The following is a 72,089-nucleotide window of genomic DNA, read 5'->3' on the forward strand; positions in this document are numbered from 1 at the left end:
GTACAGTGTTAAGGCAAAACCCTTCACATACCTAGCACCCGCAGGGAATTGACGCCAGGAATACCTTGAAAGTAAAGTAACCGTAAGACGAGCGCGGGTACAGTGTTAAGGCAAAACCCTTCACATACCTAGCGCTCCGCAGGGAATTGAAACCAAGAAGGATCTTCTGGGCAATGCTTGCGGAAACGGAAATAACATCCCCGCATAGCGGGGAACGTCGAGAACTACATTGTTTGAAGCTCCAAGATGGAATTGGTGGTTTTAACATAATTGATCACTATGTTGAAAACTACCAAAACCTCATGGAGAATCCACACAAGTGGACTCAACGCTCTGACTTGCGAGGAGGTTACAGACCTACCCGCATCATACCCAAAGATCAAGCAGGAAAGTCGGGAATTTCTGCAAGTGACAGGGACTTCCGCGGGAAGAATCCCCATAGAAAACCTTAAAAAACCCTTTTCAAAACCCTTTGCTTAAGTCCAAAAGTTCACCTCACTTTATTAAACATTCATGAGAAGAACATTGGACTGGGGGGACTTGAGAGGTAGGTCCCAGCAGAGCCCAGTTGGACCCGCAAGACTCCCTTGAAGAGGAACGTCTGCGCAGAAACCAACTGGATCCGCAGGACCCACCGATGCTCAGAGACGTGACGTCCTTACGCGCAGTACGCAAGCTGTTCCCGCAGGAAATGCCTCCCAATGGTGAAGGACTCTGCCTGTTCCCGCAGCTGCGGATACAAGCCATCAGGGAAGGCCACCCGCGCAGCAAGGCTACACGCACAAGGCACTTAGCTCTCAATCACTCAGTGTCACCTGAGGAATGAGCAAAGCCGGGAACAATCCCGCACAAAGGCGGGAGGGGGAATACTCCCGCCCAACTAAGCCAGTCCGTACGATACGGGAAGATCTTCTGTACTGTACCTGACGAGGGTATGGGCAAAAGATCTGACTAAAGATACGACAGCTTATTGACAACAGTATGGCGAGCAGCATGCTCCTGTACTGTATGTCACTATTAGCCGCTGCCTACTCACCAACTCCTGTCATACCACGTGCATAGCCGGCAGTTGGTGGAAAAGGAATAGTACACAGCAGGCCTGGTCACTGTCAGCCGCTGCTACCCACCAACTACCAGCAGGGCACGTGCGTAGGCCACAGTTGGTGGAACAGGAATACTATTCAGCCGGCCACACCTCCTGGAAAACCTACCTTCGGCTATAAATACCCCAATGGTATGATCATCATATCTTATCACATTACCATCATATTATCATCATATTATACCTGATATCTGCTCTAGCAATCTCTTAATATACATTTAATATTTAAAGAGCAATCTAGTCTGATTCTCACGCCGGAGGGTGGTCACAAGGAGGAAACCCCCCCTTCTCAGTGACAAGCTCACGGTGTCTGTTTTGCAGGTTATCAGAAGAACCATCTTTTCTGGGTCTAACCCCTCGTGGGAAACATCTATCTAACCCCCAGGTTATCCGTAATCTGCCCGGGGTCCGGTTAGTGTTTCTTCACATGTATTGAAGGGCAATATGGGAATATTTAGAATCTCGAGGAAGATATTCATGGGATACTTTGATTGTAGATCGTGGATGATGCTCCACCATCCGACAACCATACCATATCTTTCCCGTTATCCAATCATTTTGTGTCAAAATATCACTATATATTATTAAAAAATATCCATAGTTTAAGTAAAAGAAAGGAAGAAGTTAAATGATATTAAATTAATAGCTTTTTTTTTTCTCTTTAGAACACTCAATTTTAACACTATACAAAAACTAATATTTAAACTTGGATAGTTTAATGACTTTTGTGTTTGGTTTGTTAAGTTGGAGAGAATTCTTATTTGCATCATGGTTAATTGATTTGTGGGTGGGATTATATTAAGTTTTTCAAACTTTAAATGAATCACTTGAGTATTTGGGATTTTTTTTACGGGACTACAATGAGTCCTTTCATGTATTTTCCATAAAAAAATTGAAATGATATTTATGCCTTATGACGTTCTAATGTGTCCCTCAATCATTTTGAAGCATTTAGTTTGCGTTCATTCATCCTTGACTCTGACTTTGCTCTGATGTCATCACTTTCTTCCTTTCCCGTCGACGATTTGCTCTAATTGAAGTTGATTAAATGTCAATCGACCAACAACATAAACGATATGAGCTGCAATTCGATTATAGATGCCAAACAAACCACTCCGATCGTCCAAAATTAACAAACTGTCACCAAAATTTTAAATAACTGACATAAAACTACCTAAACAATTAAACTATTTTCAACAAAGTAGCATTGAGATGCATTGTATAAAGGGTAACTGTTATCAAGAACCCAACTTCCATCATAATGCTCACAAAGAATTAAATCTTTATAATATATGATCGTGTGTTCTTGATTCTTCACAGGTGAAACGGTGTCGTTTAATTTGAGGGATGGATGCAGAGTGATCGGAAGTTTTGATATAAGGGTGAAAAGCTTGTACTGCCCCTCAAATTAACATCGTTAATAGATGAGGGGCTTATTTTGTCCCGCAATAAACCACAGGGGTTCATTTTAAGTTTTAGGGACTAGTCTATATGGACCCACAAGAAGGCAAGCACGAGTTCTCTCTTTAAGTTTACCATAACAAATAAATTGAATATAATTGGCAAACACCTGTTTGTACTCCTCTTTTTTTAAGCAAAATTGTTTGTTTTTCGTTTATTTAAAACTGTAAATTAACATAGACAAACGGAGATAAGTTCTTATTTGAAAGAATTGTTTTGTGTTTTCATTTTTATAATGTAGTAAATATGTATTAGACATAACCGTTGAACATAAGCAACAAACATATATAAACGAACAAACATTACCAACATTAAATGATGTCGATGACACAAATGAGCCGTCCTGTTAGAACAAACTTGATATGCATTGCCTCCGGCCTCATGTTGCATCAGACTGACTTTGAAGTTTGAACTAACCGTCTGGCCGATCAACTTAAACCAGCGAGTCTATTTATTGTTAGTAGAATCGGTTTTCAAAACATTGTGGAGAGCACAATTTGTACACACAATCATGATAAAATTTCCTGTTCAAATAACATGCAAGGCTCAAGTCATACAAAATATATTATTTGTTTGATGTAAAAAAACAAACGTGTAATAACTTATAGAATACATCCACATGTTATTAAATAAGTTTGAAACAGACAATAGTATGTGGCTTATCGTATAAAATTCTTAACACAAAGCCACTAAAGGACTAATAATTACCATTTGGCACACCATAGTCCTGAACACATGCCAATCCAAGAAGATTTTTATCACTCAGGTGTGACTTTACATTACAAAAATTGTTTGATACACAGCATAATTCTTTATAATACATTTGGTTTGTGAATATAATATGAATGTGTAAATAATATGTCATATAGTTGTGAAGTGTTTATGATCATACGTAATAGTATACACTATTTGATTAAAGTTTTATTAAAAACATTTGGCACATAGCTACCTTTTAATGACTCATAATCTCTTAATGATTAAGAGGTGGCCTTAAGTCTGAATGGTTAAGAGATAACTATTAAAAGGTAGCCCCTTAACTATTCAGACTTGAGGTTACATCTCAACCATTAAAATGTTATAAACCATTAAGAGGTAAACTCTTAATGACCAATAAGATGCTATCAAACAACTCCTAAGTCCTAAAGATTAAAATGATAAGTTAATAAAATATACTACCATATGTGTAGGTGAATTGGCGGACCATTTGTGATTTGTCATCCTAGAGCCGCTACGTAATCAACTTTACCCTCATATCATAAAATGATAAAATAAACAAATAAGAGAGGACATGAATTTTATTTTATTTATTTTACATCACTTTAATGACTTTTGCATCAAAAGTTTATTTTTCCGTCATATAAACACATAAAACGATTAATATATGATATATGCTTGATAGAGATGAAAAACATAATTTTTATTAGAGCGTTCAACGAATAAAGTCTAGCTATCTGGGGTAACTCATAACAAAAGACGATCCTATACGCCAGCGATCATAGTTAGCGTTATGTAGCCCAAACCTCGCGGTAAGACCTGGTTGGGATTAGTTTTGAACTTGATTTTCTTCCAATACTAGCTGAGCTAAAGCTTGATGGTGGATAAACAAAAATTTTGCATTTCTATATTTACATTTTAATTAAATATATAATTTATTTTGGATGATTTATGCAAATGTTATTTTTCAGACCATGCTTGTACACATAATAAACACGTTAAAGCATTTATGAGAAAGGTACAACTTCTATAAATATCTTATTATTCAAATAAAAGCCATTTCACGTGCACTTTTTGGAAATATCAACACAATTTCCTTGGTCCAATATATTACACTCTATAATTTCATTCTTTCATATAGGCGTACTTTGTTGACATTAGAAATGAGAAACTATTTGAAATCCCTATGTAGAAAACGATTTCTGAAAATAAATAACACTAAAACCTAACCTTGTGTGTGCTTTCTTACTTTTAAATCTGTCACTACCTCTTGAAAAAAAAGAAAAATATATAACTACAATATTATTTGAATAGCACGTGTGAGCTATTATTCTAAAATTAGATATATATTAGTGGTAGATTAAATATGCATGTGAGTTGTTTTAAAACTAGATGTAAATAACATACTTATTTGACACACTATATGTTATGGGCGTTAAAGAGGAAAGAGGAGGGGACCTCACCCCAATAAACGCCCGTTACACCACAACACAGGGGTGCGCAATCTTCTTTTCACCTTTTTCACTAACCCACTACACCCTTTGGGGCTGATTTTAAGCGCAATACAACACAAATCAAAAATTTTCATTTTGTTATTTTTTTTCATTTAATTCTAGTTAACCCGCCTATTTAAAACCCACTATTTAATGAAATGTATTTTTGAAATGTATTTTTGGATAATATCAATGAATATAAAATGTTAAAAAAGCAAAAACATGAAATGTGTAAGAAAAAGTCATCTGGAAACCCGAATTACCGATTTAATTAATTACTCATTATAACAGAACTCTGACCAACAAATCCTGATTTCCAAATTCCAATTCCCCAATTCCATATTTGTCTTCTTTCTAATCAAGGTTTTAGCTTTTTTACATAAAACCCTTGGGGTGTTTGGTAGAGAGATTTGAGGGTGGAGAATTAGGTTTCTCTTGTTTGGGAGAATTAGGCGGAGAATTGGGCGGAGAATTGGTTTTCTCTGAGAATTGGGTGTAGGCAAAAAGTAGAGAAATCCAATTCTCTCCATTTGGAAGAGAAATGGAATTCTCTCTGCTTCTAAATCGCGTCTCTGCTCTACTCCGTTCGCGTATGATGATGATGATGCTCCGACCGGCGATGGTGATGATGATGCCGACGTCCGGCACGGCGGCCGACGCCGCAGCCACGTCCGTTCGCGTCTCTGAGCCAAAACGAAACCCTAAATCGCGTCTCTGCTCCCGTTTCTGAGCCACCATTTCTCTGAGCCACGTCCGTTCGCGTCTCTGTTGCGACGCGTCTCTGAGCCACCATTTCTCCACCATGATGATGCCGAGGCGGAACCCTAATCACGTCTCTGCTCCCGTTTCTCCACCCATTTCTCTATTGTACCAAACAAAGGAAATGATTGTCAATTCTCCACCCATTTCTATTTCTCTCCAATTCCATTTCTCTCCCATTTCTATTTCCATTTCTTCCCATTCTTTTTCCCTGTACCAAACACCCCCTTATTATACATCGTCATCAACCCAATTTGCACACCCCCTCACATTAGCATCATCATCTTCCTTAACACCTCTCTCATCCCCATTTCTTTTCTTTTCAGTTTCTTGATTCCAAGAAACTGAAACAACAGTTGGAGAGAGTTGTGATAAAATGGAAGGTGTCATCCAAACCAAAGGCCTCTTATCCCTCCCATCAAACCCACAAGCCAGAATCTTTTTCAACAAATTCCCACAACAATCTTTAAGACAAAGACTCAATCTTTCACAAAACCCATTAAAACCCAAATCCCCAAATGGGTTTTCTTTAAATCTTGATGGGTCTAAAAAATTCCAACTTTTTACTGTTAAAAATCATAAAAATCCAAACTTTTCTCTTGTTTGTAACGCCGCCGCCGCAGGCGGCGGCGCCGGTGAATTGGAGGCTGACCCACAAAAGGTTTTGGGGATTGATGTCTTGACATTGAAAAAGATTGTGCCTTTAGGGTTAATGTTCTTTTGTATTCTTTTTAATTACACAATATTAAGGGATACAAAGGATGTGTTGGTGGTTACAGCAAAAGGGTCAAGTGCTGAAATTATACCCTTTTTGAAAACTTGGGTTAATTTGCCAATGGCAATTGGGTTCATGGTTTTGTATACAAAATTGGCAAATGTGTTGTCGAAAAAGGCTCTTTTTTATACTGTAATCCTTCCGTTTATCGGGTTCTTCGGGGCTTTCGGGTTTGTTTTGTATCCGCTTAGTGGTTATGTTCATCCAACTGCACTTGCTGATAAGCTTCTTGCTGTTCTGGGACCTCGGTTTCTTGGACCGCTTGCGATTATGAGAATTTGGAGTTTTTGCTTGTTTTATGTGATGGCTGAGCTTTGGGGAAGTGTGGTGGTTTCGGTTTTGTTTTGGGGATTTGCTAATCAGGTATAACAATTTTATTTTGTTTTTATGTTTATGTTGATTGATATTAAATTGGAATTTTTGAGAATTGAGATAAGATTTGTTTTTATTGTGGACGAGTGTGAGTTTGATTGAATTCACTGTTTTCAGATAAAACATTTGCTGCCTTTTGAGGTTATAAATGAATTTTAGCACAAAGTTTGTTTTTTACTTGTAGATAAATTGATAAAATGTGTTTGGATTGTGAATTTGATTGTGTTTAATGTTTTTAGACCATAAAGTTGCTGTTTTTGACATAATAACTAAAATTTAGATAAGAATTTGTTTTTTGTTTTTTTTGTAGACAATAAATTTGGTGTTTTGGGTTGTGAATTTGATTGAATTTAGCGTTTTCAGACCATAAAATTGCTGTTATAAAGATTATAATTAAATTTTAGGGAAGGATTTGTTTTCTTGCACACCATAAATTAGGTATTTTGGGTTGTCAATTTGATTGTGTTTAGTGTATTTAGACCATAAATTTAGTGTTTTTGAGAATATGAATGGATAACAAGAAATGGGTGTCTTTTGTTCATATTCAACAATTGGATATTTAGATTTACTTAAAATGTTTTTATAGCATGTGCCATTTGTTCACATGCATGCATGTGTGTGTGTGTATAGGTGCATACATGCATATAAACAAGTAAACATACACACATAAATAATTATATAGAAATGTATATCTCTTCATGCATGTATATTCAAATTTCTTTATATGTATGTATAGTTTTAAAAATTTGACCTTTGTAAATCTTTTGTGCAGATAACAACCATTGAAGAAGCCAAAAAGTTCTATCCTTTATTTGGGCTTGGGGCAAACATTGCGTTAATTTTCTCGGGCCGTACAGTAAAGTACTTCTCGAATATGAGGAAACATTTGGGCCCAGGAGTCGATGGATGGGCCATCTCTTTAAAATATATGATGAGTATTGTGGTGTTAATGGGCCTGGCAATTTGCGGGCTTTATTGGTGGGTCAATACTTATGTTCCTCTTCCTACTCGTAGCAAGAAGAAGAAGGTAAAATTACAATTGTTGTTTTATTATTTTTTTCTTGTCAAATACTTAATGTGGTGTTTCATGTTTGCATTTGCGTTTTGGAACTCATTATTTGATTATTAAGCATATTTTTGCTTTTGATTTCATTCAATGTTTAGGGGTTAAACACTTTGTTTTGAACAAACAAAACTTAAATCAATATCACTCATTTATCATTTCTTGTAACATAATTTGGGACAACTATATTTATATTAAAAAAAAAGTTATTTATGGTCATTTTATATATTCATCCGACTTTATTTTTGCATATTTAAATCATTGGACTCTTAAAACTTAACAAAAATGTTGTTTTATAAAGTTTACAGATTTAATCACGTAACAAGGACTCTATAGTTTAAAATGAAAGTTTAATTTTTTGATACAATTTATGATTTGGTTGTTATTATATTTTTATTTAATTTTTAAAGTAACACTTGAGTGTTTTATTGCAGGAGAAACCGAACATGACGACAATGGAAAGTTTGAAATTCTTGGCATCGTCACCATACATTAGAGATTTAGCCACTTTGGTTGTTGCATATGGAATTAGTATTAATCTTGTTGAGGTTACATGGAAATCAAAGCTCAAGGCGCAGGTAAAAAAAAAAAGTTAATATTATGGAAACAAATTTAATCGTATTTATAGAGAAAAACGTAGAGGTGGCAAAGTGAGGGGTTGTGTAACGGGTCAAAATATGAAGTATTTACCTAATTACCCTCTTTCTAAAAAAATCATTGGCAAGGGTATAACCGGAAAGTTAGTAAACTACGACAGTCCATATTTGGAAGTCTGACAATATATTGCGACTGGTTAATTCGAGAAATACTTAAATGCCTTTTTGGACAAATGTTTTTACATTTATATGAACAGTTAGCGAGTCAAATGTGGTTGTAATTTTATATATTTTGATAGTATTAATTATTTTTTATTAAAATCATGTAGGAGGTTTTATTTATTTAAAATACACATCGTGTGACTTTCAACCTGCTCTTGTTTAGCTACTATTTAAAAATCTCAAACGTGTCAAATTTTAAAATGTTAACTAAAAATGTAATGAGTCAAATGGCTTTACCAGCAAAACCGACTTGAAAATTATCTTAGATTCATAGTTTCATGCATGTATACCTAGATCAGTTGTTAAAAAGAATATCAAATATAATTGTAATAATAGAGTTAATCATATCTAAAACATTAAATATAGTTCCTGATGTATATTCGTGTATATAAATTAATTTATATTATTATCTTCTTTTTTTGTGCAGTTTCCTAGCCCTAACGAATATTCTTCATTTATGGGTGACTTTTCAACCGCAACCGGAATAGCAACGTTTACAATGATGTTATTAAGTCAATGGATATTCAACAAATACGGTTGGGGGGTGGCTGCAAAAATCACCCCAACGGTCCTCCTTTTGACAGGGGTCGGGTTCTTTTCTTTGATCTTGTTTGGTGACCCTCTTGGACCGGGTCTTATGAAGTTTGGGTTGACCCCACTTTTAGCAGCCGTTTATGTCGGTGCAATGCAAAACATCTTTAGCAAAAGTGCAAAATATAGTTTGTTTGATCCTTGCAAAGAAATGGCATATATTCCTTTGGATGAAGACACCAAGGTTAGGCTTCTTGTTTGTTTTGTTTATAAAATGTTTTTATTTTGTGGGTCCCATTTATATGATGATGTGTAGGGCATGTTTAGAAGTGAGTTTTGAAAGTGATTAGGGTGTAAAAGAGCCATCTGAGCCAAGTTGCATGTGAGCTATCAGCTACTCGAGATTGGCCTGTTAAAAGCTCGAATCGTTTCGAGCTTAAACGAGCTGAAGCCTGAGCTTGAGTTGGCTTGTGGGCCTATTATTTATTTAATTTTATTAAGATATTAATAGTTATTTTATATGTAAAATTATGATAAAGGTAACTAAATAATACGTTATGTTATATAAAAAAATATAATTAAAATATAAATAAATAATAATTTTAAATTTATATTAATAATTACTAAATAATAAACAAGCCTGAGCTTGGGTTGGTTTGTGAGCCTAAACGAGCCTATTATTTGTATTTTATTTAATGTATTAAATATATGTTTCATAATAGCTAGTTATTATTTTATATGAAATTATAATAAAATTAACTAAATAATATGTAAAAAAAAGTCATTAGAAATGTATATAAATTAATTAGTAAATAATAAACAAGCTGAGCTTGAGCTTGAAAAACTACTAAGGAGCCGAGTTCGAGCTTGGCTCACCTCGCCTCTTTTACACCTAATATTATTCATCAAGTTTTAAAAGTTATGCTATGCTATATAAAGAAGTTATATTTTAAATGTATAAACATAGAGTTTGTAATGTTTATAAATTAATTAATAAATAGTAAACGAGCTGGCTTGAGCTTGAAAACCTTATCACAAGCTGAGCTCAAGCTTTAGTAGTAGAGCTCGAAACGAGCAGAGCTCGAGCTCAAGCTCTTGTTCGGCTTGTTTACACTGTTATTATTCATCAAGTTTCAAAAGTTGTTACTTTTAATTAACACTATTTTTAAATTCAGGTTAAAGGTAAAGCAGCAATAGACGTTGTGTGCAACCCGTTAGGTAAATCGGGTGGAGCGTTGATTCAACAATTTATGATCTTAACATTCGGGTCACTTGCAAACTCAACACCGTACCTTGGTGGGGTGCTGCTAGTCATAGTGATGGCATGGTTAGGTGCTGCCAACTCATTGGACAAACAATTCACCGCCTTGAGGCAGGAGGAAGAGCTCGAGAAGGAGATGGAACGAGCAGCGGTTAAAATCCCAATTGTTTCTACAAACGGGTCACTCGGGAGCGACTCAAACGCCACCAGTTCAACTGAAACATCGTCTCCTCGAAATGCGTGATTTGAGGTTTGCGGTTCGGGGGGGGGGGGGTAGGGTTATTGAGATAGATAAAGATTCAAACTTTGGGATGCTTCTTTAGATTTTATTTTTACTGTTGTTTTGAGTAAAGGAATAAGAGCAAAGGCAGGAATGTTGGTGACTTTTTTATGTTTTTATAAACAGCATATTTAATTATTTATGATAATTTAATTTAGTTTATTGGCTTCTTTATTTTTTTTAGAAAAAGGGAGAAAAATGTTATGAAAATTTGAAATAAACACAGTATTTAGTACATACATAAAACAAATAATAATACATACATGAATTACAAAACTTAATTGAAAAAAGTTGGTTTATGTGACAATTTATTTAACTAAAAACAATACAACTCCCCATCCTTTATATTCATCTCTTTTGAGTGTAATAAAAGCCTGAATACAATACGCAAAGATGAACCCGAAAGCCGAAACCAATCCAATATGCACTCTTGCAATCGCACAAAGAAAATCATCATATAGGTTCAAGTAACCCTTCACGGTCTTATCATTTGTGGGCACATCATTATAATTTATTGAATTATGATGTAACCACGTCATTAAATAACTAATGAAGTAAGTGGAAAAAAGGTTGAGGTGACGACGTTTTAAATAAAAAGGTTAAAAGAAACAAAATGTTTGATAAATTTAGGAGTAAGTTCAATAAATAGAAAAATAAAAGATAAAGTACGTTTAGTGATACCCTATAATAACTTTATTTTACAATAAAGTGTTGCATTAAATGGTTAATGTTTTTCCCTTATACAAAACTAAAGAAGTTTAAAATTATTATTTTGTATTATAAATATCAAAGTAAAAAGATGGTACATAACTAAGTATCCGACTAGGTTAGAACTGGATTTGCAAAATTGTGTAAAATATTATCTTATCTGTTGTGATCTCTGGAAATCCGGATACAAAGATGTGGGTTCCAATTAAGATTAATTGCTTTATTTGGAGGTTGTGTTTTGATCGCAATGCGACTATAGGAGCTCTGTATACATGAGGTATTACTGTTGGAGACTTGAAGTGTGCTTTCCGCGGGGGTGGGACAGAAACTTCACAACATCTGTTTGTTGATTGTAAGGGTATAAATGGTATTTGGATGATAATACTTGACTAGGTCAACCTCCCCAAACGAGCCAATTTCGTGTCAGGCGGTTCAATTAATATACATGTATGTTAGATGATTTGGTTGTCTAGGAATGATTTTCATGTTAATAATGCCCTGTTCATGATGGCTAAAATGGTGATGGACATCAAATCCGCCTACTTATGGGTGACACAAAGAAGCAATGAACAGATCCAGATTAGAAGAAGTGGTACAAGTTCAGTTTCATGAATTTTCCATTATAAGCAGCCAAATTGTTTTGATCGAACCGGTTTATTTAGATTCTAAATCAAGCAAGAAACTTTAGTCATCATTTAGCAATAAAAGTATACAAAGTTTCAAAATGTGACACACCATCTACAATTCATTACATTACATTACATTCATTCTATATCAACCTCTTTCCTCCTTTCACCATCTCCATTGACACCCGAAGTCATCTCCGCCTCCGCCACCACCGCCGGCAACCGCTCATACGCCACCGTCCTACGTGGCAACACCCTAAATTTCCCAAAATCAAGAACCCGAGCTAGCCTCTCATAACCCAATTTCTGTTGAACATATACTAAAACCGCTAGTAAAACCGCAATTAGCGGTATCAAAACGTCCCCGATTTTCGAGTAAAAATCGAGGCGCGGGTCCACAAACTCGTATTCTTCTGAAAAATACGGGTTTGGGACCGGTGATCTTATGTAATCGTAAACGTGTGGAAGAAGTTGAATTATTGTTAACCTGATAAAATACGATTTCCTTAACGGTACGCAACCGATTTGCCAAATTAAGTTACCGATAACTTGCGGAAGTAAAAAGAAATCCCGAACCAGACCCACGTACTCCTCGAGCTCGACTAGCCACGGTTGCACCTTGTGGACAATGACAACACACACGAATCCAACCACATGGATCACCGCGGTCACAATAACAACCCTTCGGTCAGATGGTACACGGTTCGGTTCGTGTGGGGCCCGGGTGAGTAATCTCACCCGGGACCTCCAAACTTTCTGGTAAAGCCTTACTGTTAGCGAAAAGGAAACCAATACGAGAATATTAACCGTATAATCTATAACCCGAATCATTTGACTTTTCTCAAGAACAGAAGATTCCTCGTACGATTTCGACTTTTTGAAAATCGCTTCGGCTCCCGTAACGAGTGGGATCCCATACCCGACCGCTTGGACCGCTAACATCACTAATGAAACGTACGGAGTTGAGTCGGGATTCTCTTTTATATAAAACAATTCACTTAAAATAAACCCAATCGCAACCGAAAGCGTAAGCGCCCGTAATATCCCCTCGACACCTTGTCTAGACAAAATATCTTCCCGTTGAGCCCGATACATAATTGGGACCGTTTGAAGCTTAACGGGCTTAAAAAACAACGGGTCAACTGCGTTCCTTCGACTAGATATTGAAATTGTAGCTGTTGGATTAACGAGCCAACGGGTCGTGATGGGTGGATATGATACCACAATATCGATTAAACAATCGAGCCCGTCTTCAAGATCCGCACTATCGTATAGCACGTTCCACGAGGCCCGTACGTCCCGACACCCCACCATATACAATTTCCCGACAAGCGGGTGATATAACCCTTCGACAAACAGATTCGAAAAATTCACGTATTGCGGGCCCGTTAGACTAATTTGGGCTGACACGTTAATCAAAACCTGTTTTTCGGTGTATGTTTGTTTAACATGGTACGGGGTTTCTTCTTCGGTTACCGACTCGTTTTGTAAAGACCAGTAATGACCAAATAACGGGCCGATCGATAAAATCTCAAGTTGTAAGTCGGTTCGTGGAAACCCATTCGGGCCCGAATTGGGAACCGCAGGGTGGTGAAGTGTGAGATCTTCGGATAAAAGAGACAATCCGACCAAATACGAGTCAGCATCTTCGACTTTCGGGAACGTTAAAAGTGACTTTTTGACCACCGTCCCAAAGCTGAACGGTTCGGTTTTCTCCAGCACGGTCCCTGCTAAGTCGATCTTAGAATACGTGTAATACGGTTTTGAGTCGGTATACTGATCATATAACTCGGACGGACGTACCAATTTCTCAAATGCTAACGGAAAGTAAGACGCATTACTCGAACTACCATCTTCGACATGCGATATTGACCCAAGAATTATGCTTCTCTGCTCGATGGAAAACGAGAGCGGGATGTATAAACAGACCCGCGAATCACAACCGTTGGATTCTTGATCAACGACCCCACGACAACCTATCATGCACAGCTGCCCACTGGATGATTCCCACTTCCCTTCAACCGAAAGGGTCATAATGTTAAGCCCGGTTCGTTGAGACACACGGTAATGATCCTCATATGGCGGAACGACCCGAATAACCCCCGCAACTTTCGTGTATTTACCCTTCTTACCCTTTGAATCCGACTCGTCACATCGAACATCTTGAAGACTTAATCTAACACCTTTAAAGCTCCCGTTAGTCGATTTTATACTCTCATCGGTTTCAAACGGGCCCAACTTGGTACAAAAAGTCCCGTTACCCTCACACTTCCAGTTCGGGACAACGGTCAACGGGTCCTGACCCGTAAACCGTTCCAAAATAAGACAAAAATCACCCCCTTTATAAACCTCAACCCCCGCATTTGTAACACTATCTTTAACCGGGTATGGCTCGCACACTTTCGCCACGAGTTGTTCATTAAACTCGTAATTAGCCGACCCACTTAACGAAGCGGTATCGTGCACATCATCAAAATACTTTTCACTCGTTTTCGGGCTTAAACTTTTCAAAACCCCAAAAACCCCTCTTTTCGTCAAACTAAACGTATTCGGGTACCGAATCATCAACAAGATCTGATCATCTTGAATCAACGGTGGCTGGGTCATAAAACCTGGCTCGTTAACCCAATCCCACGGGTTATTCCTATTCTTATACCGATACGGCAGCATCGTATTACCAAGCAAACACATTACAGTTTCGCCTTCCCCATTACTATCATCCGAGTTATCCAACACAATCCCTTGAAATGTAATCGTTAACTCCGAATGATCATGGTATATATGAAAAGCCGGATCATTTTCATACGGTTTAAACCCGAACGACCCCTCAGTCGTGATCCCGAGCTGCAAAACCGCATTAACATTAACCGAGTTCCCGGACCGGTGAGCCCGGTCAACGTCAGTGACCCAGAACGAGATTAGGTTTAGTGGGGATCTTGGATATGGATATGGATCTGGGTTTGACCCGTTTGGTTTATGGGCAAATGGCATTAATGGGTAATTACCCAAATCTTGAAACCAACCGCCGTTAATGAAGGAAAGCTTTTGTTTTAATCGGGTTAATCGTTTATTGTAGGGTTTTAGGTTGGAAATTGGGGGTAAAATCTTGGAGCATAGTTTTTTAACCTCGTTGATTCGATTGTAAGTGTAGGTGAAATAGTTTTATTCATGGGAAAATTGAATTGAAGCTAACCTGGGAAGAAGGAACTTGTTTGAAGATGGGAGTGAATCTGATCTGAGGATTGATGAGAGTGAAGTTGAAGTCAACTTTATTGTTGTTGGTATGATGTGATTGTCAAATGTCTAGTGTCTATTTTTATTTATTTATTTTCCCTTTTGGACTGACTTTGGTCGTCGCCGTGTTTTACGTATCGACTTCTTTTTTATTTTATTTCTTTTACCAAAAAAAGAAACATTGATTGAACCAATTATCAGTAGTTTAAAAACAAATTAAGAACCGGTGAAACTAGTTTGTAATTTATTTTTAGCTTCTGGTTAGTTTTTATATAATGACAAATAAAAATATCACACACTGTATAAGAGCATTCCGAGCATGTTTCCTATCATATATTTATAAAATATATATATATATCATATAATTACATTAAAAATCACTATATTTTCTCTCTCTTTTCATTTAAATAATACATTTTATACATTTATTATTATCTTTTTTCTCTCATTCACTTACAACCACTTTTAAAAAATAATAAAAAATTATACAGTGTGAACAATGAAAACTCAAATTTAACTTTTCCATGTCATATAATTTACAAAACTCCCTCACAAAAATATAAGGGATAAACTGAGAATTAAACCATGTAAATTTGTATGTTGCAGCTTGCAAGTGAACTCTTTTTTTCTAGTGGTATAATCATTTTAAAAAAATAATATCTTATAATTAAACTAGATTAAAATCGTTTAATTTAGGAGGTGTTGAGTTCACTTGTTTCAAATCCTTTTCTTTATCGTTTATTTGGATTATCGATGGGTCACTGACCTACCCTGTCATCTCCATTCCTCGAGTAATGGAGACCACCATTAAGAGGAAACCGTCATAGGTGAGAAAACCTCGTAGCCTAACCTGAAACCTCTATTTTAACAAAGCTAGGACTTGAACCCAATACCTTCCCATTTTATATGAAGTTTTTGGGTGCTAGTTGCTGGAAACAACATAAGAAGGGGAGCCGCAGTGGTAAACATTCATTCTGGTGGTTAAGAGAATTCCAAAAAGGCAACAAAGAGGGGCCAACGAGACAGCTGAAACTATATGAGCCATGTCAGCTCAAGCTTATATCAAAATTTAACGAGTGGTTCTACCTTATATAGATTCTTCAATTACAAAAGAAGAATTGTTTTTGTTATGGAAGCCATGCTACTGAGATCTACAATTAGGTTGAATTGGATCTTAAATTGATGGGTTGGCATGAGCTTATTGATGCGGTTATGAGGTAATCATGACTACAAAAATGTAATGCATTGTTCAATAACCAAATAGAGGTACTTAATCGAATTCCAAACTTATTTTTCGCTTTCACTTTGTTTGCCTAGCTAATACATGTATAATATGATATTTTCTAAGTAGATATAAAATCCTTGGGTCGATGTTTAAAAATCTAAGAATCGTACAAAAAAACCTCTATATACCTTACATATATAAAAATAAACTTCAGGGTTGGCTGACCCCGCGTCCTATATAGTCCATGCATGCATGGATTATCATTTATTAGGTCCTTGATAGAAAAATTCCGGTGAAAATTGCAACAAGAACTGCAGGAATCTTTGTGAATGAATATGATGCATCATTTTTCCCTAAAAGAATAAAACAAACTCAAAATTTGCATTCAGATAATGAAAATGCATTAACAAGAACAAGTAAAACGACTTACCGCCACCCGGTGACGCCACACTGCTAGGCGGCGATGGCGGGAAGAGATTTAGGTGGCCACAATCTCCATCAAGATAACCTGAAAAAAAAAAGATATCAGTCTTTTTTAACATTGATACAACAGGCAAAAGGGCAACAAACTGTGCCGCTAATAAATCATTTTGATACGTACATTGTTGCATGCAAATGAATTTTGGATTATTAAACAAATTAGCAGCACGATCATGACATTGACAGTAGTGATCGTTTCCGTTTGCCACGCAGTCGCCATCACCGCACCAAACTAAGTTACAAGCTGCTAAATCCGACGTGATTTAAGTTAGCTTCTAAACTCTCAAGCTGAGATATATATATTAACTAGAGTAATTGGCAAACTGAAAGAGAAAGGACCAATGGATGCTTACGGCTGGTGAAATTGATCGGTGGAAGTGGAGGCGTGGGCGGATACTTTCCACCGCATGAGAAATCGACAGTACCTAACACGAAATTTACAGGCTTAGTTTTAAACTTGAATGGTTCGGATCAGTTCTGTTTAATTTTATAACTGTCTTTAGAAAATATTATTAGGTCATGACCTAGATTGATAAGTTACTTTATATCAAAATTTTGATTAACATAAAAAATTAATATAAAATCAATTTTCAAGTTAATGCGACGTGCTCATGTTGAACCATTAAAACTCGTGTCGTGTTTGGATTCATGTGTCTAACTTTAATTCGTAGTGTTGCCATGTTTGGGTTTGACTCATCCCCCGTGAATACAACCCATTTAACACATCTAGTTTTAGGACCAGAGTGTACCAGACCAAAACCAAACACAATTTAAACCAAAACTTTTCATTGTCATTTCAACTCATTAAGATAACCATGCCATATCGAATTAGCTCAACCGCTCAAGCTTTTTACGAGCCAAGCTTGAGCACAACATTTTAACTTATTAAAATAAACAAGCAAGACGATCTGACTTGTTTAACTTCAAGCCCGAACCCAAGCATGAGCCCAACCCGACTGGTCGGGTCTTTGTTGTACTTAATGAGGTCATTTTTGTGTAAATGTTGAATTAGGAAACTAACAATTTGGGATAATGCAGCTGCCAAAGGGCATGGGCCCAATCATGATGGTCTTCCAACCAGCATCACACTCACAATGAAAAAATAAGTCAGGGAATGTTGAATCAGGTACACACTTTCCTTCACCACAATCTTTGTCTTTACATGCATCTGCTTGTTGCCAAACACAGCCACATTAATTAACACATAATCACAAGTTTTATATAATGTTTTTGGCCGGAATTTTACGGTTTTTATTGTAGGCCGGTCTGTTAACTCGTAACCGAACAAGTGGTGGCACTAAAACCCGTAGGGTGTTCATTATTCGGTTTGAAATCAATTAGGTCAAAAATAACCATAACCAAATCGCTTTTCAATTGTACCAATTAAGTGATTCAATTATTCAGTTAATTGTAGCCGCAACCAAATAACCAATTTGGTGCTTAAATTTGATTACTCAACCAACCGAAAACTGAATTACGTTCTTATTAGGGTTTTTTGGTTTGATTTTACGGTTACGGCCAAATAAAATTCCTAGCCAATAAACCTGAAACTATGAACAAAGCTAATAGCATATGATGCTTGAAAACTTCTTTTTATTACAAACACGTGGCTTGCACATACCTTGGAGAGAGAGCGAAAAGAACACGAAGAGAAATAAAAGAACTCGAAAACACGAGTTTGAAATCATCAGAACTTTATACAAATCAATCTTGAGAAAATCAAGATTGGATTAACAAGTAACTGATGTTAGTGAAGTTCCATTAGTTAGTTTTATACCCATAACTAATGACAAATTGTTTGATTATTGATCATTGTAAAGTTCACAGACAAAGATTAGGGCGATGCTAGCTATGATCCTTAACTTTTGCTACTGATCATGTTGCCAACAAAAGTCATTAAAGCAGTCCAAGATTCCAAACCAAACACAACTCAACAAAAACACAACTGGTTTCCATTTTAAAAATTTAAACCCCCTTTATGTTTTTTCCTGCATCATGAGTTGTACGTTAAGCAACAACAGTTGTACTCTAAGCAGATCCAAATTCTTGAAACCATTTTTCATGGCGTTCAATATCGGCTGCAGAAACGCTGGGCTGGACTCGTTTAATAGCTTCCTCAAAGTCGCACATGGCGATTGGGTCTTTCGCAATTTCATCTTTCGGCATGTTTTTAATTTCCTCGCGTGTTTTCCCTGCTATTTTACGTCGCATGCTGTTTAACGAAGCATCACGACATACGTTTGTTAGATCATCACCACTGTATCCTTCGGTTCGGCGTGCTACAACGCTGATGTCCACATCAGCAGCCACCTGACAAAGAATGTGGTTGGTTCAGTCACTTTTGTTTACAAATATGCCATTCACAAAATAAGTGAGTTTACCTCAACAGTCTTCAAATTAATTTTTATAAGCTCCATTCGGCTCTCAAAATTGGGCAGAGGAATGTATATACGTTTTTCCAAACGCCGCCTGCATTTTATACAAATAAGCAATGAAGCATTAAATAAATGAAATTTTTATATCCCAAAATTATTATCCATGATTCTATTTTATTTTATTTTGTCAAAAATAATTGTCCACTATCTAAAATATATGGTTATAATGTATAAATTACACTTTTCATGCTTAATATGTAACTCCTGCAAGTTCTTCAACCCATTTGTATCAAGGGATGTATAACGAGCCGATCAGGTCGTGAGCTACTCGACGCAGAATCGAGCCAACCTTAAACGAGCGTGGGCCCGAGCTTCACTTACCGAGCTCGAGTAGGCTCACGAGCCCGCAATTTATATAACTTCTATTTATTATATAAAATAAATTTACATAATAATTTTTATTGTATATAAAGTTATGATAAAACTAACTGGATAATATATAGTATGTCATATACAATTACAATTATAAACATATATAAAAACAACTACAAAAGTAATTAAATTAATCAATATAATAAGTAATAAATGATAGCGAATCATGCTCATGTTTTAGAAATAAAGCTCGAAACGAGCCATGCTAGAGCCGAGCACAAGCTTAGGTGAGCTTGAGCTCGGCTCGTTGACACCCCTATCTGTATCTTAAATACATCGAGGGTAAAATTTGCATGATGCTAACTAAAATATGCAATGATTCATTGATTGTATACATCGTAAGTTGTCTTTAAAAGATGTACCGTTATAATTTACCAACTTACCCATTTTACCCTTAATTACCTTTATTATTGGCAATATGTAACTACAGTCAAATACTATCTTAAACGCATCAAGGGTAAAATTGGCAATATGCTAATGACAGTCCATTAAATGAACAAATCTTAAATTAGTTTTTCGTTTTTGTCGAAAATAAACAGCAGGGAGTAACATAATATGAGAGAGCAGACCTTAGTGCTTCATCAATATCCCATGGAAAATTTGTAGCTGCTAAAACCATCACTATCTTACGGCTACCATCTTCGTTAGTCCCTGAGCTGTTTGCACCATCAACCTGAACTAGAAGTTCAGATTTAACCCTTCTTGAAGACTCATGTTCCCCTGAAGCTCTGAACACATTAAAAATATGTCATATATCATGTGTATATAGCACAGACTCACACACGCACACACAAGAGGGGTATGTGTGTGTTTTGAAAGTGATATGTAATACAAATAGAAAAAAACTCACCCACGAGAAGTACAAAGAGAATCAATCTCATCAATGAATATTGTGCTCGGGGCATAAGCACGGGCCAGGTCAAACAAGCATCGAACCATGCGTTCACTTTCACCGCGCCATTTTGAAGCCAATGTGGCAGACGAAACATTAAAAAATGTGGTTCCACACTCGGTGGCAACAGCTTTGGCAAGTAGTGTTTTCCCAGTGCCAGGTGGACCGAACATAAGAACACCTTTCCATGGTCTCCTGATTCCCTGAAATTATTACAAGATTCAGATTTAAGGATTCATGGAAAGCACATAAGTTGACTAGTTGATTTGGGTGGGGTTGGATTGCGTTGACCACACGTTAGTCAACTTTCAACTCCTTTGACCCTTTTTAGTCTAACTTTCTGAAGTCTAACTTTCTGAATATACTTGCATATATAAATTATAGATTTTTATAGTTTATTAGTTATGCATTATATATATATTAAAAATAATATTTAAAGCTCTGCAGTTCAGCTCATTAAAATAAACGAACTGAGCCAGAGCCCAACTTGGCTTGACTCGGTGTGGCTCGTTCATAGCCCTACATCCAACTAGAACCAACTACCACATTAGTTGAATATAACAATTTAGGAAATTATTGCATAAAATAGACTTATGAGCAAGTTTCAATCCTTTTGACCCGCACTCCTTTTAGCTAAACTTTCTTATTTGACCCATTTAATCATATGAGATAACACAACCAAAATGGCAAAATCGACCGATTCCTAAGTAAATGGTTCAAAATTGCCACTAATAATTCAAGCCAACATCATACCTGGAAGTAATCAGGCATCAATAAAGGCAGCACCACAGCTTCTTCTAGAAGTCTTTTTGCTTCACTCAACCCTGCCACATCATCAAATCTCACTCCAGGGGTGTTTTCTAAGACATCCCTTTCAAGCATTGCAGCCAAATCATGATCAGGCCCGTCATACTGCCCGCGTTTTGATGTGTGTTCTTCAGAATCTCCATTCTAATTATTGCAAGATAATGGGAATGTCAAAAGTGGATATAATATTATAAAGCAGTAAAATTAACACACATTTTTGTCGTTTGATACGACTCTCCTAATTAATAGAAACTATTGCAAAGTGAAGTATATCTATAAATGCTAGATTGAGACTATACTAAGTTTAGGAAAAGTAATATTCTCTATTCCATTTTATTGTGAATATTTTACTAAAAGTTTAGGTTATGAATGGTGAAGTGATTACCATAGCCTAAACAAACACCAGATAGAGGTGGTAAGATTAGGGTTGTAAACGAACTAAAAGTTCCGCGAACTATTCGGTGGGAAGTTCCTTTACTTATCAAATGAACAAACAAGAACAAGATTTCATGTTTGTTTAGCTAAATAAACAGGCACACACAACCTTCTCATCCGTTCATCTACGTTTGTGAAGTTTGGCAAACTCTTCGTTCATGTATACTAGTTTATCCACAAATGTTACGTATTATTTGTTTTTAATAATTTATTAATACCAAAATGAGAAGTCAAGAAACAAATAAGAAAATGAATATTATGTCTAATTTAACTTAAGCATTTTTTTTGATGATTTATGTATTTTATGTTCTTTAATGCATGTTAGTTTGTTTTTCAATTAAACGAACGAACACCAATAGTTACATTTTTATCAAATGGACACAAACCAGAAAATCTGTCTGTTTAAGTGTTTGCTTGGATAAACATAAGCAAACGAGCACGAAGAAACCCGTTTTTGTTTGTTTCATATACAACAATTTGAAATTGAAAACTAGATCAAATGATCAATAACTTCTAAATACCAAATGATTATGAAAACATATGTGAGTTATAGGGCATATATCTTAAAACACTTTGTGTAGGGACCAGTTACCCTCATCGACAGTGGATGATGAGGTCTCATGGATGGTTGGCTTCTTCTTTGCATTGTTCTCATTACGTCATCCCACGCCAACTTCAAAATGAAGAAACCTCCAATCAAGTCAGCATGTCAAAGAAAAACAAGATTTGTGTCTTGCCCCAACTCTGATTCAAGCTTCAAGGGAGGTTAAATGAAGATCGTTCCTTCCTTGAAACTAATATCTATAAAGGTGAAGCAAAACTTGAATCGTGTTGTTCTCTCAGAGGTTTACATGATTAGAGGTTTCTTCATCTTGAAGTGGGCTTGGGACGCTAGAATAAGCATAAGGCAGGAAAGAAGGCAGCCATGACTAGACCAATGATCTTCTTCACTCACGACGGATGAGGGTAACTAGTGCCTACGAAACGTGTTTATGATGTAATCTTTCCATATATGCCATTTAACTCACATACTTTTTTTTATAACTCATTGGATTTAGAAGTTATTGATCTAGTTTTCTGTTTCAAGTAGGGATGCGGATGAAATGAAGACGAACACGTTAGTCTATGTTTAGTTGCTTGAGTTTAGTTAAACAAATGAACTAGCACAAACACGTAAACAAACCTAATATTGATTTATATAGATATTATTAAATTAATTTATATAGTTAATTGTTCAAACATGGAATTGTAGATTTCGCATTAAGCCATTAAAAATGAACCTAATATTGAAATATGATACCTTATATCTATTTAATATTCATTAATAGTTAATTGTTCAAATACAAGTCTTTGTAATTAATTAAATAAAAAATAACTAAAACTAAGTAGAAAAATGCTCAACTCTAAAAAAATTAGTATCAAGATTTAGTGTACACATTAGAGGAGGATATATGTATTTTACTTTAACTATAAAAGAGAGCCGGTTTTTTCCAAATGGTTCCTCCTGTTTTCAAAACATTGACTTTTACAATAAATTAGTGTACAAGCGTAACTTACCCCTGAATCATCTTTCGCGGAGTTCGATTTCCCTGAACAGGTGCCTTTTTTTCCAGTCGCTGATGCTCGGGCCCCGGGTCCAAGCCTACTAGAACCACCAGCTTTTCCTCCCCGAGCCGTGGCTCCACCTCTAGTAGTAGAACCACGTGCCCAAGCACCATCTTGTGGTGACTTCTTTGAACCACCTACTCCAACTCTTGCAGATCTTTTAGTTGAAGTGTCTCGGCTAGGTGGCCTCCACACATCTGGATCATCAAATGAAGGACCTGATGAAGTGGGGTACTCGTCCAACGGTTCAAACACAAAAGAGGATTTATTGGTTGATATAGGAGGTGAGGATGGTCTTCTACCAATGGAACTATCCTTAAAAGACCTCTTTTCAGTATCCAACTGTTTTACAACTTCTGTTTCCTCTGCCAGAGCTTTCTTTACATTCATCCACTTTGAACGAACCAGTGGATCATCAAGTGTGCTCAAGTACCTAAAACAAGAGCAAAAAAACAAATTATCCTTGAAATCGAAATTATATCCAGATGGTTAGGTTATATTTACACTCAACAACAGACATATTGTTGTTAAATCCTGAAATTGTGTAATTAGTTAGCTCTGTGAAGGATCAAGAATCATAAAGTTTTTGCTTCAAATGTAATCAAACTCTTGAAATTATTTGATAAACACCTAGATATTTCAATTTCAAGGTGTTTGGCATCACGTTTCGAAAGTTAGTATCTGTTTATTATGTTTTCAAATGGCATATGATTCATGGGTTAAGTTCCTACACAGTCTCCTAAATCTAGAAAAGGTACAAAGACACAACAGATCACACATTATAACACAATGCTGAGTAATATAACACAGCGTCAAGGAAAAAAGACGCAATGATCTAAACAAAAATTCTAAAATCTACAAGCTACTAAGCTAGAAATCGAAAAGTGAAAACCTTAAATCTAATATCGTAGAGTTCAACGAGAAGGTTCCAATGCTACTAGTTTGAGTTCAATAAGAGTCCGTTTGATACCCTTCCTATGACTTCCTATTTTTAAAAGACTAGGTATGTGAACCCAACCCTATATGCATAGTGTTTGGGTATAGTGAGACCGATACATTCGATCCAGCTTCGGGTAATCAATTTAGGAGTAGTTACAGGTTACAACTTACAACATAACAGCTTATAACTAACTAACTAACTGACTAACTAACTAGCCCTTACTTGCATAAACTCAATCAGCTGATTAAGCTTACTTTCATATCAAGTTATCAGATATCTGAGTGTGCATCAACTATCAAGTAAACCCTAGGGTTTGAATTACATCTGAATCTAGTATCTACTAACACTATTTCTAGATCTAACAACAATGAGTTTGGCATCACGTCTAGAAGTGATTATCTGATTATCGTGTTTTCAAATGGCATATGATTCATACCTAGTGTTTGGGCATAGTGAGACCAATACAGCATAACTGATTATAGTTAGATAATCCTAAGTTGCATAAATACACTCAATAATCAGCTGTATCAAGTAAACCCTAGAGTTTGAATTACATTTGAATCTAACATCTACCAACACTATATGAAGATCTAACAACAATGCTTGTGAATATATATATATATATACTTGTTGATCTGAGCTACGGCGCCATCGAAGAAGATGACGGAGGTATCATAGAGGCCTTCAACAGCATACTCTCTGGCTAGCTTCAGATGATCTTGTAATCCTGCAAGCGAAGCACCACCTGCCATCTGCAATCAATTGACCTCAAAAGGGGAAAGTTGAATGTTAGGGTTTCAGTTCACAGAGAAATTGATTTGAAAATGTTTAAATGGGGATTTGAATGTAAAGTAAAAGGAGTGAAGAAGAAGAGTGACGGCGATGTTTAAACGGCTAAGAGATCTGGAGTGGTTGGTTGACGTCTGTTGTCACGTGTCTTCGCCACCGCCAATCAACGGCTATTCTCATCTTTTTCTTCACTTGTAATCATAGTACACGTAAGTTTCTCTGCAGAAAGTCTGGTTAGCGTGTCACGTCAACTTTCTATTTATTTTTTTCACAAACACTTTTACTTACAATAATAATATATTCATTCTTCCCACAAACAACCTCATAATTTTCATATCACCAAACCACCATCCTTAATGAAGGATCTTTAAGAATGGATGGCCTCCACATCAACTTCCACAACACTTGTCTTTTTCATTCTTCTCACAAATTTTTTTCACATAATCTATGGATGGCCTTGATGCGGAAGGTCTAAGGAATGTTAAAAGAGGGCTTGGTTTCAAATTAAGATTTGGATAAGTAATGATCCAAATTTTGGATTTTATTTGTGGCTAATAACATAATAAAAGGTTTGATGTGTAATGTATAAAATATGAATCTAATTGAAATTGGTAGCTTATGGAATATGACTTACAATGCATAAAATATAAGCGGCGAAGCCTGAGTTATAATACAAGGAAGATTGAAATAAAAATGATATCATCCTTCCATTTCCATAAATTCTACAAGGTGATAAAATACATAGCACCAATCGTCATTTTTGATTGTTTGCTATTCCCTTGCTGGGCGTCAAATAATATTTCTCTAACCGAATTTATCTCCATCGGTATTTGAATTTTTAGCCAAACACACATTTGCCGGCAAATAGGTTTAGACGAGGATTGCATATACCTACTTCCAAGTAGGTAATTGGAAAAGATCAATAGCTTGGGGTGGTCATAAGACTATAATCTCCATGATCTTTTTCTAATTGCCTACTTTCAAACATCTTAATTTTGATTAATATTACGTCTGTTTATTAGTCTTGTGATCTCCCCAAGCTCCCTCCACTCATGGTCCAAACTCAGGCGCTTCCTCCACTCCTAAGAACTAAAACCTCAATTTCATTGCTAGTATGTTTGGTTGAGAAGTTAGTTAGAATTAAAATTATTTCTCTCTAAAAATCCTTTCATATAAATGAACAAAATATTTTTTTTTCCTCTCAAAATAATGAATTCAACCAGAGTAAATGAGATATCTAATCACTCATTGTTGCTGCATCTACCACACCTCCACCCCACAACCCTAGCCTTCATCACCACTTCCCAGTCATCGCCACCATCTCAAGTCTCGACCACCCTTGGTACGTCGCTGTTGGTGCTCCTTGATTCATGAATTAGCCCACTAAGAATATACTCTACTGCATTTAAAAAATATCTAATTATATAGATATTTAAAAATCTTTAGAATTATTAGAATCGGCGGCAGATTAATACAGTTCTCCTGTTTGCGGATTTTCCACCCTTGCCTTCGCCTATCATCTCGATGTATTTCATTTGTTGTATATATACTGTTCCTTGTTTTACGAAGCTTCTTCTTTAAAAAAAGATTTGGTTTTTACCTAAGTTATTCCATAAAATAACCGGCTTAGTTTATAAAATGATATAATATTTTATATATAGATAAAAAGCAATGATGGATGCCACAAATTTTAGCTGTTTGCGCTTTTAGGTAATTTGTTTGAATGGAAAAACAATATTATGTGATAGTCTGATGATGTTTGTTGTATTTGTTGATGTTGAGTTTGAAGTCAGTCGGTACCCATGTTCAAGTCTTCTAGCTCCATTTGCTACCAATGTTTTTTTTTTGGTTACTTATTAAATTATATATATATAGTAATGTATATTTTCTTTTTAGCGGAAAATTATATGGTAATGTTAGTTGTTGTTTGTATCTGTAGGAGCACCCTTTTTTTTACTACACTTTTAAGTTTATGTTAATAAGACGTGATATTTGATGTATACAATTTAATAAAATTTATGTTTACGATTTAGTTTATGTATCTTTGATACTGATCGAATTTGTGTCGGCTCATAGCTGAAACACACAAATATCTTTTTTTGGTTCATTGCGGGTTTTGTTAGTGAATTTATTTTTTGGTTTAGTTTTGATTCTGTTAACCAATACCGACCGAATTTATGTCGGTTAGCCACCGCAACGCGCGTTTTTTTAGTATGTTAATTTGTCATGTCTGGGCGTTGACAAATTTATTTATTTTATTGACTATGTCATCTGCCTGACGCAACGCGCCGAGTGTTTTACCTAGTTTATTACAAAAATGCATCTGTTGCTACAACGACGTAGCTAACAACAAGAGTATGGCGGCCCAAGAGTGTATCCCTACCAGAGCTTCTCTACCTGCTAAGAATCAAAGAAAACACGATCGGTTAGTCTCATCGTAGGAGGGGGTCTCCTACGATCAGCTTCCGACGTGAGAATCAGTGATATGGCACGATGATAAGATTGTAGGAATATAAAGAGAGAGTTTAGAAAGAATAGAGTGAATGAAAATGAAAATAGCTTTGATGAAATTTTCTTTTATAGACAATCGGAAGCTTCCTTGATATTAAGTTCAATCCAGATGTTAACCATTTATCCTTAAATTGGTGTCTTATATGCTCATGATGCGTAGGCTCGTTGTTGCCTCAAAGTTAGCTTGGTTACTTTGCCTACGCATGGTATGGTCATGTCTCCACTAGTATCATGCTAATCCACATAGCCACGTCAAAAATTAAGATTTTCGATAGATAGAAAGTTAAATACGGCTCTGTCACGCTCAACTATGTAGAAATGTCACTTTATCATAATAAAAATTTTGTTTTGAAAAATGTTGCGCACATATATGTCATTAATGATTGTGTTCTTCGGAAGAGTAATAAGGAAATGTCAAAGATGTGTGAAGCAGAGTCACGTAATTGTGTGTTTAGAGGTGTACATTTTTGTTTCTCTTCACCAAATCAATTCGGGTGGTAAACCGAATCAGTTTGGTTAGCATTGGTCAAAACCGACTTGCGTCGTAAATCGGTTATGAAGGAAATATTTGACCATATACAAATCGGTTTGGATTGGATTGAAACCGGTTTGAGAGTCCAAATCGACAGTTTGAGACAGATTAGAACCGTGCTAGCTTAGACCTATAAGAAAATGATTAACTACATTTTGTATTCATAACTAATACTCATAACTAATACAATATATATACATGAAGAAGAAACATAATATACCTATAATAAATATTTATATATTAACAATTTTCAGATTTCAGTTACCTCACAGATTTACTATTCAATTCATCTTAGGCTTTATTTCGTGGTACTCTATGTTTGACGAGTTGTTACCAACAAAGTACATTGTACACTTAGTTTATTCATTTGTTTACAAACCTATCCACCTGGTTTTTTTTTTGTTCCACCCTACCTAGATCTAATTCCATCCACTTAGATACTGAATTACCCCAGTAACTATTTTCATCATCGATCTTCGTGTTCATACTTTTTTTTTTAAACGGCCAACAAAGCAAATTTTTATTAAAAATACACCAAACAACCGACCCGGGACTAGCAAGACGCTAGCCCGAGTACCAAGCCACACCCAACAAACCACCTCGGAACATTACAATACATGCCTAGCTAAACCTTGAACTTGCACCAATCCTCCCAAGACAAGCTAGACCCACCCGACCTATTCTTAACCCAAAGATACCCGAGTGCTTTTATATTCCCCACCACGATTTCCACCGTAATCGCCATGCCATTAAAAACTATGTCATTTCGCGCCTTCCATAAGCACCACACCGACACCATACAGACCGCGTGGAAGAACTTCGCCTTTCGTTTTGAGCCCTTTATAAATTTGTATAACTCAAGGATATCCCGAATACTAAACGCGAAAATATGCGGAACCTTACACCAAGTTGAAACTGCTTGCCACACCGCTTGAGCCAAACCGCATGAGACAAAGACATGCTCGGTTGTCTCATCCGCCTCTCCACAAGCCGGGCAATCCAAAAACCCAACTAACACATTACGTTTTGCCAACAAGGGTATCACCGGGATCCTATCTAAGTCCACTCGCCATACTAGAATACCCACTTTACCAGGGACCCAATTGTTCCATTTTAATCTGAAGTCGGGATGGGTGAGCCTAACCCATTAATTTTTTCTTTCAAACTTGAAGTTGAAAAACACCCTAAATCATCCAAATCCCACCCAACCTTATCATTCCCATCCTCCAACACCACATTTTGACATAATTGAAGAAGTCCCCTCAACTCCACCATTTCTGGACCTGAACATGGTGCTCTCAACCAGCCCCAAGTACTACATATTTCACCATTTACCATGATCAGACGGTCTGTCACAGTACACCTTTCTCCCTTTCCAGCTCGAACAATATAGGGAATTTAATGCTTAGTATGATCCAGTAATCTAGCCAAAAAAGAGAATTGTTTCCACTCTTTAGCACTTGCTTTAATATTATTATATCTAAGCGAATCCCCAACATTTTCAACTCGTTTGCAGTTTTCTTTACCTGTTTCCATGGTCCCGGAATCGACATCTTCACTGGAATGCTTTGCCAATCCCTCGACTTGTGATGAATCGACCAGACTACCCTCCTCCACAGACTTCCCCGCTCTCCTTTGAACCGCCACCACTACTTTGCCAACAGAGCTCGATTCATATCCCAAAGCGAACCTAAACCAAGCCCGCCATAATCCTTCACAGCAATCACCCGTTCCCAAGCGACACAATGAATCTTTGAATTTTCCTCCGAACCACCCCAAAAGAATGTTCTTCTTAGTTGGTCTAGTTTATCTAACACGCCGTCGGGGACCCGATATAGAGAAAAATAATAGGTCGGTAAAGCATTAAGTACCGACTTAATTACCGTGACTCGTCCCCCGAAAGATAAAGTTTTAGCGTTCTTACATACATACAATAATCTTTAGTAATTATTATTGTAAATCAAATTATTTATTAAAACAATTTTATTACCTATTGCTTGACTAGATAAATTAGGTAAAAACAAGGATACAAATTTATAAACTACTTCTTACTATTTTTTCTATTACAAATTTTATATAACCTTTTATAAAGTTGACAACTTCCACAATTTTTAAAGTTTTTCTTCAGATGATTTATATACAGAATATTTATAAATTAGTTTGCATAACAACAAAATAAATATTTTAAAACCTATTTTTATTTTCTACACCATTAGACGCTCCTTTTATAAAATTTGACTAGACCACTTAGAGTATCATCTTATATTTTACGTTTCACAAGCACGTTGACGCGCTCTACACGTGTACGCAGTTTTACACATTTACGTTTGTTTTTAGTGCAATTTGACAGCTCCGGCGCAGCACACGGGTTGAAAATACTAGTTTAATACTAATAATGACATTTGACTATGACTAGGACTTTTGTCCGGATAATACATATTCAAAATTATACAATTAATGTGTCTTCAGTGGCGGAGCTAGAAATATTTTCTTATGAGTTAAAGATATTTTGGTGCTCGAACTTTTTCCAACGTCAAGTTTTCGGGCCTAAATGGCCGGTCAAACAAATAAAATGCAGTATCACCATCATAAGAAAAGTACATCGGCAACATTCAATATATACAAAGTCATATTAAATAAAAAAGATATTACATATTATAATTTTTCCCTACGTGCTTTCATGTTTTGAAAATAATTCATTACATCTTTAATAGCAACTTTCTAAAAGAACTCCTTTTAAATATTACAAATACCAGCATCATTAAACACTTGAAGCACTTAAACATCAGAATCAAAATTAAAGAAAGAGTCGTCATGAGGCACAGATCGAATGATCGATTGAAACCTTAAGCATTTGAAGCAATCAAAGAAAGATTTGGTTGACCGTTATTGACCTGTTTATAGAATCTTTTAATTAAATTGAGCATCTAACATCTAGACAAAGAAATACAAATAAATTATGGCCCTATATAATAACATAACGTGAATATATTATAATATAATATGAATATTTTTATCGGTTACAGAATAAACTGGAATGCTCAATATTTATGTCTCTATATAATATGATCTTTGTTTCTTATTAGTATTCAACTATAAAACTATTCAGGAGTAAGTCGGTAAACATTAAACATACATACTGAATTAGGCGAAGGACACCGAAGTGAAGGAGGCGAACTGGAAACTGGGCAACTGGGCGATTGACGAAGAAGGAGCGAGGAGGTTATACTGAACATAGATACTTGATAGATAAGAAACTCAACCATTGATGTTTTTGACTTTTTTTTTTAAATTTAATTTCTATTTAGGCATTATGTTTATGATTGTTAATTGGGGTGGGCTTATTAACCCATTTTATTAATAACTTTTTTGGGTTGTTTCTTATGGGTTCAAATATTTTTTAAATTGATACCGGGTTCGCTCGCCGAAAAAGAATGGATTCGCTCGTTAATTCGTATATATATGCTACATATAAAACCGAAAAAATACCGGGTTCGGCCAAACCTGGTTGTAACTATGTGGCTCCACCACTGCGTGTCTCTAATAAAACCGGTTCAGGTTGTAAACCAGTTTGAGTGACGAGCGGGAGAGCCGGTATATGGGTCGGGTTGGAATCGGTTTGGGCCAAACCCGTTTAGATGTGGTATCAGTTCGGGTTCAGTTACGAACCGCTAGGGCTGTTCACGAGCCGAGCCGAACCAAGCGAAGGCTTGCTCGTTGATTGGCTCGTTTACAACCGAATCGAACCAAACGGCTGAAATTCGAACCGAGTGAAAAACGAAACGAGCCAAAATCGAACCGAGCATTTTTAGAACGAACATCGAGCGATTTCAAGCATTTTTTATTTCTTTTTCACTTTAAAATTTTCAATAAGAAACAAGTTTGAAGGCTGTAAACAATATATTTTGTAAACAAATTAGTAGTTTTTAAACAAACGTATAATAGGTTGTAAATTTTTTAGAGAAAGAAGTTAGAAGTGAGATATAATGAACATGTAAACAAATGTATATGTATTCTGAAAACCCGAATCAAACTAATAAAACTATAAAATTGACGGAATAGGAACAATTTAAAAGGGTTTAAAAAATTGTATACTTATATTTTGTCAATATATTTATTATTTGTACATATATAATTATGTAAAAAATAAATTAAAAATATTCGAGCCGAACCGAACCGAGCAGACCTTTGCTCGTTGCTTGGCTCATTTGCAAACCGAACCGAGCAGAGCGGCTCATTTACAATCGAGAGAAAAAACGAGCGAGCATTTTCCGAGCAAATTCCGAGCGAGCGGCGAGCGAGTTCGAGCATCGAGCGGTTTGGACGGCCCTACGAACCGCTATGGAAATGCAAACCGTTGGGCACCTCTTGTGATTTCTTAATTTGCTCAAAGTTGTTGTAAGCTGGCAGACCTTACTAGTTTCGTATTCTTCTTACCTTAAGGACTGGCTTATCATTAATTTTAGGGTATTGAATCTTTATTGTATTTACTATTTACTTAACAATCATCGAACTTAAATGATGTATCGTCCGAGTTTGTATAACCAAGATTGTGTTAAAAGTATATGACAGCGAGTTTTTTCGTTAAAAGTATATGACAGCGAGTTGTTTCGTTTACGGGCCACACTTAAATGGGTCAAATCATCGTCATGCAATAATGATCAAGCCAAAATTGGTGGAGTCAAAAGAGTTACATAAAATTACTAGTTTGAAGCCTACCAATTCTACCCCGCTAAATTTCAAGGTGTAGTTTCATCATCCAACTCTTGAACTCTAGTAAAGAATAAAGATATTTTAGAGGGTTTCATCTACAGACTACAAACATCTATCTATTCGTTCTACAAGACACAACAAAATAATAATTATCGATGTTAAATATTACTTAACTTAACATATCTAGAGAAATTTACGTCGTTAAAGATAAATAATAAAACAGGGATATAGGCGCACGCAATGCTAGCAGAATAGTAGATGCCTTCTTTTTCCTTTTTTTTTCCTCATTTTCTTAATACACTATAAAGAGCTCTCGACGTTTTAAATACTTGTAGAGAGTTCTCGGCATTTTAAATACATTGTAGAGAGTTCCTGGGGTTTAAGTATCGACACGATTTAGTTAGGGACGTTCTTTTCGACATATTTAGGCTTGCTGGGATATCGATTAAAAAAGAAGCACTTGTAAATATCTTGGCTGACCAATTGGAATGAAGATCATCACTCAGACCAACCGATATTTTGGTCTTTAGATGGACGTGAGAGAAGTATGCATGTTTGGACCTAACTGTGAGCTTGGGGCCTAGTAGTTTCACAGTAAGTCAGGCTACTCTAAAAGCCGCTTCATACAAGGTGACTAGACACGAGAATGCGTGTCTTGATAACTAACATGTGTTTGTACTATTTGCATTTGATACTTTTGTTTCCTCGCACCTGTTACAGTGGAGCTACTTAGCCAAGCCCAACATTTCATGCATAAAAATGCTATGATTCCAAAATCTATCAATGTAGTTTTTGAAAGACTTGGTTTTGCAATTCAAAAGGACTTGACGACACATCGTGTTGCCTGTAACAGTGATGTTTAACTTTTAATGAAAGTAATATATTTATTACGAAAAACAGTAATAACAATACTAAATAATAATAATTGGCAAAAATTAAAAGAAAAGAAGAATAACCTTATAATAATGTAAAATACTAAAATGGCGTCCAACCCCTTATATTATGTGAGTGGTGTTTTTATAATTTAGAGAGTGATTCAGGGTGTTGTAAGTGAGGAGTTTTTATATTTTAGAAAAAGTATTGATTTTTTTGTATATTTGAAAAATTACTGTTCTCCCCTTATAATTTTTTAATATATTTTGAAAGTGGTTGTCGGTGAAGGAAAGAAAAAATGTAATGATAAAAGGTATAAAAAGTATTATTTAATTAAAATGAAAAGAGAAAATAAAATGAGTTTTAGTGTAATTTTTGATTTGAAGATAGGGGTGGGATGAGAATGCCCTAAATATGTTATACATTAACATTAGACGCCCTTAATTGGATTAGATCAGAAGATAAGACACGCTTCTTTTCTTCCATCACTAACCTTGGATGTATATCAATCATATCAATATACTTAAATAAAAAAAGAATAATAATTAAAATATATCAATTGACTTCTCGAAATATAACCATAAATATATGGTACGATACAGTCCATAAACATCCAAATATATATAGATAACTTTAGTGGACAAACCACTATACTATCTATGGCGGTTGTTTTGCCTCGCCCTGCTAAGCCATTGGTCACTTCACCATTGCCATCCTTCTACGACCGCACTCCCAACCATTATATCCAGCGCTCCAATTACTACTCGCAGCACCTTCAGATCATTACATCGAATCACTTCTCAACTCAGTTCCTCCAAGTCAGGTGTATTAATTACGCCATTTACGCTCATTTTGCATTCGATTTGTTTATCTCGTTAGCTCGCCAATTAGGTTTACGAGTTTGCGTATTTGTTCCGTTCGGTGTTGAATAATATTATTAAATTCATGAATACGATTTATTTATTTTTTGAAAGGTGAATAGTGATTTAGTTGATTATAATGTGGTTGGTTTGGATTTGTTTGCTATCATTACTGGGACCTATTTGCTTAGATTTGTTTTTTTTAAGAAGAAGAAGAAGAAGAAGAATATGATGCTTTTAGGTAACAGAACCTGTTCTCTTTTTGTTCTGATAAAGTGGATGGGAATATATAGTAAATTATTTTTAAGTCAAATAGTCAACGCTTTGGCCTTAAGAGTTAGTGAAGTAGACTTCATTTGAGTGTACTCATATTAGTCAACGGGTCAAGTTTGGTCTAGTCAAGGTAATCGACAGGTCAAAACAGGCAAATGGGTTTAACACCGCTTATGGCCATTGTTTATCTTCATCACTTACTTGTTACTGGTTATGAAGCTTGGACGAAAACGGGTAAATTTACACTACTTAGTAAAAGGGAAAAAGGAGGGGGGGGGGGGTTGTTTTGGGCCTAAAGGAAGCCTCACCCCTACTTGTTAATGGCACCTCCACCGCCTTTAGCGACAGGCCTAACACTGCCACCACTAGGGGCAAGCAAAGATAACCAACAAAACTGACCCCTAACATAACCGATAACCAACGTGACCAATGGTTAGGTTTCATGATTTGGAATAACCGAATCTCTAGTTTTGGTTTCGATTAAGCATTTCACAAATACTCAATGTATTAGGACTGAACCGATATATCTATTCTGTGTACAGTGCATCAATAATATTCAATGAGATACACATGTTTAAGAAGTTTTAAAAGGGTTAGGTACTGTACAAGATTTAATAATAAACAGCTAGGCAATTTTAGAGAACTCAGATGCATTATTTAGGTTATGGGAAACCAGAGTATTGCCTGCGGTGGTCATGCAAATGGAAATATGAAATCTTATGGTGGGGGCAAATTTCACAGACAGAAACATACTCTGCCTTTTTTTTTTCATTTTCTAGCAACCAACTTCAAATGTGTAGAAAAAAATTATTAAGTTTTTGAGTTATATTTCTTGGTTAATAAAATGTTTGGGAGTTATGTGAAAATTGAGTTTGTTAACTGTTTTGTTTTGATATCAAATTCACCACTTGAGAATGGCACCTAATCATGCTTGCTACTTTTTTAAAAAGTTATGATGTAAGACCCATCTTTTCAAAAAAGTTCATTCCTTTACCATTTTTACAAAAAAAGTATAGGTGGTCTGTTTCTATAAATCTTTTTATTAATCTTTAGTATAAATTACACGAATGGTCCCTGTAGTTGGGCCACATCTTGGATTTGGCCCCTAAATATTTTTTTTGGCGGATTTAGTCCCCATGCTTGTCGGGTTCTTTCAATATTGGTCCAAATGGCTAATGTGGTTAGTTTTTTTCTGTTAAGTTTAGAGACAGAGAGAGACAATAGAGAGAGATGGGAGAATGTATAGGGATTTTTACATATTTCTCCTTCCTAACCTTTGAAATTACATATTTCCCCAAAATACAAGTTTTTAATGCAAAATGTACAATGCTCTTTAAGCATGGTTTGAGGAAATATGTAATTTCAAAGTTTAGGATGAGGAAATATGTAAATGCCCTGTATATCATGATTGAGACATTATTGATGCAGGAGATGGATGTTCATGGATGCAAGACAACTCAACCTATAAAGATATTATAGCCAACAACAAAAGGAATCATGGTCCATTACATGCAGTGTTTCCTCCTACACCTGCCCAAGTTTCCTCTGTGAAGGATCTTTTTGAGTTTATTTGCGAGGGCCCACTTATAGACAAACTCGGGTTCACCCCAGAAACAGTAGCTGACACTATAGACGAGTGGTTACAAGGTGGTTTTCACGTGTGTAAATTGTTTAAGCTCAATGAGCTATACCTGACTACACCCCAAAAGGCTAGAATTTATCACTATTATATCCCGGTCTACTTGTGGTGCGAAAAGCAGATTGCTGATCATAGATCTACATTCAAAGATGGAGATGACATACCTCCTTTAGTGGTATTTTCCTAACCTTTTAATAGTACTATCCTTGTTTGTTGGGATAATGTATACATTAATTGAACCGAATGGACATGAACAGTTAAATGGACGGGGTTTTCTTGTTTGTGTTCGTTCATTGAGAAAATGAACATGTTCATGCTCATTTATGTTCAATCGTGAACTAGTATAAGCGAACGGTTATGAACGTAAATGAACAAACTTAAATGAACATAGATAAATAGGAGGCTTTAAAAGTTATTAAAACAAGACTAAGTTGTAGTGAACAAAAAAGTTTCAATGTATACATTAACGAGCGGTTCATGAAGGTAAACGAACAAACATAAATGAAATAGATAAACGAAAATAATTGAGCTAAAAAAGGAATTTGAAATGTCGTGTTGGCCTTAAAAAAGTTATTAAAACATAACTAAGTTGTAATAAACAAAAAACATTTCAATGAATATATTAATGAACGGTTCATGAATGTAAACGAACGAGCATAATTGAAAATAGATAAACGAACTTAACCGAGCTAAAAGCAGTTAAATGTATGAACATAATTTGAAGAACATTGCATTGGGCTTAAAAAGTTAGTAAAACAAGACTAAGTTGTAATGAACAAAACAAATTTCGATAAATATATTAATGAACGAACTTAAATAAACGTTAACTTTCAAACATAAATGAACGTAAATGAATGAACATTAACGAGTCAAAATGAACAAACGTAAACAGACGTTCACGAACACAACCGAACAAACAAGACATGTTTTCATGCTCATTTGTTTATTAAATAAACGAACTTCCCACCTAATGGTTCACGAATTAACCTCGTAAATGATGTTTGATTATTGCATACCCCTTAAGTTGCTAGCTGATCCTCTGTTATTATGCAGATTGGTTTTAGTGCTCCACAAGGCTGTGGAAAGACTACACTGGTCTTTGCTCTAGACTATCTTTTTCGCACTTCAGGGAGGTAAAGTGCAAGCACAACAATGATACATTTTTGTCAAATAGCAATTTACTTATGGTCATGAATTCATATTAATATTGAGAAAAGTAAGAGTTTTTAGCATGTTTTATTTATCAGGAAGTCTGCAACTGTTTCCATAGACGATTTCTATTTAACACATGATGATCAGGTAACACTCAAGACTTATGAATATTACTTGTTGATTGCAATTTTCTTTTCTAGGGTTGAAAGTTATTCAATTGTGATTTTTATGCTTATTTTTAAGCACCTTTATAAAGTAATAAAGGGGAGATTTCATGTTCCCTAGCTTGGTAACGACTGTAAACGAATCAAACGAACACGAATGGTAGTTGTTCATGTTTGTTCGTTTAACTTTTACCGAACAAACTGTCGAACACTAACAACTATATGAACAGAATTTTCTTGTTTGTTTTCGTTCTTAAGAAAATTAACGTGTTCGTGTTTGTTTGTGTACGTTTGTTAACTGTATAAACTAAGAAATATAACTGAACATAGATGAAAGAATATAAACGGACATAATTGAGTGAACATCAAATAAAAGTAAACATGAATAAAATTAAATTGTAACGGTTAATATTGTAATTTCATATAATTAAACTAAATTGTAGTGGACCTAAAATTATTTAATGAATATATAAACAAACGTAATCTAACGAACATAAATGAACATCAATGAACGAATATAAACGAATGTAAATGAATGAACTTTAGCAAACGAATGTAAACGAACATTCACGAACATATATGAATGAACGAGACATGTGTTCATGCTCGTTTAATTAAATGAACAAAAGATGTTCGTGTTCATTGTTTATTAAATAAACGAACTTCTCGCCGAACGGTTCACTGATGTCTAATGCAATCATACATTTGTCGTTATAGGTTAAACTGAGAGAAACATCCTGGGAATGCTCTTTTAGAGGTAAGTCTTCAATTTTATATTTCTTTTAAAGCAGAAAACTTAAAAACTGCAGAATTAAGTCCATTATTATTTAAGTAAATAATTCTCATAAAGTCTTTTTATTTACCCGCAGTTTCGCGGAAATGCTGGAAGCCATGATCTTTCTCTGTCTGTTGAAACACTAACTGCTGTCTAGAAACTGACTAAAGAGGGTTTGAGACACTTATTTATTCAGATCCGATCTTTTGCTTAATCACATGTTTGAACTAAATTTTGATGCACAAAAATGTCCAGGTTTGAAAATGAAGCTGCCCAGATATGAAAAGGTAAGCTCCATTTAGCTATCTTTTTTTTCTTTTAGTTTTACGTGTTTCCCGTTTAGAAATAATACAATTGAAATGTTGAGTTGTTCACCTCTAATGTGATGTTCAATCTCCCTAATGCAGTCTGCCTACAATGGGAGAGGTGATAGAGCTGACCCTTCAACATGGCCTGAAGTTGAAGGACCTCTAACAGTAAATAAAACTTCAATTATTGGTTTTTTTAACATTTGTAAAAGGGTTTATGTTGAATTTGTTTTTATTAACTTTCATGTGCCTTTTCTTCTGTTTCATAACTTAGGTAGTTCTTTTTGAGGGTTGGATGCTTGGTTTTAAGCCAGTTCCTGCTGAAGTGGTCAAAGCAATTGACCCCCAGGTTAGACGACTGAGATCACACGTCATGTAGGATCAGGATTATGATCATTTCAGAATCACAATTAATTTACGAACTTATAACAACCAATCATTTGATTTGGTTAGTTTATATATTTAATATATATGTATATATATTAGGATCAAAACAATTATACAAATAGATTTACCGTGCTAAAGACGTACACATAACTAGAATAATTATGATAACACTAGAATAATTATTATTACTCTACTTCATTTTTGTAGTGTAATTACGCTAGTTCAAAACAGTAGAGTAACAATAATTACTATCTATTTGTACATTTAGCAGGTTAATTTCATTTGTACCAGAACGATATGTATTGTGAAATTAACATGACCTTAAATTCTTGTGCAGCTAGAAATAGTGAATAAAAACCTAGAGGCTTATTATGATGCATGGGACAAGTTTGTGAAAGCATGGATTATTATCAAAATTAAAGACCCGAGTTGCGTCTACCAATGGCGGTTACAGGTTTGTCATCACCATCCATGTTTTTATAGTTTCTTTAGGTGATATTAATATTATTTGGGAAAATCTTGCAGGCAGAGATTCAAATGAGAGAAGCTGGAAACCCTGGGATGTCTGATGAGGAGGTATGATTATATTATTTCAGTGATAATCTAATTTCTTGAATAAGTTAAAATTAAAAGGTTTTATGCATTAAATATGCAATTTGGGTGGTTGCTAACTCACATGATATCTTTTGTGATTCTGAGTTGCAGGTAATGGATTTTGTGTCAAGATACTTACCAGCATACAATGCATACCTTCCTACGCTGTACACAGAAGGACCAAAAGGATCGGATTCTGAACGCACCCTCATTGTTGAAATTGATGAACAAAAAAATCCAATCCTTGCTGGCTAGATACAGGTAACCAATGCTATCTTTTTCATCTTTGTTTATTATGCTTTCAGCCTTAAGTTTGTATATTTAAAACCCTACGTATAGTTACTCTATTCTTTTATATTCTATTCTAGTGTAAATGAATGATGTTCTATATACTCACTACTTAATAAGAGTAACTCTTTCTTTCATGCATCGACACCCTCACCCGAACACGCTTCAATTGTAGAGTTTTCCTGTCATCCACATTTGATGTGCTCTTTATGAGCCATGATATCTCTCATGTCCACAGTTGGGTGATACACATATTATATTTTATATAAAAAAAGTACAGCCAAGATGAAAGCGGTTAAACAAGTTGGATGTCTTAAACGGATTGAAAGTTGCCCAGAGTATTTTTAAATGCATACAACCGCATAACTCGCTCCATTCCAAGAATAGATTATTGTATTAAGATAATTTTTGTAATCGGCACATTAGTTAATAGTTATTCATAATTTTTAAAGGGAACAAAAAGTACTTGTACGTCAGCCTACCCTTTTTATGAACGTATTTCGACTTGTTAACCGATCCGTTTGCCAAGGAATTCACAGCAATATAGACATGGCAAGTCTAGCAGAAGAAGCCCAACTTCTTAAAACACAACAAATAGAATGTTTAACATATGTAGGTGTTCACAAAAAGAGAAACAGAAAATTAATATGAAACCATAGTCCACCTTGGTTACCTCCGTGAAGTCAGATCTAACACACCTAACCTTGTCGAGTGAGGGTTTTACAGGCGAAGTCGTGACTATGTGACCGATGGCTTTATAACCATCGGGCGCAATTGGGAGCCAAATGTATCCATCTACGAGTTGGCTTACATTCGGACCCTTACTTAATGAGAGTGGTAGTTGGTGGTTAACAACCAGCACATGGGATTAGATCAGTAGATGTGATAAAACAGGCAAATGAGATCAACCCTTTTTGCAAGTACATTTATAAATAGCTAATATAATACCTATTACATAAATTGATTTAATAATACATATTTTGAAAAAATAAATTTTGAACGGAGATTATATTAAACAAGCAAGAAGCTTGAGCAAAGGGACAGGAAAAAGAAAATAGGGATTACATCAAACAAAATACAACCTAAGTTGCATATAAATGAAATTTAGGCTCCGCTACTTCTCCCAGTCCAAGCACTTGAGATCCGCTAGATGCTCGACGTTAGCTTTAGAGTGACCGGAAGATCCACCAACTGTTTTACCATTTGCCGTTGTGTTCCGAGTGGAAACTTTAACTATCCAAAGATGATTGTCCACACCCGCTTTGACAATTTACAAGTGATTAAAAGATGGTCCACAATTTCAGTTTCCAAATCACACCAAGCACAGTTTAAAGGATCGACCGGAGTACTCCATACCGCCAAAGCGGGCTCAGCTGCAATACGGTATGAATGGGCTTGCCACATGAAACAATTAATTTTAACGGGATCCATTTGATCCAAGAGAACGGGACACCGAAAGTGTCTTGCCCGTTCTCGATATCTTTCCTAGCTTCTTTGACATTAAATTCGCCCAGTTCTTCATTAGAGTTCTTACAAAGCCACATGATTAGCCTCCTTCAAACTTTCCAAACAAGCTGACCATTCTTCGGATTCCGATCCAGATGTTATCAGCCTTTTCCAGTTTATGGAATCAAAGGCTTTTTCGGAATCAACTTTGAACTCGAGCGCCTCCTTTTCGTCTTCTTTAACCAAGAGATTGTTTCGTTTAGAGTAAGGGAACCTACAATCAGTTATGCTTCTCCCAGTACTAACTCGCGGTTTGGACTTCATCCACCACCGAATCGATAAAAATTTTTAGCCAGTTCGCAAGGACTTTAGAAATACAGTAACTTATAATATGATAAAGTAAAATGAATCAAAATAGCGGAAAATGATGAGTCAGTGTCGATCTTTTGCTATAAAATAAAAGGCTTACTCATTCAGCATGATAATCTGAAAGCTGATGGGGTTTAAATTAGTGAAAACTCTTAATCAACTTAACTGTGAATTTGCATGAGTATTTGGTTTATAAGTGATGATAGAGCGAAAACATGACGGGAAATGAGGAAAGTCACCCAAAAGCGGCCTATGCACGGCCGTGTCTAGTACAATACCGGCCCAGAAACAAGACTTGGGACTCAGTGAACATATAGGGCCTTCACATTTTATGATAAAATCTAATTGGCACACCCGTGCCCCTCCTTTTATGCACGCCCATACATGACCATGACTAACAAAAGCTGAAAACCGTACAAGTGAAGAGGCTAGTACGGGAGCAACGATAATGGAAAATCGTGCCTCTTGTCTACACGGCCGTGCTTGGCCATTTTTTTAATAAATAGATGTCTTCATTCCTCATTTAAAGCATCACCTTTCAGAGCACACAATTTCATTGATTTGTGACACAATTCTGTTGTTCAAGAGGGAAATCATCATCCACCATCAAGATCACGAAGTACCGACTCTTCACTCAGAGTTATTCGTTTACTTGGTGTTTGATTATCGATCTGGGACTTGAGTAACTATGTTTATACAAGTGTTAGTGTTATTCTCATGGCCCTTAGAGGCTAATCTTCTTGTATCACTTTGGTGAAAATGAATTTTATTACAAAAACATAGATTAATCATTTGATCTTCATCGCATGACTTGAGCTAGGTGGCTAGCATGTCTTACAATTTTAGTTGCAAGAACCAAATTTCTAACCTCAAGTTGATTTTGGGGATAAACTGCTTGTTTCGTTATTGTTTTTATCTAATATTAAAATGGTAAGATAGATATATTTAAGCCAAAAGTTAATTTTATAAATTTTTTTTAACAATCCATGAAGTTAACTGACATTTGTGATCATGATTCACACACGCTCATCTCCCCACCAACTGTCTTTCATTTTCGGGCCTTGAGGTCCTTCTTCTCCAAACACCTCAGCAGGGATTTTTCTCATAACTTTAAGGAAAACTCGTCTAAAAAGGCCCGGCAAGGCGTGTGCAACCTTCATTAACTCCTCTGTATAATTATACAGAAACTTAGGACCCCATCTCCCTGTATAATCCACCCATGGTTCCGTACCACCAAGTGGTTTGTTATCAACAAAAATAACATTATAACTTGACGCGATATCCATCACATTGTTACTTTTTGCAGCGTCGTCCCTAAGACCAAACCCAAAAGAATTCCCGTCTCTGACAATTGGGTATTCTGTTGAACTGTTGATCTTCATAAACTCGTCCTCTAGCATTCGTACGTCGCTTGCATCAAGGTAGCCAGCTAAATGCGTATGAGAAGTTGGAGTCGAGTAATGTGTATGACCATGCAAAGATGAATACACCACCGGTCTGGTCCCATTCATGAGCTCAAATGCATTGGGTGCTAGCCATTCTCCCTTGGCGTGTTGCGATAGATACACCTCCCTTAGAGTCCCATGAAAGTTACCGACCCTTAACGTTATGTGTTCCCAATCGCCAACATGCTCCCCTATCCTTCCTAAGCTTATGGTGAACGGTCCGAATTGAAGCTTCCCTCCCCCGTTGAAAGGGTAATACAACCATATAGCAAGATCGGTGCACGTCCCTCCTAGTGCTTGTTTCACATGTATGTATGCGACTGCATCAGACAAAAACCCGTCCTGTAACCTTTCTCTCGAAGGTTGACCTGACGGGAGGTCTAGAAAGGCATCATCGGCATTACCAGTGTTCGGAAGATTGTCACCATCGTTGATCACACCCTCTGAAGGTTGACCGGATTTGTGTAGCTCGGCCCCATTTTCAAACAACCATAAAACCGACGATGGAAAGAATTGCTCATCCGGATGGAAATAAACCCATGGGGCATAAGCATTGATCATTGCACTGATTTGTGAGGAACCAGGCGTAGCAGGATAAACACCATTCTTGACCATCTTTAAACACGCTAACTCGTGTGTATTCGAGCCATTTCGCACCAAAAACATACCTGTCGGAACACTTCGACCGCTAGTTTTTGGTTTTGTAGTATGCAAATTAACCATACTAGAACTCATCCCCATCTTATGCCCCCATAACCATTTGTCCACCTTGGTTACCTCCGTGAAGTCAGATCTAACACACCTAACCTTGTCGAGTGAGGGTTTTACAGGCGAAGTCGTGACTATGTGACCGATGGCTTTATAACCATCGGGCGCAATTGGGAGCCAAATGTATCCATCTACGAGTTGGCTTACATTCGGACCCTTACTAGTCCAAATAAGAGTATAGTCTATGGGACTCTTTAGTGCACCATGTGATGGGTCACCTGTGGTGTCTTTAGCTACAAGAACCGCTGTAACCATGGGCTTAGAGTTGGATTTGCAATAGTGACCAATCAAACTGAAGCCAGTTGGGATGGAAGTTGGTTCATAAAATGTTGCACCAAGACCCTTTGGACCACCACTATGTGTTTCCCATATTTTCTTGAAGTACAAAGCCTCATACACTTTCAATCCTCCAAGATCAATTGCCCCCTTTCCAAAATCTCCAACACCTGTAAACAAATTTATATATTGTTTAGAAAATTAATGTTTTGAAATAAATGAACGGCAAATTAAATAAGCTTGTTACTTTAATTAAACCATAGTCTATTGAGATCATAAACCTTATAACTACATTATTTACAACACACAAATAAGGTTTTAAGTTTCAAACATCAAAACAAAACACTTTAAAACTAAACCGAATTACATATTCGTTTTTGTTCGGTTTACAGTCGAAACCAAATTAGTTTTTCGGTTTTGAAAATCTGAATTCAGTTCAAACTGAATAAATGGAATATCAAATAATGGTCATTTAAGTTTTATCATTTAATCCAATCTGATTACAATGTTACTGTTAATTCAATCTATTTAATGAACACAACACAATCCAATAGCAAATAATGATAAACAAAAAATCTGGTTCATTAATTGAACGCTGAAAGCCGAATCAAATTCGGTTCAGGTTTTATTTTTTTGATTCGGCTTGGTTTTCAGTGCCGACTTAAAACACCGCTAATTAATTTAGGATTAATCAATTGATTTATCAAATATAAGACTTAAAAAAAATTCATCATATAAGAATGCATGCATACACACATATGCGTGTATAGAGTATGTATGCATAGTATATGTTTGTAGTGAGCTCAAGTCTAGAATGATAAATTAAAAAGTGGCAAACATTTTTCTTTTGAATGCATCTTTTCTTCTTTTAAGTTAATACACCATCTTGTTTAAAAAAACAGCTATATAACATCAATAACATTATTTTTTTATAAATATCATATATAAATAAAGGCAACGAAATATATACCTGCAGGAAATGAGAGTGATTGACCAACTAGATCAAATGATACGACATCATTTTCAGCATAATTAGGATTAACCAAAGTTGAGAGATCATCAAAGGCATGAGATGTGTTACAAATAATTTGAAGTAATACTATCAAAATTGTTTTGTAGATGTGAAGTGAGAACCTTGAAAGAAGAACACTCGTCATTTGGCGATTAATTCTAAAACTTTGCGTAGTGCATAGTTGCATAGGTACATACATACATATATATATTGTTGTAATAAATTAAGTTCTTTATTGCGGTATTGCCCATAGTAATATTGTATGAACGTATCACAGTAATAACATTTTAAATCACAATGGCCACATTATGAACGTATCGGAATAATCAATCACATTGTATGATATATACAGCGTTGACTAATAAATAAATTAAATTTTGTATAATGTTATACTAGCTTTTGAACCCGTGTATTACACGGGATTTGATATATAATAAAAATAAATAGGGTACGTTTTTTTGAAAGAAATAAATAAAATTATAGGTAAGAAGAAAATAAAATATATACCACAAATAACAGGAAGTATATAATCTCGAATTTAGAAATTAGAATGATATGAATCATTACAAGTTTACAACAATATACAAAATTTGTTAAAATTATTTTTACTCATTACTCATGGATGACTGTAATGAATGGGGTGAGGGATTAGAAAATTAGAAGGGAAATTATAATCCATTTGTCAAAATTATACGACCCATGACCCATACATATGTAGGATAAATAAGATGATGAATTAGAAAATTATAAAGGAAATCATAACCCTATTGCCACAATTATTTTGACCCATGGATAGATATGAATGAGATAAAAAATTAGAAAGGAAATTATAACCCATTTAACAAAATGGTTTTGCCCATAAACCATGGATATATAGAATGAATAAGAAGAGAGATTAAACATAGAATGAATGAGGGAATGACACATCATCCTCATTATTTTCTTTTATTAGTAAAGTTAGATAATATTATCTCGTACATATGATATTATTTAATACTTAAATGATATAATAAATTATATAATGTTTGATAATGTTATTATATTATAATATCTTACTATAATATTAAAGCAAATCAAGAAATCCAAATGGCTTTCAACTAGCATGCTTACATATGCTTTTAACTCATCTGATTTTCATCTATAGAATTTTCACATATTTAACAAATTAATTTGAATTTGAATTCTAACTTTAATGAGTTGTCATCCCACCTAAGACTTGTAGGTTTTAATAATTTCTAAAATTTGTCATTCTAATTTATTGTAGGTTGTTATGAAGTTTTTCATCATTTACTTTATTAATATTCCAAACATATTAAGAGGACATTCTGCCCATAAATTTCGTAAAGTTTTCAGCAATCGCAATGTTTGACCATGACAAACTTTCTTTTCACATGTTTTATTAACCAAATTTAACCCACAATTAAATCTTTCAAACTTATTTTATTTTCCCTTTTATAGATGATCATTATTCTATACTTCCCCGAGGAACACACACACACATACACACACATATATATATATATGTTCCTCAGGGGAAGTATAGAATGAAAACTCATTTGAGTTGTGAAAACCCTATGTAACATCGTTTTTTTTGCACATGTAATATATGTTGTAACATTTAATATAAAACATCAAAAAATAAAAAAAAATTTGTTTTGCTATTTTTTAACATTCTTTTACAAATTTTCATATATGTTGTCAGGAGAGAGAAAATGTTATATTTATATTTACATTTTTTATTAACTTTAATTGTGGACCACAGGATTTAAACTTTAATTAAAAACATGTGGTTGAGAATGTGTTTATAAAGTTTTCACAATTCAAGTAGGTTTTTATTTTAACCTAAACCTAGTTCCTCATTCATAACCATTTGTACCTATCTTTTATAAATCTTGTGTTTCTACCAAAAAAACAAGGTAAATAATTGTTTTTTATAATGAAGTTCTACATTTCTACTTTGCTTTTTGTTTCCTTTTGAAATTGATGTTTGTGGAGTTATAAATATGTATATTTCCTACATCTTTCATATACATGCATTTAAAGATAACATATTATTTGGGTTTCTTTTTGCTGGATTTATATATATATATTTTTAACTTTTTTTAATTTGACACTTATTATTTTGGGTGATTCCAATATAAAGAGAAAGCCAAATTTTTTGGCGGGTCCCTACTTTTTTTAAATTTATTTTATATTTTTTTCCCTATAAAATTAATAACATTTTGAGCGGTCTTTAATGTTAAGATGACGATTCCTCATAGTTTGTTAGCATGTGTTAATGGAGAGAATAAAGCCATTCGGATACCAAAACAGTATTATTGTCAAAAAATTTCAATTTATATATTATTTTTTAATTCACTGAGTTTTTCTACTCGAATTTAAATGAACGACACCAAATTGATAATTGGTTAGTGTGAAACATTGTGTTTGTATTTGAATGGCGTTTTATAAAAATTGGATGGCGTATGCATACATTATCTGTTTTATAATACTTGAATGACATTTTATAATTGGTTTTTGAATTTTAAAGATATCGGGTGTAAAGTTACCAGTAACATGGGTGCTTTTTTAATTAAAATTTGAATAAAAATAATTGTGAAATATTTTATAGTTCAAGTAAAATTATCCTTTTTTTTAATAAATATGGCATTTGCTTCTTTTTTTTTCACCCGTGTGTAACACGAGTGACTACCCTACTAAATTAATACAATAAAAAAGTACTCCCCATCATTAGTACCAGAGGGGAGAACCGAGTACTAACGCAAACTCTTTACATTTTTGGAAAAAACTACGATGCTTTATTTATTACATGATATTAATTCATATCTTGGTAGTTTGTACATTAATTATTTGAGTAAGATAGTGATTACATAAAAAAATGTAATTAATTTTCATAAATGTAATCAATTTTTAAATTATTTTAATAATCCAAACTATTAAACATTGACCATTAATAATCCCAACTAATAATTTTTTTGATGATAATCTTTTCTTTTAATTTAGTGACTAATAAAAATCCCAGTCTAACACATGATTAACTCCGTTAGTTTTTATTCAATTTAAGTAGTATAAAACGACTGAAGTTTATTAACACCTAAATTAAGAAACAAAAATTACTACCAAAAACTTGAAGACGGATCACTCTTTCTTCCAATGTTTTTACAACTCAAAATTTAATTGATGTCTACAACCATTTCTTTAGCAACTCAAACTTCAATTTGGCATTTAATTGTCCACTTTTAATATCAGTTGATAAATAGCATTTTTCTTACGGATACGACATCTTGTCCTTACTAGTAAAGGCACCACTACTGAAAAAACACCTTTAATCACACGCAATGCGTGTCATTAAAGGGTGCAGTTGATATGCAAATGCGTGTCGTTGAAGTCCAGTCATAAATTGCGTATGACATGCATCTGCGTGTCATTATTTATGACACATATTTATGACAAACATTTTTGACACGCATTCACGACACCTGCATACGACATGCATTTATGCGTGTTATCGTTTTAGATTTTAAATATATATACATATATTCTTATTTTTTTAATAAATACTAATTTTTACATTAATGGCAGTTCAATTCTCATGGCAAACAACATAAAATATATATACAACAAAACTATCTATTTCATTTCATAATTTACACTTCCCAAGACAAATATTACGAATATTCCCAAGTTAACGAAAATATTGTTTTATACAATACATCACCGGAAAATAGATGGTGATGCATAACTCGACCATTGTTCGCGAATTCTATCAATATCTGCATTAGTGTATTCCTCTTTGCCTCCCCCAACCTGAGAAGAAATTAAACAAAGTTTTTATTTCAGTATTTACAAGTAAGAGTAGGTCATGCAAGCCCACCGTTTACAGTGGATTTAAACAACGGTTCAGGTTGCTACTTCAGGATAGTCGGGGTTCGGGATCTTGGTGTAAAATATTTCCAATGGGTAGAATCAGCCTAGTACTTTTCAGTTTCTAGTGTAGCACTCATAACAACTAACAACTAGTTTAAGATCAGGTTGGTTTTTTCTAAAAGTCAGAATAATACATGTATTACTCAATATATACAAACACACGCATAATTTCTTACGAAGAGACTGCCTTGTGCTAGAGCTACAGTGATGACCGTTTCCAAGAGAGTTGAGTAACATAAAGAATGGTGTTTTTATTCGCTGTAATTTGTATATTCAAGTTATACTACTCAATTATTCCCCGTAATGTCTTCTTTTTTATTCCCTTAATCCGACCACTGTGAACATGTAGCCCATATAATATAATAACCATCACCCTGCAACAATAAGCTTTAAGTAATCAAATCATAAGTCAAAAGAACCAATTTAGTAAAAACTATATAAAACAACAAAGTTCCTATCGCAAACCAAATTATGTGAAGATAATTGTGATGGAACTTACTTGCAAACCAAATTATGTGAAGACAAATGAGAATAAAGCCAAACTGAATATAGATATGAAGACTTCAAAACAAATTTCTCACGGTCCCTGAAATGCCAAAAATAAAAAGATTATAAGCATGATCATTACCCTTTTATATATTGTCATATACATGTCAAGCATAAACATACATACAATTCAAACTAATCAATTGTAAGTATAAAAACTTTGAAATTATAAGAAAGATTACCACTAGTTACTTGTTTGTATGTGGCCTCATTCTCAAGTAACTAAATGATGTGTATAGTTTCAAATTGACAAAGCACAACACTAATGAAAGGGATTTAAGATTGTCAAACAATTCTTGTTTGTTACTATGTTACATATACTTAATATATAATACTCAGTAATTTAAATTCCAGTTTACAACTATTATGTATGTGAGTTAATGTTATACAAATTAACTTTTAACATAAAATTAGGTAAACATGTCACATAATACTCATAGAACAGAATCTCAACTAGAAGCATCAAAAGAGTAAACAATCCAATTGCATTTATAGACTTACGGTAATGCCTTTAATTCTTATTTTACTAGTCAAACTATTACAACCTACTAGGGGTGCAAACATGCTGAGCTACTCGACCTTGGATAGATAAAAAGCGCGAAAGGAGCCAAGCTTTTTTGAGCTCGAGCCTTGTATGGGAAACTCGTTTAGGCTCATTAAGCCGTAACGAGTGTTGTGTATTAAACTATTAATAAGATTTTACCTTATATAGATTTCTATGTATTAAGTTTACACTTCACATTCAAGTTTGATCTGAGCTTTGGCGTGTTTAAACTTTAAGGTATTAAACGAGCTCGAGCCGAGCTCAGGCTTGTTTTAAGTTTTTCCCAAAATAAATAAAATAGTAAAAGAATTAGTTAATAAACAATAAATGAACTGAACCCGAGCTTGAAAAAATAACTCACCAACCAAGCTCAGGCTTTAGAAAAAGTGCTAGAAATGAGCTCTTGAGCTCGAGCCCGTGTAAGTCAAAGCGAGATGAGCCCGAGCTGAGCTCGGTTTGTTTACCCCCTACAACTTACTGTAATACCTTTTATTTTCTTAATCACACAATACTAATTTGCAAATTTAGTAATATGTGTACTTTTGTTGACAGTAAATTATCAAAAAAAAAAAAAAAAAAGTCATCTTAACTTCTTAAACAATCATCTTAACTTCTTAAACAACCAATGCAATTATCAAGTAGTAATTTTACCAATGGTGTAGACCTAATTGGGTACACACTAAATACACATCATGATATAAACCTAAAAAGCCTCCTAAAATCTATTTTTCTGATCAAATCTTCAACCATGCCCTAACAGAACAATCATTCACACAATTAGATTTGGAATTCACTCAACTAACCTGAGTATTTTCATCAACGATTCAACCAATTTGCCAGATTATTGTCATCAACTCCTGTTTCATTTTCCCCCCTTTAACTAGTAAACTTAATTGTACTCTTTAACCCAATTGCATCTGTATTTTATTCTCCCATTCTTTTTATTCATAATTATATTAAAAATGCATCAGTTTTGTAACTATTTATATAAAAGCTTTTTAGTTTATATGTTGGCATGATAGATTGGCAGTGCCATAATTACAAAATAATAGCATTTCTAGTTGTAGTCGCTTGCCATTAGTTAGTTAGAAAAAGGAGGTCTTTGTTAGGCCATGATTTTGTTTACTGAGTATTTATTTAGTTTGATTAAGTCATGTTTTTTTGTTACATTTGTAGTTTTAACATCTTATGCAATTAAATTTGGGAGGCACTATTTTGCTGCAGTCATTGACACCTTTAACCCATTTGACTATCAAAAGTCAAAAGTGGAGCTTTTTTTATATTGATGTGGTAGTAAATATCTAAAAAATATCACCACTGGCAAATTGAAGAAATTCAGAGTCTTCTAATTCAAGTAGTCCACATATTACTTGAAAATAATAGGGGTGGAAACTGTTTAATTTTTCTTTTTTTTTTTTTTTACTTTCTGCCTAATTTTATATCTTATTATAAGACAGACTGGGAGACAGAGGGGAGCTAGGCGCTACTCAACCATTCTAAAAAAGACTGGTTACCATATAAGAAGAAAGAAGAGACTGCCTACTGCTTTTGCTTTGAAAGCGGCTTGGAGGGAAAGACTCCATAACCAAAAGGCGGAGTTTGGTTCATGCGGAGGTGTCACTTGCTCGTCGGAAAATGAAAAATAAGCAGAGCTAGGAGAGGCTCAGAGGGGCACGAGGTGGTGGTTTGCCGGAAAATCCAACACTTAGGTTCTGTTCTACAACATATCTTGTTTGATTATATTTTAACACGTACATACATATGTAGTTTTAAACATCAATATTATATAATAAGAGATACCGTGGGAAAAGAACAGATATCTTAAATTCTGGTGCTCCATTCATGAGATCAAAACGATGAATTATCATTGATCATTAAGATTTAATACTAGTAGGAAAAAAAAACAAAGAAAAGAAAAAACTTTCAAGCAACAAAATATTGGATGATCTACATCTTTGTTGATGATTTATCAAACAAGCTCATCTCCCCACCAACTTTGTTGCATTTTTGGGCCTACTGGTCCTTCTTCTCCAAGCAACTCAGGCAGGAGCTTTTTCATTATTTTAATGAAAACATTTTTCACAATGCCTGGCAAAAGCTCTGCAATGTCCAAGATCTCCTTTACAATATCATAAGTAAACTTAGGACCCCATCTCCCTGTATAATCCAACCATGGTTCCCTACCCACTCTATTGTTTCCAACACTCACAACATTATAGCTTGACGCGATATCCATCACGTTGTTACCTTTTGCAGCGTCATCCCTAAAACCAAACCCGAAATGAAACCAAAACTTGCCAATTTGTGATTTAATCGAATAGTTCATCTTCTGAAACTCATCATTTAACATCCGTATGTCATTTGGATCAAGCTTGCCAGCCAAATGTATATGAGTAGATGGAGTGGGATAATGTGCATGACCATGCAAAGATGCATACACCACCGGTCTAGTTCCATTAATAAGCTCAAATGCGTCGGGTGCTAGCCATTTCCCCTTAGCATGTTGCGATAGATATACCGCCTTTAGAGCCCCATTAAAGTTATCGACCCTTAACGTTATATGCTCCCAATCGCTAACGTGCTCCCCTATCTTTCTTAAGTTAATAGAGATCGGTCCGAGTTGAAACTTCGCTCCCCCGTTGCAAGGGTAATACAACCATACGGCTAGATCGGTAAATGTACCCCCTTGTGCGGGTTTCACATGTATGTAAGCAACTGCACCGGACAAAGACCCTTTTCGCAACCTTTCATAGGAAGGTTGACCTGGCGGGAAGTCTAGAAAGGCATCATCCGCTGTACCATCGCTCGGAAGGTTATCGCCATCGTTGATCACAGGGCGTGGAGGTTCACCGTGTCGGTGTAGCTCAGCACCGTTTTTAAAGAACCACGAAACCGAAGATGGAAAGTACTCCTCATCAGGATGGAAATAAACTAATGGAGCATAAGCATTGATCATTGTACTGATTTGTGAGGGATTAGGCATAGCAGAATAAACATCATTCTTGACCATCTTTAAACACGCTAACTCGTGTGTACTCCAGCTATTTCGTGCCAAAAACATACCTGTCGGGACACCTCGGCCTCTAGTTTTAGGTTTTGTAGTATGCAAGTTAACCATACTTGAACTCATCCCCATCTTATGCCCCCATATCCATTTGCCCACCTTGGTTAACTCCGTGAAGTCGGATCTAACACACTTAACCTTGTCTAGGGAGGGCTTTTCAAGCGAAGTCGTGACAATGTGACCTATGGCTTTATAACCATAGGGCGCAATTGGGAGCCAAATGTAACCCTCTTCTCGCCCGCTTACATTCAAACCCTCACTAGTCCAGATAAGAGTGTAGTCTATGGGACTCTTTAGTGCACCATGTGATGGGTTACCAGTGGTGTCTTTGGCTACTAAAACCGCTGTAACCATGGGCATAGAGTTGGGTTTGCTATAGTGACCGATCAAGCTGAAGCCGGTTGGGATGGAAGTTGGTTCATAAAATGTTGCACCGAGACCCTTTGGACCACCACTGTGTGTTTCCCATATTTTCTTGAAGTACAAAGCTTCATACACTTTTAATCCTCCAAGATCTATTGCCCCATTTCCAAAATCTCCATTACCTGTAAACGAATTTATATAGTGTTTAGAAAATTAATGTTTTAAAACATAAAGTAATTAATACATAATTAAACTATATGCTATTAAGATTACAAATCTAGTAACCAAAATATTACAAGTGTACAAAAACACACGAAGTGCTCATTATTAGGTATCAAATTTCAAACCAATAAACTGAATATCAAATAATAGTATTTAAGTTTTGTCATGCACCGTATGTGTATATGTATATGTATATGTATGCATGCATATGTATGTATATGCTTATGGTGACAATTTTTTTTTCTTTGATCTCGATTCTTAATTATCTTCTTCTAATTCTAATAAGAAATGGCAAACAACTTTTAAAAAACATCATACTTCGCTTAAAAAAATAAACTATATATATGACATGAATGGCAAAACAATAAAAACTTTATATATATACATTGAGAGACTGTACGTATATGTATATTCTGAATAAATGGACAACAACTAAATAACACACAATTACTTTTACACATATGTTATTGAGATTAATTCTTGTAATCAAATACTGCAAGTGTACAAAAACATATATATGGCGTATTCATTATTCGGTTTCAAGCAATATATCAGTGCAAGCCCAATAAACCGATGAACATCAAATAATGGTTATTTGAGTTTTGTCATGCAGCGTATATGTACAAATGCATGTGTGTATCTTCTTTAAGTTTAATAGGAAATGGCAAACAAATTTAAAAAAAAAACATCATACTTTTTTAGCTTAATGCATCTGCATCTTATTAAAAAAAACAACGTACTATATGACATATTGAATAACAGAAACTAATAAAAATTACATATATATATCTATATAGAGGTAACGAGATACCGGCAGGATATGAGAGTGATTGACCAGTATTACCAAACGATACGACATCATTTTCAGCATCATTGCTGGGATCAAGTAATGCTGAGAAATCATTAAGCGAGGATGAGTTGCAAACAATCTGAAAGATTATGAAAATTGTTATGTAGATGTGAAGTGAGAATCTAGAAAGAAGAACACCCGCCATTTCACGAGTCGTTCTAGTGCTTTGCATACGTACTGGCATACACAAGCGTATACATATACTATTGTATAGAAAGTACTTTTTTACCATGGTAATTATTCGAGATCTCCCATAAAATATTTGAGATATTGTATAATCTCCCACTATTGTTATATATTCCTTATAATTATTTGTTTCCTTACTTCACACCTTCTATCGTTGTGTTATTTAAACAAATATCAATACAAGTTATCGGATGGTAAAATTATGCTTGCCTATAGTATTAGAGTATTAGAATATTAAGATAACGAGTTATATATTGTTAAAAAAATTACTTTGTTAACCATGTACACCGTACATTGACAAGTGCTTTGGTGCATAGTGGGTCCTGATTCAAGTCTCTAGTTTGGTGAAAGAAATAGAAGTGTTAGGCTTCCTTTGGATTAAGAGTGAATATTGTTAGGCTTCGTTTGGATTAAGAGTGAATATGTGTAGGTTTGGTTATCGTATGAGAATTCATTGCTGTAGGTTTCGATAGTGGTTGTTTCTTGTGGTGGTTTTTTTTTTTAAAGTTATAGTTACTTGCATGGCTTTTTGCTAGCATTTATATAATAAAACGTTTAAAAAAATAAAGAAAAAGAAAACATGGAGACTTCTTTAATAAAAGGTAACTATTTTTTTGTGTTAAAATGAACAAATTGTCTTTTTCTAGCTTCATTATCCTGATACATACATCTATATATATGATTGTTTATTGGATTACATCGAAACAGAAGGCAAGCGGGCAACAAGCTGCGTCGCTACTCCTTTTTGAATCGTAAAACCCAATCTTTTAAAAACTATATTTGCTGACAAAATCTATTCTATAATAAAGATTACTTGACTTTAAGCAATAAACTATATACGGAGCATAATTAAATTTTAGGTATTAAAATGTTATGATCATTAATGTGTGCATAACAACTTAATAATTGGCATATTTGGTAATTGAAACCCAAAGTTCAAAAGTTGGGACTATTTTGGCGTACGTTTATTATAATATTTTGGCTTATATGGGTTACGAAAATAATTTAAAGGGATTATGTTTTGGAAAAAAAAGGAAATAAATATGACTAACTAGTTTTGATTGTGTTGAACGCAGGGTTAATGTGTTTTGATGGATATTGTACGTCTACATTTTATTACGTATATTTATTAATTATATCTGATTGATTATGATTATATGTTTGGTCTACACGACTATATGTGTAAGTGTGTAACGAACTATGAACACGTGTGACCAAATTTAGCTATGTATATAAAAATATATGGCTATGCTTAACTAACTAATTAGAATGGTCATATTTGACCAACTATGACTATGTTTGACAAAGGATACCAATGTTTGACCAAGTATAACCATGTTTGACCCGTTATGAGTCTATTTAACTATGCATGAATATGATTAGATGTATATTGTCATGTTTGATTATGGTTAACCAAGTTTGATTGCGATTGATCGGAAGTTTAACATCAATTGATTAAGTTTGCTCAATAAAACTTTGGTTGGCTATATTATACCTATTATTGGTTGTCACTATATGGTTATCTAAAATTTTAAAGAAGACGATTTATGACATTTTATTCATTAAGAAACTACTTTTAGGCAATTGCAAGTTTCAAGCTGTTGACTTGTATGATACGTTTTTCTTTTAGCTTAAGTATTTTGATTTGACATGACACTTAATTAGTAATAGATCATCATACTACAATAGTATAAAAGTTTCAGCATTATTCTAGTTAGGTCACTTATTTTTTTTTTCTTATTTAGGTTACTCAAGTTTCAACTAATATTCTAACCATAGGTTTTTTTTACCAATTTAACTTGTTGTCATGCTGACGTGGAGTTTCTCTTATACTTTTTTGATACTGATGCATAACTAATGAGTAGTAACATTAGAATTTTATAATTAAATAACAAAAAGTTACGCTTTTAATAGGTGAAACCGATCATATTCTTTAGATTCTTTTGAGTTAGAAGATCACAGGGACTTTGATTTCACAATCGTTTCCAAATTCGCCGGAAGTCACTGCTACATGGGTAGTGTTTGGGGTCTGACCAACCCCATTCATGATTGGTCACGCCATGTAATATGAATTGCATTTAATCCAAATGGTCTTTGTTCGTTGTAGAACTTGGACTAGAGAATATTATATATGTCAGGTTTGGGAGCACAATTAACATCATCATTCATGTAGATACTGAACGTATTTATTGTGAACTCTGCAAACTTACCAACTTGTTAATTGGCCATTTTAAACCATGTTTTTCAGGTTTAGGTAGTTAAGGTAGGCATGTTTCTAATTTATATATGGCGTTTATGTGTTTGAAGACATGGAAACTTAATTGTTTTTTACTAAGTTGTCTGATGTAAATGGTTAAGCTAAGTTCCTAAACCAACATGTTGTAATCTTTTGAAGCTTAATAAAAAGTACTGTGTATGCGTGCTAGTATTTCTTAGTTAACCATGTGTTTTATGAAACCATATTTAGTTACACATTGTGATTTTTCTTCGGTAGAGTGTGACGCATTATGCAAGACTTTTGGTTATCAATTTGAGATATTGAAAATACATCCAGGGAGTACAGTGAAGATGGTTGTGAATACGAAGGCAAATGGAAATGTTTACTTAATAGTTACTATATTTATAGGTGTCAAAGATGGAAGGATAAATGGGTACATAAAATTTATTGTATGCATGGATTTTCTATGAAAGTTAGTGGTCAATTACTCTCGGCTATTGAAAGAGAAACCTATAATCGTATTTTTTCTTAAGCATGGGTTGTTGCGTATGTTAAGAATAAAGAAAATTCGAAAAGGTTTCATGATCTCTTGAGGGGTGAATTGAAATAGAAGGTGAACTTGGACTAAGTGTAAGTTATTACTAACACAAGGTATTTGTACTTATTACGCACCTTTGTTATGAATTAATTTGTTATTATTATTTGCTTATATGCTATATGTTTGTTCTTCGTTAAGGAATTATATTAAGTCGTGAAGGATGTATTTCCAAATGCTGAGCACATGCAATGTACAAGAGACATCTAAGTTAGAAGTATTGAAAGGATGGCACATAGAATAAAAGTAATTGTTAATTATATGGTTAATTGTTTTTACAAAGATACAATAATAGTCTTTAAATAGACAAAACAAGATGTTAACTTTACAAGGAAACAGCTTGAAAAAGGAAAATTCTAATCCCTTGAAATTTGCTCTAACAGTCCATGATTTGCTGTAATTTGGTTGTTGCAATTTTTATTTTTGGAGATGATGAGGACTTAATCACTTGAAATCTTTATTTTTATTTTATTTTCTAACACTCCCCCTCAAGTTGAGTAGTGGGGTTTCTGATGCTCAACTTGCTCAGAAAATTGTTGAATACTCTTCCGTTGACGGCTTTCGTTAATATATCTGCCAGTTGGTCCTCAGATCGGACAAACGGTAATTCTATAACTCTAGTTTCAAGTTTTTCTTTGATGATATTCCGGTCAACTTCTATGTGCTTTGTACGATCATGTTGGACGGGATTCTCTGAAATTTGTATAGCAGCTTTGTTATCGCACATAATCTTGGTAGCTTCGGTTGGAGGGAATCCTATCTCAGTTAGGAGTTTATGGATCCATAGAACTTCTGCCAGTCCTCGTGCAATTCCCCGAAATTTGGCTTCGCCACTAGATAAAGCTACAACCTTTTGTTTTTTACTTCTCCATGTTACCAAGTTTCCGCCAACAAGGGTAAAATATCCTGCTGTGGATCTTCGATCGTCTTCATCTCCCGCCCAATCTGCGTCAGTGTATAGCTGGACCTTCATATGTTTATTTTGCTGAAAGAGAACCCCATGACCTGTTGTTCCCTTGAGGTATCTGATAATCCTCATTACTGCTTCCATGTGAGTAACTTGAGGTTGGTGCATAAACTTGCTAACCATGCCAACTGCATATGCAATGTCAGGACGCGTATGTGAAAGATAAATTAGTTTATCTACTAGACGTTGATATCTTCCTTTGTTGGTTAATTCTGCTTCTTTTTTCATACGGAGCTTATGGTCTACCCTCATTGGTGTTTCGGCAGGCTTGCAGTCAACCATTCCTATTTCAGCTAAAAGATCCAAAATGTATTTCTTCTGACATATAAAGATCCCCTTTTTAGATCTTAGGACTTCAATTCCAAGAAAATATTTAAGTCTTCCCAAGTCTTTCATTTCGAATTCTGTGAATAGGTTTGTTTTCAATTTCCTCATTTCTTCTTCATCGTTCCCTGTAATTATCATATCATCAACATATATAATTAAACAAGTAACAAGTTTACCTCGTCGTTTAATAAATAGCGTATGATCAGAGTCGCCTTGTTGATATCCATATTTCCTCATTGCTAAAGTAAATCTACCGAACTAAGCGCGAGGGGATTGTTTAACCCCATACAAGGATTTTTTTAATCGACACACTTCTTTTGTCTTGAAACTTTCCGTAAAACCAGGCGGAGCTTCCATATAAACTTCTTCTTCTAATTCCCCGTGAAGAAAAGCATTCTTAAAATCAAATTGATGAAGAGGCCATCTTTCATTCGCAGCAATTGAAAAAAGCACTCGAATAGTGTCGAATTTGCTACCGGCGAGAATGTTTCTAAGTAGTCTATCCCGTATGTCTGGGTGTACCCTTTAGCCACTAACTGAGCTTTATATCTTTCAATAGTCCCATCTGGCTTGTGTTTAATTGTAAAGACCCATCTACATCCCACTGGTTTCTTTCCTGGAGGGAGATCACATTTTCCCATGTGTTGTTTTTCATTAAAGCCTTCATTTCTGTTTCCATTGCGTCCTTCCAATTCTTTGATTCAAGAGCTTGTTCCGCGGAATTTGGAATTTGTTCATTGTAGAGGGATGAGGTAAAGGCTTTGGCTTCTTTGGACAAGTTCCCTTCGGCTATGTTGGCTCTGGGATACCTAGAAGATTTAGATTGTTTTTCTGGAGAATATCATTTTGCTGGAATTCCTCTGTTGACTCTTGGTGGTAGAACATATTTCTTTGTCGTTTCTTCTTGCCTTGTTTCTACTAGTATCGGTTCTTCTTGTTCCTCCTGCACTGTTTGTTCAACTTGTTCCACATGATTGTTAGACATATCAATATTTTCATGAGTATTATGAGATCCGTTATTTTCAGTTATTTGGGGATCACTTACCTCGAATATCAGGTTAGAAGTATTTGGGACAGTAGCACTAACGTTTGGTTCACCAGATTGTTTTGGGGTCAATGACTCATCTTGGGTACTGTGATTAACTTCTTCAGATGAAAATGTCCACTTTGGGACCCATTTTAGCCAACTCAGCGTGTCATGCTCTTTCTCCCCTTCACCACTGAGTTGGGAGGTATAAAATAACTCAGTTTCAAGGAAGTCGCAGTTCATGGTGGTATATATATGACGTTTTGTTTGACTATAACACCGGTAGCCTTTTTGGTTGACACCATAGCCTATGAATACGCATTTTTCAGCACAAGGATCAAGTTTGTTTCGATTGACTTTCGGTATGTGGACAAAGACGGAGCACCCAAGTATTCTTGGTTGAAGTGTCAGCGCAGGGGGTAATTTAGTGAAATCTGAAAGGGCTTTAAGAGGAGTTTTTAGGTCAAGAGCTTTGGTTGGTAGCCTATTAGTAAGATATGTCGCTGTAGCAAGGGCTTCGGGCCAGAAGTTTTTAGGGACTTGGGATTCAATTAATAGGGCTCGTGTGATTTCTAAGAGAATGCAGTTTTTTCCGTTCGACGACACCGTTTTGTTCGGGGTGTGAGAGCACGACGTTTGGTGTATTATTCCTTTAGTTTGACAAAAACGTTTCATTGAATCGTTTATGTACTCCCCACCATTATCGGATCGAAGAACTTGGATATTGGTTTTATATTGTGTTTGTATCATGGCATAAAATATAATAAATTTATCAAAAAACTTCGGATTTATGTTTTAGAAAATAAATCCATATCATACGAGTGCAATCGTCAACAAAGATTACAAAAAAACAAATGTTTTGTCCTCCAGTTACTTTTGCTGGCCCCCATACATCGGAATGGATAAGGGAAAAAGGTAAATTAACTCTTGTATTATTTGGTTTAAAAGTATGTCTATGGCTTTTGGGCAAGACACAAGTTTCACAACTTAAAGTTTCACTAGAAGGAAAAAGTTTTGGAAATAAAATATGCAAGTAACCAATAGATGGATGCCCCAATCTCCTATGCCATAACTAAGCTTCTCTGTTTGTAGATCCGTGAGCCAAAAACACAGTACCATGTTGAGTTACTTCTTCCACATAGTACAATCCTTCACGTTTAGTGTCACGCCCAATAATCATTCCCGTCCTGATATCCTGTAGTATACAGAAGGTTGGGTACATTAAAACGGTACAGTTCAATTCTTTTGTCACATGACTCATAGACGACAATTTATGTGATAATGAGGGAACATATAAGCAGTTTGAAAGTTTTAAATTACGTGATATTTCAATTGTTCCCCCTCCCTTTACGGGAACAATCCCCCCATTGGCCGTTTTAATGTGATTAATTTTTGGTTTTGAATTTGAAATTATGTCGGATAATTCAAACGTCATGGTGTCGGTAGCACCACAATCAAAAATCCAAGATTTCTTTATATTTTCACATGTTTTGGCCATATTAATTTCCCCCATATTTTTATTTATTTTATTTTTGTTAAAAACACAATCTCGAGGTATATCCAAGATAAAAACATTACATTTTTGGCCCATATCGGAAGAAAACAGATTCTTTTGTGCTTACATTGGATTTATCCGATTTTTGTAGAGAAGTATTACAAATAACCGGTTTTATATGCCTTATATTTGAATTAACAGTTTCTTCGAGGGGGGGGAATTTAGCAAGTTATAAACCAAAGGGTCTAAAAACAAATGGTTGCAAATTAAAGGGTTTGAGGATATACCCTCAAACCCGTTACCTCTTTCATCACAATCAGATGTGGCCACTTGAACCGCCGCCGCCATACCACCGAAGGCAGTGCTCTTTTCTCCACCCCCGTGATGGTCGCCGCTGCCGCTATATGTGGCTTCTGAGTTGCCCATGGCGGCTGTAACCTTAGCGTTGTCCTTATCCCCCCCTTTTTTTCCATTGTTCCACCACTCCGGAAACCCGACGAGCTTGAAGCATTGCTCCTTCGTGTGTCTTGACATTCCACAATGGCTACATTTCAGACGCGCTTTGTCTATCCGGGATGATGACTCATTTGGTTTCAGCCCTTGGTCTGACCGGCGAGTTCCTTTGGATACAAAACCTAATCCTTCGATGTTGTGCTGCTGAGACACCAACAACCCGGTTGCCACCCCCTGTGTATCATTAGGGTTTCTTTTGATGGGCAGTTTCTTTTCTTACCGCTGCATATGCGCCTTCAGCGGAACGAAGAGGATCCCATCTTAGAATCTCTCTTTTTATCGATCTAGGGCGTTTAGAAACTGGAACAGTTTCTGTTTGGCTCTGATTTTGTTGTATGTTGTGATATCGGCAGCACACGCCATTGGATTTGGGTCTCTGCGTTCAATCTCTCCCCAGATTCCCTGCATTACTATCCAAAATTCTTCCAAAGGTATGCCATTTTGCTTGAATTCATTAGCTTTAACATGAAGATCAAAGGTTTGAAGCTTGTCCTTGCCACTACTATATGTAACAATAAGAGCATCCCACTATGATTTTGATGTCGGGAACTCCAGGTTACCAGCAATGGCAGGTTCAATGTTTTGAATTAGCCACGAGAAGACAACAAGATCATCTTGTTCCCACTGATCATAATTTTCATCAGTTGGTTCTGGAGGATTTTGGGTCAAATGTTTCAGTAAGGTTTTTTGATTTCCCCCCTATTGCAACTCGTATCATTCGAGACCATAGGGCGTAGTTTTGGCTATTGAGATTAAGACTTATTTTCAAGTTATCGGATAGGTTTTGTTTGAGGTTTTGAGTTTGGGAATTGAGACCGGTTTTGAGGATATTGGCTATTTGAAGGGTAAGATCATCGGGTACCAAGCCGCCGCCTGATTCAGACATGGTGGCTTGTTATTTGGATGTTTTGAAAGGTAAATGATGAGCAGGAGCAATAATATGATCCAAGGATCATACATGCTTTGATACCATATTGAAAGGATGGCACAGAGAATAAAAGTAATTGTTAATTATATGCTTAATTGTTTTTACAAAGATACAATAATAATCTTTAAATAGACAAAACAAGATGTTAACTTTACAAGGAAATAGCTTGAAAAAGGAAAATTCTAATCCTTTGAAATCTGCTCTAACAGTCCATGATTTGCTGTAATTCGGTTGTTGCAATCTTTTATTTTTGAAGATGATGAGGACTTAATCACTTGAAATCTTTATTTTTATTTTATTTTCTAACAAGAAGAAAAAAAATCACGGGCTTCACTTAAAAAAAATTTCGAATGCCTCAAATTCAATAACCAAGTAACATTTTCATGAGAAAATTGAAGAGTTTTGAAACCTGAGCTCCATTATGGGTGAGTCAAGAAGCTAGATCAAATGGGTCAAGGCTGTTAACAAGGAAGAAGGGTAGTGGAAGATGATTAACTAAGGTTTACGATATAGATGCGCAGTTACTAATGTAATAAGGGAGAAAAACTGCATTAGTTAATGTTGCTAAGTATGTTTATTTAAACTCTTTGGTTTTAGTTTAGAAGGATGGATTTTTATTTTTATGAGATCACTTGGTTAAAATCCTTGTAATGGAGATCTAATCCTTCTTGAATCAAATTAATTGGAGAATAGCCTATCTTGAATCGGGCCAATTATCCTTTAATTTCTTGTTTAAGTTTTGGTTTCTATCATTTGATCATGAATCTCGATGGTGCAAACCCGAACTAACCAGAAGGAAGGTAGTGATGGTAGTAGCATTACTTCTAATCAAATCGTTGCTCAATTGACAGCCATCATGGCTAAGCTCGACACCGTAGTCTCGCAATTGAGGGGTGATGCTGCAGAAATCAAAATTAGGGCATGAAGAACAAACACCTAATTAAGAAACATCAATTGCAATATTCCTTGTGCAGGGGATTAGGGGTTTAGAGAGAGAGAGGTAAGACCATAGATGAATCGTCGCTATGCATTCGACCCTTTATCAATAACAAATCATAACGTTGCATTCAATAGGAAACTAATTAATACCTTAAACATTCAATCGCTTCATTCGCATAGTTGATAAGGATTCCTCTTCATCACAATTAGCCATTGATTGCAGCAATTAAGGCGCCATTGATAATATAGATAACGGGAATTGGGGGTTAGATGCACTTGAACGACGCCGGCGATGCACATCAAAGGCGTTGGAGAGAAAGACGTCGAAGAATAGGCGTATTCAATTTTAACGGCGTCTCATAAACACTATTTATGGTTAAGAACGTCTTAAAATTATCAAATGACAATTTTGTCCGTCTTAAATCTGTTTTAAGTATATATATATATTAGGGTGAATTACGATCTAGTGGTTTTGGTTTTTATATCAATCAAGACGCATGCAGGCTAATGCTAAGATGAGTATAGAAAACCTAAATATTAATAATATAATTAGGGTTTCAACATGACCTACGTTGAGTTACGTGTTTAATTATTATATACCTTTCGACGGAGAAGTCGAAGTCATCGGATTTTGAAACCTGATCGATCGATCCGACAATTGGGAATTAGTGGAAGATATATAACAGTAGTTTAATTTTGCTTTGCGTGTTTGATAAACCTATCTTCTTTGTTCCATCTTTTTAGTTATACTAAAAAATTCTATATTTTTTAATTAAATAATCTTTTTTTTATACTTTTTATCATTATACTCTGTCTTGTAATTTACAAAAATTACTAAATTTTCTCCTAAATTTATAAACCCCGTGACACACCGTTTCTAGCTAGGTTATCAGTTGACGGAGAGAGTGGCCGCGTCGGGATCGGAAGACACGCAGTACAAATCCTGAAGCCTAAAGTACAACCACAGAGATGACAGGTAAATCAATTGATTCATTCAATATCAATCATCATGAAGAATCGTTATTTCAGTTATTCTAAACATTTAGGGATTGAGTTTTGAATCGATTAATTAGGTTTCGATGAACTGTTGATAGTATCGAGCTTCAGGATGTTTACGTTTCATGATTGCTACTTATTATCGGCTAATTTTAGGTTAAGCTTACAGATGTTTGTGCGAATTTAGGTATAATTAACGCTTAATTGTGCATTAGTGAAGTTAATTTTGTGCTTGATAACTTTATAAAAGATAATAAGGATGCTATTTTGATGCTTTGTTTCCGAAAACAGTTTCATAAGTAGTTGTTTCGTGTTATTAATTGCTTATTGAGCAAGCATGATGTAAGCGTTTGCTGTCGTTGTTAATCGTGCGTGCTGATTTTAGGTTAATCTTACTTATATGTTTATGCAAATTTAGGTATAATTAACACTTAATTGTGCATTTGTGAAGTTAGTTTTGTGCTTGATAACTTCACAAAAGATAAATGAGGATTTATTTTGATGATTTCGAGTGCTATTTTGATGCTTTGTTTTCGAAAGCAGTTTCATAAGTAGTTGTTTCGTGTTACTAATTGCTTAATGAGCAGCCATGATGTTAGCGTTGTTGTCGTCGTTAATCGTGCGTGTTGATTTTAGGTTAATCTTAAGTAAGTGTTTATGAAAATTTAGGTATAATTAACACTTAATTGTGCGTTAGTGAGGTTAGTTATGTGCTTGATAGCTTTGCAAAAGATGATAAGGATGCTATTTTGATGATTTCGAATGTTATTTTGATGCTTTGGTTTCGAAAACAGTTTCATAAGTAGCTGATTTGTGTTATTAATTGCTTAAGGAACAAGCATGATGTTAGTGTTTGTCGTCGTGTGTGCTGGTTTTAGGTTAATCTTACATATATGGTTATGCAAATTTAGGTATAGTTAACACTCAACTGTGCAACAGCGAAGGCTCGAAGCTAATTTTGTGCATGAGTGGACTAGGTTAAATGTGAATGATGACGCTAGTTTTATGTTAATAAGGATGTAATTTTGGTGATTTTGAGTGGTAACTGAAATGTACATGACAGACCATTTGCAGGAGCAAGAGATGGAAATTGAAGCTTTAGAAGCCATTCTTATGGATGAGTTTCAAGGTTAATAAGCGTTTTGCTCTTGTTGTAAGTATGGTCAACTTTCAAAGTCAAACTTGTGACAAGTTTTGGTTATATGTTTTGCAGAAATCCACCCCAGTGAAAGTGGATTGAACACTTCAAATCGGTGTTTTCAAATTACTTTATCTCCCCAGGTATCCATTTTGATTACTTATTTTCCTCCTTTTTCTAAAAAAAGTTATTTTTCTTACTTTACAAAACTACTTGCTGGGTGATGAAACGTAGTGAACATTAGAAGTAGCATTAGTTAACAGATAACAAACACTTTACCTGAAATGAAGTTTAAGAAATGTAATCTACACAAAATAGCAATGTGCATAACTTTTGTATCACTTTTGCATAACAAATATATTTGACCGTCTGTATGACTTTCTGAATCTAAGATGAATTGTATCTGTGAGATGAGTTTGATTCACCATGGGACTCTTGTGTGATTTTCTGTAGTGATTTTTGGATATTATCTTATGAATGTCACAATACAATAAAGAAATTAGCAACACAAGTCAAACATATGTCTCAAAATGATTATTATATACCATATTTTGTTGCTAACAGTAATGGTGATCATATGTATGACAAACAGTAGCCCTAAGTATGTTACTTTTGTTTTTGGCAGGATGATGAGACTGATGAATCCTCTACTACTCCAGGTTTTTATCAAACATATTTTTGTAAGATTATCGGTTGTGGATGTATAAGTTTCTTATAAATGCTGGTTGTTACTAATTTATGTGCAGTTCAGCTGGGGTTAATTTTCTCACATACAGAAAAATATCCAGATGAAGTACCTATTCTGAATGTGAGAAGGTGACTTATTATATCTTATTACTTCTATACACACACACACACACATAAATATATATATATATATTTATTTCCGGAGAGAATTTATTCTCTGTTGTTATCTGCCTATACATATTCTATAACTAGAGCTGGTAATATGGTCGGGTGGGAAAGGTGTCTAAACAGTCTCTTGTTGGAAAGGTTCATGTTTAGTACAAGTTGAAATGGGCTGGGTCGTATCGGGTTGATCCGCAAACACTTTTTGTCCATTCTTTTATATGTTAATTAGTGCATTGATTATGATTACAAAAACAATATTATCACATTGATAATCTAAGTTTTCGAATAAATGATTTAGGATGATGATGCATGCACCTAAAATAGACATTTGGCTTCTCTCAAATCTTTCATCTCATAAGTATAGTTATATTAAATACAAGTATACACAACTAATTATTCGATCATAAGTAATTAGGTTGAATTTGCCACCTCTAACTATAATTGAGCAACTTTGCTTGCTGAGCTGTCACTTATGGTTTTATTGTTGGTTATTTTATTCCATGCTGACTTTTTTGTGGTTATGTTACAGTATAAGAGGAATTCACACCTAGATCTAAAAGTATTGAAAGAAAAGCTTGAACAAGAGGTAAAATAGACTGTTGGCACCTTATAATCTATTGTTTTTAATTAACCGTGCACCGCTTCTTAGAGTGTGTTTGGATCTGCATTTTGAGAGATTGTGTGATTATTGAAAAATAAATAATTTTCTGCCTCAATAAAATTGGCTGTATGTAAAACGCAGATACTTTAGTGTTAGACAAGTTCTTAGTTTGTATGAAATCAATCGATAAAATGGCCAGAACAGACATTTAACATTATGGGAAAAAAGTCAAAACTAAGTGAAAGTATGATCACCTAAACGAGACCAGACTGAAAAAGGAAGTTGGTACTTTCACTATTTTGTGCAAAAAACATCATTCTACTCATGCACCCTATTGTAGTCTCTTAAATTATAGAATCATTTATTTTTTTGCGTAAAATGTCTACACGCTTATACTTATGTTACGTTTTACTTGTTATACTTTATGTATATTTGAATTTTTGAAAGTTGGCTTTGTCTATCTAGACACTTGACTATTTGAGACATTTTCAGGCATCTGAGAATCTTGGAATGGCTATGATCTACACTCTAGTTAGCTCAGCTAAGGATTGGCTTTCTGAAAGATTTGCTCAAGATGCTGATGATGATGACAATGAAGAGGATGTAGCAGAGAAAGATGAAGTATGGCTTTAGATTTTATGAATTATACTATACTAAAGTTTATGCACATTTGCTAAAAGATCCTTCGGACTTTGACTGGATTAAGACTTTTTATGAACTAACAAGAAAAAAAAATCCTTTTTATTAAATTTAGGGACTTTTTTAACTGTATTTAAAAAGGTTCAAGGATTCAATCATAAAAAACAAGAACTTTATTTTTTTTATTTTTTTAAAAATGTTGGGAGATTATCATTAAATTTCTAGAAGTAAAGGTCTTCAAGGATGCAAAAATAAAGTCCACGGACCTATGTACATATCTAGCGAAAGTACATGGGTCCTTTTTGCTGCCACGTGGGCTTCTTTTTGACTTGATCTATATTCAGGTGATTGTGCCACATGGAGAACCTGTCACCATTGATACATTTTTGGCATGGAGAGATAGGTTTGAAGCAGAGTTGGCGCTTGAAAGAGCCAAGTAAGTTCATAACCATCAAGATTATTGTTTCCTCAGTCCCAAAGTTGTCTATATTTCTATTTTAACTTGTCTTGTATGTTTTACCAAAATTGTTTCTACTGTTAGATGCAATTCGGGTAAAATTGTCATTCTCTTAATTACTAGAATCTGCATTAATTGTATCTATATTGAAGGACTGATGATCCAGCTATTATGTTTTTGTAGTGTAATTGTTAACAATAAAAAAGATGGTTTTAAAACCTTTAAATTTTTTTGACAAAAAGTAATTTTAGTTTTCTCTTTGAAACCAGTTATTGAGTTCTGATTATCTGAACCCTGAATTATCATTAATCACTATTAGAGATACTTTACACATTCAACTAATTAATCTCTTTATGCTAATCTTGAATGCTTATTTTCAGATTAATGCCAGAATCGGCACTTACAGCGCCCAAAGAAAAGAAACTCACCGGTAGACAATGGTTTGAAAGTGGCCGAGCTTCTTCTGCAGTAATATTTTCATCCTTTTTTTTTCTTTTTTTAATTTTTGCTTGTATGTTTTCTAATTCTCTTAGACTTTAATTTTGCATGCTTAAGTTCTTAAACTTATATAAACTCAACAAGAAGGTTCCTTAATTGTGTAAAAAAGTTTTATAAGTTTAGGGACTTAATCGTGCAAATAGCAAGCATGTAGTTGTTAAAATAGCGTGTGAGGACTTACGTGATTAACCTTAAGTTAATGCATATAAGCATGTAAAAGTATTATTCAGTCACGCTCTGAAAAAAGTCCTTTCTTCATGATTCAGTTGTTTAAAATTAACGAAAAGCTTCTCTTAATACGATTGCATTAAATAACTTTATAAAAAGGACATTTTTGTGAAGTTCTTAAAGGCTAGGGATACTGTTTTTTGTAATTCGTTTCTTCATGAATTATTGTGTTAAACTTGATTCTTCAACATTTAATTTTTATAACAGAAAGGTGCAGTGGCAATTGATGAAGAAGATGATGAAGAAGATGAAGATTTTGAGTTTGATGACGATGAAGACTTTGAAGGTTATTATTGTTCTAATCTCTTCTGTCTCCCACTTTACGTTTCTTGGTCAATTTTATTTTAAATATGGTAAAGTTGGCGAGTTGGCCAAACGGGTGAATTCTAGGTTTAACCAATAATTCGTGTTAAATATGATTATAAATATTACATTATTACAGTTATAATCTATTTCTTATTTGAAAAAGTCAACTAAAATAAACTCAAATCAAACCCACTCATAAGTAAAAAATAGTCGGTTGCAACGCTTAAGTTTATATTTATTTGACAAAACATTGTTTATGGTCGCAGATGATGAGGAGGATATGCTTGAGCACTATTTAGCCGAGAAAGATTCTTCATCAAGAGCGGTTTAGAAATAATTGCTTCTTCCTGTTATAAGTTTGCCTGGAATGCTGTTACCAACTTTTGATCTATGTATGCTTTTTTGACAAAAAAAAAATTAAATTCAGATCTGGTAAGATGGAGGAATGAGCGTACATTTGGTTGTCATCTTTGATTTAATGGTGTTTGTCACAATTACAAAGATTATTAGGTTATCATCATTTGAAACATGAGTTGTTTTTATTACAACTAATTTCGCGTTGGTAAGTGAATTTATTATATTCCCTTAACTTTCATTAGATCTTTTAATTTTGTGAAAATTTATAATTCTTTTTTTTCAAATAAGTGGCTTAAATGAAACAGAAGATAGAACTCATACAAGGGTACAAAAATATGGCGAGAGAAATTAAAGAGTAGCATTCACACTCCACCCCTCCTCCCTGTAATTTAATAAGAAATAAAATAAAATTGTTTTCTAAATTTATAAATTTGATAAGAAATAAAATAAAATTGTTTTCTGAAATTATTTCTTAGTTTTCAAAAATATCTCACATGCCACTCTTCATCTCTCTTTATTTAATTAAATAATATTTTTTTTATATTTCAATTAATTTTTTTCTTATACATATTAAAAACAATAAAAAATGAATATAGAGATGACAACTACCCCTTAAAAATGAAGGATGAGTTTGATTTCCCATAAATATAATAAGGTGTTGGGATATGAGGATGAGGGATGACATGAATTGAATTTTTAAGCTATTTTGTTATTAAGATGGAGATAGGTTTAGATATGTGAATGGAGTGTGAATGCTCACCCCCTATTTTATGTAAGGGATGTTTGATTTAGGGTGTTTGTGGATGATTTTTATAATTTAGAAAATGCAGTGATTTTTCTGTATATTATGAAATGATATTGTTCATCCTCTGTGACATTTGAGCCAAAACAAGGTACACCTCAGTACGTATTTATCGTTTAAGCAAATAAACGCTTTTTACGTAACGAACGAACGATTAACCGAACGGGTCGGGTTATGACCCAGATATCCCGGGGGGGGGGGGGGGCAACTATAAGTGATATATGTTTAATATAAGCTAAAATATTAGTTTTATGGCCTTAGTTCCATAGTAAACAAGTTACACGAAAACATGCTCGTTTAACTACCCGCTATAGATTTAAACGCGAAAGATAGTTACAAACCAAGCATTGTATCATCCGTTAAGCCGAAAAAGACTTACTAAACACTTATTTGAATTGTTTTAAGCGATCCGTGAAAATATCGAAACACTCGATTACGGGCTGTTTAGGTTAAGGTTGTGATGTACATATTGTTTGCAGGGACATCAGAGACCATATCATTGAGTCCCTGTTCAAATTTGGTAATTTTTCGACCATTCGAGAATATTTGGCGAGTTTATTACCGAATTGGGACGTTTATTTGGGAAAAATAGTTAAAATGCTTGAAAAATTATGAAATTTTGTGGGAAACTCAGATTTGGTATATTTTGATCACATATGAAATTTGGAATCATTTGGAAAAGTCTAAGTGTGTTTTGTGTATATGCATTCGTATGAGTTTTTATAGCCGAATTTGGGCCGAAAAGAATATTGAACAAGGTTGTTACATTCTGGAATTGATATAGATGATTTTGGGATATAAATTGAGCATCCAGAAATTTTTGTGGAATTTTTGGAAATCGTTTGGGATAAACGAACGATTTTTAGGCTATATGTAGAAGGAAAAATGAATTTTTATAAATTAATAAACCAGTAAATAATTACAGAAATATTTTTATAAAAA

The 72,089-nt window shown here is 34.8% G+C and overlaps 5 protein-coding genes, 1 long non-coding RNA gene and 2 pseudogenes across 8 annotated transcripts; 3 read left to right on the forward strand and 5 right to left on the reverse strand.

The window, feature by feature from the left end:
* The first annotated feature begins 5,894 nt into the window (after positions 1-5,894).
* On the forward strand, positions 5,895-10,607 carry LOC143576881 (plastidic ATP/ADP-transporter-like). Its single transcript, XM_077060876.1, has 5 exons — positions 5,895-6,667; positions 7,449-7,703; positions 8,174-8,317; positions 8,985-9,332; positions 10,264-10,607. The coding sequence occupies exons 1-5, from the start codon at positions 5,906-5,908 to the stop codon at positions 10,591-10,593; spliced, it is 1,839 nt and encodes a 612-aa protein (XP_076916991.1). The 5' UTR covers positions 5,895-5,905; the 3' UTR covers positions 10,594-10,607.
* A 1,494-nt stretch (positions 10,608-12,101) lies between these two features.
* Positions 12,102-14,954, reverse strand: LOC143576883 (uncharacterized). The gene has a single exon (XM_077060878.1). It carries the CDS (start codon positions 14,952-14,954, stop codon positions 12,102-12,104), a length of 2,853 nt encoding a protein of 950 aa, XP_076916993.1.
* A 1,730-nt stretch (positions 14,955-16,684) lies between these two features.
* Positions 16,685-17,138, reverse strand: LOC143576884 (uncharacterized). The gene is made up of 3 exons (XR_013143015.1): positions 17,024-17,138; positions 16,853-16,930; positions 16,685-16,775 (listed from the first exon to the last, which is right to left on the reverse strand). It is a non-coding gene; the product is annotated as an uncharacterized LOC143576884 (long non-coding RNA).
* A 1,751-nt stretch (positions 17,139-18,889) lies between these two features.
* LOC143576885 (katanin p60 ATPase-containing subunit A1-like) lies at positions 18,890-25,148 on the reverse strand. Its single transcript, XM_077060879.1, has 7 exons — positions 25,016-25,148; positions 23,401-23,881; positions 21,355-21,552; positions 20,560-20,804; positions 20,279-20,437; positions 19,284-19,371; positions 18,890-19,212 (listed from the first exon to the last, which is right to left on the reverse strand). The coding sequence occupies exons 1-7, from the start codon at positions 25,138-25,140 to the stop codon at positions 18,931-18,933; spliced, it is 1,578 nt and encodes a 525-aa protein (XP_076916994.1). The 5' UTR covers positions 25,141-25,148; the 3' UTR covers positions 18,890-18,930.
* A 3,697-nt stretch (positions 25,149-28,845) lies between these two features.
* Positions 28,846-29,495, reverse strand: LOC143576894 (uncharacterized). Its single transcript, XM_077060885.1, has 2 exons — positions 29,404-29,495; positions 28,846-29,359 (listed from the first exon to the last, which is right to left on the reverse strand). The coding sequence occupies exons 1-2, from the start codon at positions 29,493-29,495 to the stop codon at positions 28,846-28,848; spliced, it is 606 nt and encodes a 201-aa protein (XP_076917000.1).
* Positions 29,496-34,465: 4,970 nt separating this feature from the next.
* On the forward strand, positions 34,466-40,631 carry LOC143576887 (D-glycerate 3-kinase, chloroplastic-like; annotated as a pseudogene). The gene is made up of 12 exons (XR_013143016.1): positions 34,466-34,629; positions 36,368-36,753; positions 37,632-37,711; positions 37,826-37,887; positions 38,620-38,651; positions 38,764-38,842; positions 38,925-38,956; positions 39,077-39,145; positions 39,252-39,326; positions 39,702-39,818; positions 39,890-39,940; positions 40,070-40,631. The product of XR_013143016.1 is annotated as a D-glycerate 3-kinase, chloroplastic-like (transcript).
* A 2,446-nt stretch (positions 40,632-43,077) lies between these two features.
* On the reverse strand, positions 43,078-45,707 carry LOC143576895 (hypothetical protein At1g04090-like). The gene is made up of 2 exons (XM_077060886.1): positions 45,521-45,707; positions 43,078-44,720 (listed from the first exon to the last, which is right to left on the reverse strand). The coding sequence occupies exons 1-2, from the start codon at positions 45,705-45,707 to the stop codon at positions 43,078-43,080; spliced, it is 1,830 nt and encodes a 609-aa protein (XP_076917001.1).
* A 20,618-nt stretch (positions 45,708-66,325) lies between these two features.
* LOC143576888 (uncharacterized) lies at positions 66,326-70,402 on the forward strand (annotated as a pseudogene). Its single transcript, XR_013143017.1, has 10 exons — positions 66,326-66,398; positions 66,483-66,550; positions 67,033-67,066; positions 67,154-67,223; positions 67,789-67,845; positions 68,353-68,481; positions 68,844-68,935; positions 69,337-69,424; positions 69,890-69,968; positions 70,255-70,402. The product of XR_013143017.1 is annotated as an uncharacterized LOC143576888 (transcript).
* Positions 70,403-72,089: the final 1,687 nt, after the last annotated feature.

The sequence above is a fragment of the Bidens hawaiensis genome, unplaced genomic scaffold (assembly GCF_021521415.1).
Source record: "Bidens hawaiensis isolate Kalapana, Puna unplaced genomic scaffold, B.hawaiensis_p1.1 tig00028335_1, whole genome shotgun sequence".
Lineage (NCBI taxonomy): Eukaryota > Viridiplantae > Streptophyta > Magnoliopsida > Asterales > Asteraceae > Bidens > Bidens hawaiensis.

Coding starts and splice junctions, on each gene's coding strand:
- LOC143576894 (XM_077060885.1), bottom strand. CDS start 29,495: ATGGTGGAGTTGAGGGGACTTCTTCAATTATGTCAAAATGTGGTGTTG. Junction 29,360..29,403: donor TGGGATTTGGATGATTTAGG/GTGTTTTTCAAC, acceptor TTAATGGGTTAG/GCTCACCCATCCCGACTTCA.
- LOC143576895 (XM_077060886.1), bottom strand. CDS start 45,707: ATGACGAGTGTTCTTCTTTCAAGGTTCTCACTTCACATCTACAAAACA. Junction 44,721..45,520: donor ATCACTCTCATTTCCTGCAG/GTATATATTTCG, acceptor ATTTGTTTACAG/GTGTTGGAGATTTTGGAAAG.
- LOC143576883 (XM_077060878.1), bottom strand. CDS start 14,954: ATGCCATTTGCCCATAAACCAAACGGGTCAAACCCAGATCCATATCCA.
- LOC143576885 (XM_077060879.1), bottom strand. CDS start 25,140: ATGGCAGGTGGTGCTTCGCTTGCAGGATTACAAGATCATCTGAAGCTA. Junction 20,438..20,559: donor TCTCTTTGTACTTCTCGTGG/GTGAGTTTTTTT, acceptor TAATGTGTTCAG/AGCTTCAGGGGAACATGAGT. Junction 19,213..19,283: donor TTAATTTGAAGACTGTTGAG/GTAAACTCACTT, acceptor ATTCTTTGTCAG/GTGGCTGCTGATGTGGACAT.
- LOC143576881 (XM_077060876.1), top strand. CDS start 5,906: ATGGAAGGTGTCATCCAAACCAAAGGCCTCTTATCCCTCCCATCAAAC. Junction 7,704..8,173: donor CTCGTAGCAAGAAGAAGAAG/GTAAAATTACAA, acceptor GTTTTATTGCAG/GAGAAACCGAACATGACGAC. Junction 8,318..8,984: donor AATCAAAGCTCAAGGCGCAG/GTAAAAAAAAAA, acceptor TTTTTTGTGCAG/TTTCCTAGCCCTAACGAATA.